Below are 72089 nucleotides of genomic sequence, written 5' to 3'. Positions count from 1 at the left end.
TGCACCCAGCTGGGTCGTTACTTCAGGGGTGTTGCTATATAAACCTCCTGGAACCTTAGTCCAGTGCCTGGCATCGGTGTTATCAGACACATTCTGTTTGCTCCTGTTTGCTGGTCCTGGTTCGTGCTAAATTAAGCTGAGTCTTGCTTCTTTGTTTTTTGGGTTATTTGTTTGCTATCATTTTTGTCCAGCTTGTACTAAATGTGATTCCTGACCTTGCTGGAAGCTCTAGGGGGCTGGTGTTCTCCCCCCGGGCCGTTAGACGGTTCGGGGGTTCTTGAATTTCCAGTGTGGATATTTTTGATAGGATTTTTTGCTGACCATATAAGTTATCTTTCTATATTCTGCTATTAGCTAGTGGGCCTCTCTTTGCTAAATTCCTAGCTCATTCTTATGTTTGTCTTTTCCTCTTACCTCACCGTTATTATTTGTGGGGGGCTTCTATCCAACTTTTTGGGGTATTTCCTCTGGAGGCAAGAAAGGTCTTTCTTTTCCCTTCTAGGGGTAGTTAGCTCTCCGGCTGGCGCGAGACGTCTAGGATCAACGTAGGAACGTTCCCCGGCTGCTGGTATTTGTGGTGCTAGGATTAGTTATATGGTCAGCCCAGTTACCACTGCCCTATGAGCTGGTTTTCTGTATTTACTGACTTAGCATTATTCCTGAGACCCTCTGCCATTGGGGTCATAACAGACAGAGCCATGCATACAAGATGGGACTGGGGGGGACAGACCCATGCATACAAGATGGGACTGGGGAGGACAGAGCCATGTATACAAGATGGGACTGGGGGGGAACAGAGCCATGCATACAGGATGGGACTGGGGGGGAACAGAGCCATGCATACAAGATTGGACTGGGGGAACAGAGCCATACATACAAGATGGGACTTGGGCCCCCCGTGTGCTGCCTGGGGCCCAGTGCGCTGCCAGGGTCCACTGTGTGCTGCCTGGGGGCCCCTTGCGCTGCCTGGGGCCCTGTGTGCAGCCTGGGACCCCCATCACTTTCTCTGCCCCCCATGCAGGGCCGTATTTGCCACTAGGCACTTGAGGGCACGTGCCTAGGGTGCCAGGATGCAGGGGCGGCATCTGTGCAAGGTTTTTTTTTTTGATCCGGGCTTACCACCAGCCCAACCGTCCCCCTGCCTCCCCGTAATCCCCACCTCCCCACAATCCCCACCTCCCTACCTCCTTGAACTCATCATACTCACCCTCCGCGGCTCCAGCGGTGCCTGCAACTTTGATAGTCTCAGTTCTGGCAGCTTCTTCCTGTGCTGAGTGGCCACATGGTACCGCTCATTAAGGTCATGAATATGGATGCATATTCATGACCTTAATGAGCAGTACCATGTGACCGCTCACTCAGGAAGAAGCTGCAGCGCTGGGACCCAGGTGCAGGGACTTTCGGCGCGGTGTGACTGAGAAAGGTGAGTATGAGGGAGGACAGAGGAGAACGGAGGAGGATGTCAGGGGGAGGACGACGGGGGGAGGAGGGGGGATGGATGTGGGCCATGCATACAAGATGGGACTGGGGAGGGAACAGAGCCATACATACAAGATGGGACTGGGGGGAACAGAGCCATACATACAAGATGGTCCAAAACAATTGACACGTCACTCCTTATATAGGTATGGTGCACAGACAAGGGTTTCCAATCCCTATATTGAAAAAAATACCAAAATCCGGTACTCAAAGAAGATTTTATCTATTGTTTTATTTGTTCATAAGTCCCAGTATTTTCAATATAACGTTTCGGTCTTTATGACCTTCATCAGACAGACACATGTGAAAACTGTGAAAAGCGCAGTTGCTGGAAAAGACCGACCTGTCAAGTGTATGACTCCAATAGGAGTGCGCTATAAAGTCCGGTGGTGAATGAACTCTCTGGGGAGACTTCCCAGTGCTCTGTGTGCGGTCAGCTATTTCAGGTCGGTCTTTTCCAGCTACTGCACTTTCACATGTGTCTGTCTGATGAAGGTCGTAAAGACTGAAACGTTATATTGAAAATACTGGGACTTATGAACAAATAAAACAATAGATAAAATCTTCTTTGAGTGCTGGATTTTGGTATTTTTTTTATACATACAAGATGGGACTGGGGGGGAATAGAGCCATGCATACCAGATGGGACTGGGGGGAACAGAGCCATGCATACAGGATGGGACTGGGGGGGGAAAGAGCCATGCATACAAGATGGGACTGGGGGAACAGAGCCATACATACAAGATGGGACTTGGGTGGAAACAGAGCCACGCATACAGGATGGGACTTGGGGGGAACAGAGCCATGCATACAATATGGGACTTGGGGGGATCAGAGCCATGCATACAGGATGGGACTTGGGGGAACAGAGCCATGCATACAGGATGGAACTGGGGGGGAACAGAGCCATACATACAAGATGGGACTGGGGGGGGGACAGAGCCATGCATACAGGATGGGACTAGAGGGAACAGAGCCATGCATACAGGATGGGACTGGGGGGAACAGAGCCATGCATACAGGATGGGACTGGGGGAACAGAGCCATACATACAAGATGGGACTGGGGGGAACAGAGCCATACATACAATATGGGACTGGGGGGAACAGAGACATGCATACAGGATGGGACTGGGGGGACAGACCATGCATACAAGATGGGACTGGTGGGGAACAGAGCCATACATACAAGATGGGACTGGGGGGAACAGAGCCATGCATACAGGATGGGACTGAGAGGGAACAGAGCCATGCATACAGGATGGGACTGGGGGGGGGAACAGAGCCATGCATACAAGATGGGACTGGGGAGAACAGAGCCATGCATACAAGATGGGACTGGGGAGAACAGAGCCATGCATACAAGATGGGACTGGGGGAACAGAGCTATGCGTACAAGATGGGACAGGGGAGAACAGAGCCATGCATACAAGATGGGACTGGGGAGGGAACAGAGCCTTGTATACAGGATGGAACTGGGGGGAACAGAGCCATGCATACAGGATGGGACTGGGGGTTACAGAGCCATGTATACAGGATGGGACTGGGGGGAACAGAGCCATGAATACAAGATGGGACTGGGGGGGGGACAGAGCCATGCATATAAGATGGGACTGGGGGGGACAGAGCCATGCATACAAGATGGGACTGGGGGGAACAGAGCCATGCATACAAGATGGGACTGGGGGGGAACAGAGCCATGCATACAAGATGGGACTGGGGAGGGAACAGAACCACGCATACAAGATGGGACTGGGGGAACAGAGCTATGCATACAAGATGGGTCTGGGGGAACAGAGCCATGCATATAAGATGGGACTGGGGGAACAGAGCCATGCATACAGGATGGGACTGGGGGGAACAGAGCCATGCATACAAGATGGGACTGGGGGGAACAGAGCCATGCATACAGGATGGGACTGGGGGGGAACAAAGCCATGTATACAAGATAGGACTGGGGTGGAACAGAGCCATGCATACAAGATGGGACTGGGGGGGACCGAGCCATGCATACAAGATGGGACTGGGGGGAACAGAGCCATGCATACAAGATGGGACTGGGGGGAACAGAGCCATGCATACAAGATGGAACTGGGGGGAACAGAGCCATGCATACAAGATGGGACTGGGGGGAACAGAGCCATGCATACAAGATGGGATTGGGGGGAACAGAGCCATGCATACAAGATGGGACTGGGGGAAACAGAGCCATGCATACAAGATGGGACAGGAGGGGAACAGAGCCATGCATACAAGATGGGATAGGCGGGAACAGCGCCATGCATGCAAGATGGGACGGGGGAACAGAGCCATGCATACAAGATGGACTGGGGGGGAACAGAGCCATGCATACAAGATGGGACAGAGGGACAGAGCCATGCATACAAGATGGGACTGGGGGGGAACAGAGCCATGCATACAAGATGAGACTGGGGGAAACAGAGCCATGCATACAAGATGGGACAGGAGGGGAACAGAGCCATGCATACAAGATGGGATAGGCGGGAACAGCGCCAAGCATGCAAGATGGGACGAGGGAACAGAGCCATGCATACAAGATGGACTGGGGGGGAACAGAGCCATGCATACAAGATGGGACAGAGGGACAGAGCCATGCATACAAGATGGGACTGGGGGGAACAGAGCCATGCATACAAGATGAGACTGGGGGAAACAGAGCCATGCATACAAGATGGGACAGGAGGGGAACAGAGCCATGCATACAAGATGGGATAGGCGGGAACAGCGCCAAGCATGCAAGATGGGACGAGGGAACAGAGCCATGCATACAAGATGGGACTGGGGGGAACAGAGCCATGCATACAAGATGGGACAGGGGGTCAGAGCCATGCATACAAGATGGGACTGGGGGGACAGAGCCATGCATACAAGATGGAACGGGGGGAACAGAGCCATGCATACAAGATGGGACAGGGGGGACAGAGCCATGCATACAAGATCGGACTGGGGGACAGAGCCATGCATACAAGATGGAACAGGGGGGAACAGAGCCATGCCTACAAGATGGGACTGGGAGGAGCAGAGCCATGCATAGAAGATGGAAGGGGGGAGCCGAGCCATACATACAAGATGGGACTGGGGGGGAACAGAGCCATGCTTACAAGATGGGAGGGGGGAGCCGAGCCATGCATACAAGATGGGACTGGGGGGGACAGAGCCATGCATATAAGATGGGACTGGGGGGGACAGAGCCATGCATACAAGATGGGACTGGGGGAACAGAGCCATGCATACAAGATGGGACTGGGGGGGAACAGAGCCATGCATACAAGATGGGACTGGGGGGAGAACAGAGCCTTGCATACAGGATGGGACTGGGGGGGGACAGACCCATGCATACAAGATGGGACTGGGGGGGGGGAACAGAGCCATGCATACAAGATGGGACTGGGGAGAACAGAGCCATGCATACAAGATGGTACTGGGGAGAACAGAGCCATGCATACAAGATGGGACTGGGGGAACAGAGCTATGCGTACAAGATGGGACAGGGGAGAACAGAGCCATGCATACAAGATGGGACTGGGGAGGGAACAGAGCCTTGTATACAGGATGGAACTGGGGGGAACAGAGCCATGCATACAGGATGGGACTGGGGGTTACAGAGCCATGTATACAGGATGGGACTGGGGGGAACAGAGCCATGAATACAAGATGGGACTGGGGGGGGACAGAGCCATGCATATAAGATGGGACTGGGGGGGACAGAGCCATGCATACAAGATGGGACTGGGGGGAACAGAGCCATGCATACAAGATGGGACTGGGGGGGAACAGAGCCATGCATACAAGATGGGACTGGGGAGGGAACAGAACCACGCATACAAGATGGGACTGGGGGAACAGAGCTATGCATACAAGATGGGTCTGGGGGAACAGAGCCATGCATATAAGATGGGACTGGGGGAACAGAGCCATGCATACAGGATGGGACTGGGGGGAACAGAGCCATGCATACAAGATGGGACTGGGGGGAACAGAGCCATGCATACAGGATGGGACTGGGGGGGAACAAAGCCATGTATACAAGATAGGACTGGGGTGGAACAGAGCCATGCATACAAGATGGGACTGGGGGGGACCGAGCCATGCATACAAGATGGGACTGGGGGGAACAGAGCCATGCATACAAGATGGGACTGGGGGGAACAGAGCCATGCATACAAGATGGAACTGGGGGGAACAGAGCCATGCATACAAGATGGGACTGGGGAGAACAGAGCCATGCATACAAGATGGGATTGGGGGGAACAGAGCCATGCATACAAGATGGGACTGGGGGAAACAGAGCCATGCATACAAGATGGGACAGGAGGGGAACAGAGCCATGCATACAAGATGGGATAGGCGGGAACAGCGCCATGCATGCAAGATGGGACGGGGGAACAGAGCCATGCATACAAGATGGACTGGGGGGGAACAGAGCCATGCATACAAGATGGGACAGAGGGACAGAGCCATGCATACAAGATGGGACTGGGGGGGAACAGAGCCATGCATACAAGATGAGACTGGGGGAAACAGAGCCATGCATACAAGATGGGACAGGAGGGGAACAGAGCCATGCATACAAGATGGGATAGGCGGGAACAGCGCCAAGCATGCAAGATGGGACGAGGGAACAGAGCCATGCATACAAGATGGACTGGGGGGGAACAGAGCCATGCATACAAGATGGGACAGAGGGACAGAGCCATGCATACAAGATGGGACTGGGGGGAACAGAGCCATGCATACAAGATGAGACTGGGGGAAACAGAGCCATGCATACAAGATGGGACAGGAGGGGAACAGAGCCATGCATACAAGATGGGATAGGCGGGAACAGCGCCAAGCATGCAAGATGGGACGAGGGAACAGAGCCATGCATACAAGATGGGACTGGGGGGAACAGAGCCATGCATACAAGATGGGACAGGGGGTCAGAGCCATGCATACAAGATGGGACTGGGGGGACAGAGCCATGCATACAAGATGGAACGGGGGGAACAGAGCCATGCATACAAGATGGGACAGGGGGGACAGAGCCATGCATACAAGATCGGACTGGGGGACAGAGCCATGCATACAAGATGGAACAGGGGGGAACAGAGCCATGCCATACAAGATGGGACTGGGAGGAGCAGAGCCATGCATAGAAGATGGAAGGGGGGAGCCGAGCCATACATACAAGATGGGACTGGGGGGGAACAGAGCCATGCATATAAGATGGGACTGGGGGGGACAGAGCCATGCATACAAGATGGGACTGGGGGAACAGAGCCATGCATACAAGATGGGACTGGGGGGGAACAGAGCCATGCATACAAGATGGGACTGGGGAGGGAACAGAACCACTCATACAAGATGGGACTGGGGGAACAGAGCCATGCATACAAGATGGGTCTGGGGGAACAGAGCCATGCATACAAGATGGGACTGTGGGGAACAGAGCCATGCTTACAAGATGGGAGGGGGGAGCCGAGCCATGCATACAAGATGGGACTGGGGGGGACAGAGCCATGCATATAAGATGGGACTGGGGGGGACAGAGCCATGCATACAAGATGGGACAGGGTGGACAGAGCCATGCATACAAGATGGGACTGGGGGGACAGAGCCATGCATACAAGATGGAACGGGGGGAACAGAGCCATGCATACAAGATGGGACAGGGGGGACAGAGCCATGCATACAAGATCGGACTGGGGGGACAGAGCCATGCATACAAGATGGAACAGGGGGGAACAGAGCCATGCATACAAGATGGGACTGGGAGGAGCAGAGCCATGCATAGAAGATGGAAGGGGGGAGCCGAGCCATACATACAAGATGGGACTGGGGGGGAACAGAGCCATGCTTACAAGATGGGAGGGGGGAGCCGAGCCATGCATACAAGATGGGACTGGGGGGGACAGAGCCATGCATATAAGATGGGACTGGGGGGGACAGAGCCATGCATACAAGATGGGACTGGGGGAACAGAGCCATGCATACAAGATGGGACTGGGGGGGAACAGAGCCATGCATACAAGATGGGACTGGGGAGGGAACAGAACCACTCATACAAGATGGGACTGGGGGAACAGAGCCATGCATACAAGATGGGTCTGGGGGAACAGAGCCATGCATACAAGATGGGACTGTGGGGAACAGAGCCATGCTTACAAGATGGGAGGGGGGAGCCGAGCCATGCATACAAGATGGGACTGGGAGGGACAGAGCCATGCATATAAGATGGGACTGGGGGGGACAGAGCCATGCATACAAGATGGGACAGGGTGGACAGAGCCATGCATACAAGATGGGACTGGGGGGACAGAGCCATGCATACAAGATGGAACGGGGGGAACAGAGCCATGCATACAAGATGGGACAGGGGGGACAGAGCCATGCATACAAGATCGGACTGGGGGGACAGAGCCATGCATACAAGATGGAACAGGGGGGAACAGAGCCATGCATACAAGATGGGACTGGGAGGAGCAGAGCCATGCATAGAAGATGGAAGGGGGGAGCCGAGCCATACATACAAGATGGGACTGGGGGGGAACTGTTATGGTTCTCAATGGCAAGAGAACATAGCCCAGCAAACATAAGAACTAGCTCTTGGAAGGATGGAAACTAAACTGACCATGAACTAAACCTGCCGCACAACTAACAGTAGCCGGGTAGCGTAGCCTGCGTTTTATCCCTAGACGCCCAGCGCCGGCCGGAGGACTAACTAATCCTGGCAGAGGAAAATATAGTCCTGGCTCACCTCTAGAGAAATTTCCCCGAAAGGCAGACAGAGGCCCCCATGTTGTGAATTTGCTTTTTGCTCCCTCTAGTGGTTACTAGTTTTTTGACTCTGGTTTTTCTGTCATTCCTTTTATCCGCACCTGGGTCGTTAGTTAGGGGTGTTGCTATATAAGCTCCCTGGACCTTCAGTTCAATGCCTGGCAACGTAGTTATCAGAGCTAGTCTGCTGTGCTCTTGTCTACTGATCCTGGTTCCAGTTATATCAGCTAAGTCTGCCTTTTGCTTTTTGCTATTTGTTTTGGTTTTGTATTTTTGTCCAGCTTGTTCCAAATCTATATCCTGACCTTTGCTGGAAGCTCTAGGGGGCTGGTGTTCTCCCCCCGGACCGTTAGACGGTTCGGGGGTTCTTGAATTTCCAGTGTGGATTTTGATAGGGTTTTTGTTGACCATATAAGTTACCTTTCTTTATTCTGCTATCAGTAAGCGGGCCTCTCTGTGCTAAACCTGGTTCATTTCTGTGTTTGTCATTTCCTCTTACCTCACCGTCATTATTTGTGGGGGGCTTCTATCCAGCTTTGGGGTCCCCTTCTCTGGAGGCAAGAAAGGTCTTTGTTTTCCTCTACTAGGGGTAGCTAGATTCTCCGGCTGGCGCGTGTCATCTAGAATCAACGTAGGAATGATCCCCGGCTACTTCTAGTGTTGGCGTTAGGAGTAGATATATGGTCAACCCAGTTACCACTGCCCTATGAGCTGGATTTTTGTATTCTGCAGACTTCCACGTTCCTCTGAGACCCTCGCCATTGGGGTCATAACAGTTTGCCAGGCCAGTATTAAATGTTTAATGCATTGCAGAAGAGGGATTATAAGAAAGAAGATTCTGAGTTTTTTTTTTTCTTCTTCCCCTTTACCTCAGAGTGGCTATGCTTGCTGCAGACATGAATGTCCAGACCTTGATTACAAGTGTGGACCAGCTGGCTACTCGTGTGCAGGGCATACAAGACTATGTTATCAGAAATCCTAGGTCAGAACCTAAAATACCGATTCCTGAACTGTTTTCCGGAGACAGGTTTAAGTTTAGGAATTTCGTGAATAATTGTAAATTGTTTTTGTCCCTGAGACCCTGTTCATCTGGAGATTCTGCTCAGCAAGTAAAAATTGTTATTTCGTTCTTACGGGGCGACCCTCAGGATTGGGCTTTTTCGCTGGCGCCAGGAGATCCGGCATTGGCTGATCTTGATGCGTTTTTTCTGGCGCTCGGTTTACTTTATGAGGAACCCAATCTTGAGATTCAGGCAGAAAAGGCCTTGCTGGCTATGTCTCAGGGGCAGGACGAGGCTGAAGTGTATTGCCAAAAATTTCGGAAATGGTCCGTGCTGACACATTGGAACGAGTGTGCACTGGCCGCTAATTTTAGAAATGGCCTTTCTGAAGCCATTAAGAATGTTATGGTGGGTTTTCCCATTCCCACAGGTCTGAATGATACTATGGCACTGGCTATTCAAATTGACCGGCGGTTGCGGGAGCGCAAAACCGCAAATTCCCTCATGGTGTTGTCTGAACAGACACCTAATTCGGTGCAATGTGATAGAAAAACCGCAAATTCCCTCATGGTGTTGTCTGAACAGACACCTGATTTAATGCAATGTGATAGAATCCTGACTAGAAATGAGCGGAAAATTCATAGACGCCGGAATGGCTTGTGCTACTACTGTGGTGATTCTACACATGTTATCTCAGCATGCTCTAAACGTATAGCTAAGGTTGTTAGTCCTGTCACCGTTGGTAATTTGCAACCTAAATTTATTCTGTCTGTAACTTTGATTTGCTCACTGTCATCTTATCCTGTCATGGCGTTTGTAGATTCAGGTGCTGCCCTGAGTCTCATGGATCTCTCATTTGCTAAGCGCTGTGGTTTTACTCTTGAACCATTAGAAAATCCTATTCCTCTTAGGGGTATTGATGCTACACCATTGGCAGCAAATAAACCGCAGTATTGGACACAGGTTACCATGTGCATGACTCCTGAACACCGCGAGGTGATACGTTTCCTGGTTTTACATAAAATGCATGATTTGGTTGTTTTAGGGCTGCCATGGTTACAGACCCATAATCCAGTCCTGGACTGGAAGGCTATGTCAGTCTCAAGTTGGGGCTGTCGTGGTATTCATGGGGATTCCCTGCCTGTGTCTATTGCTTCTTCTACGCCTTCGGAAGTTCCGGAGTATTTGTCTGATTATCAGGATGTCTTCAGTGAGTCTGAGTCCAGTGCACTGCCTCCTCATAGGGACTGTGACTGTGCTATAGATTTGATCCCAGGCAGTAAATTTCCTAAGGGAAGACTGTTTAATCTGTCGGTACCTGAACATACCGCTATGCGTTCATATATCAAGGAGTCTCTGGAGAAGGGACATATTCGTCCGTCTTCTTCCCCTCTTGGTGCGGGATTCTTTTTTGTGGCAAAAAAGGACGGATCTTTGAGACCTTGTATTGATTATCGGCTTTTAAATAAGATCACTGTCAAATTTCAGTATCCTTTACCGCTGTTGTCTGACTTGTTTGCCCGGATTAAGGGTGCCAAGTGGTTCACCAAGATAGACCTTCGTGGTGCGTACAACCTTGTGCGCATTAAGCAAGGTGATGAATGGAAAACCGCATTCAATACGCCCGAAGGTCATTTTGAGTACTTGGTGATGCCTTTTGGGCTCTCCAATGCGCCTTCAGTTTTTCAGTCCTTTATGCATGACATTTTCCGGAAGTATCTGGATAAATTTTTGATTGTTTATCTGGATGATATTTTGGTTTTTTCTGATAATTGGGATTCGCATGTGGAGCAGGTCAGGTTGGTCTTTAAAATTTTGCGTGAAAATTCTTTGTTTGTCAAGGGCTCAAAGTGTCTCTTTGGTGTGCAGAAGGTTCCCTTTTTGGGGTTCATTTTTTCCCCTTCTGCTGTGGAGATGGACCCAGTCAAGGTCCGAGCTATTCTTGATTGGACTCAGCCCTCGTCAGTTAAGAGTCTTCAGAAGTTCTTGGGCTTCGCTAACTTCTACCGTCGTTTTATCGCTAATTTTTCTAGCATTGTGAAACCTTTGACGGATATGACCAAGAAGGGCTCCGATGTAGCTAACTGGGCTCCTGCTGCCGTGGAGGCTTTCCAGGAGTTGAAACGCCGGTTTACTTCGGCGCCTGTTTTGTGCCAGCCTGACGTCTCACTTCCCTTTCAGGTTGAGGTGGATGCTTCGGAGATTGGGGCAGGGGCCGTTTTGTCGCAGAGAGGCCCTGGTTGCTCTGTTATGAAACCTTGTGCCTTTTTCTCTAGGAAGTTTTCGCCTGCCGAGCGAAATTATGATGTGGGCAATCGGGAGTTGTTGGCCATGAAATGGGCATTTGAGGAGTGGCGTCATTGGCTCGAGGGTGCTAAGCATCGTGTGGTGGTCTTGACTGATCACAAAAATCTGATGTATCTCGAGTCTGCTAAACGCCTTAATCCGAGACAGGCCCGCTGGTCATTGTTTTTCTCCCGCTTTGATTTTGTTGTCTCGTATTTACCAGGTTCAAAGAATGTGAAGGCCGATGCTCTTTCTAGGAGCTTTGTGCCTGATGCTCCTGCAGTCGCTGATCCTGTTGGTATTCTTAAAGATGGAGTTATCTTGTCAGCTATTTCTCCGGATCTGCGACGTGTGTTGCAGAGATTTCAGGCTGATAGGCCTGAGTCTTGTCCACCTGACAGACTGTTTGTTCCGGATAAGTGGACCAGCAGAGTCATTTCCGAGGTTCATTCCTCGGTGTTGGCAGGTCACCCGGGAATTTTTGGCACCAGAGATCTGGTGGCCAGGTCCTTTTGGTGGCCTTCCTTGTCAAGGGATGTGCGGTCATTTGTGCAGTCCTGTGGGACTTGTGCTCGAGCTAAGCCTTGCTGTTCTCGTGCCAGCGGTTTGCTCTTGCCCTTGCCTGTCCCGAAGAGACCTTGGACACATATCTCCATGGATTTCATTTCTGATCTTCCGCTATCTCAGGGCATGTCCGTTATCTGGGTGATATGTGATCGCTTCTCCAAGATGGTCCATTTGGTTCCCTTGCCTAAGCTGCCTTCCTCTTCCGATCTGGTTCCTGTGTTTTTCCAGAACGTGGTTCGTTTGCATGGCATCCCTGAGAATATTGTGTCAGACAGAGGATCCCAGTTCGTTTCCAGGTTCTGGCGATCCTTTTGTAGTAGGATGGGCATTGATTTGTCGTTTTCGTCTGCTTTCCATCCTCAGACTAATGGACAGACGGAGCGAACCAATCAGACTTTGGAGGCTTATTTGAGGTGTTTTGTCTCTGCTGATCAGGACGATTGGGTGACATTCTTGCCGTTGGCTGAGTTTGCCCTTAATAATCGAGCTAGTTCCGCCACCTTGGTTTCGCCTTTTTTCTGCAACTCTGGTTTCCATCCTCGCTTTTCTTCGGGTCATGTGGAGCCTTCTGACTGTCCTGGGGTGGATTCTGTGGTGGATAGGTTGCAGCAGATCTGGAATCATGTGGTGGACAACTTGAAGTTGTCACAGGAGAAGGCTCAGCGCTTTGCCAACCGCCGCCGCGGTGTGGGTCCCCGACTACGCGTTGGGGATTTGGTATGGCTTTCTTCCCGCTTTGTTCCTATGAAGGTCTCCTCTCCCAAATTTAAACCTCGTTTTATTGGGCCTTACAAGATATTGGAAATCCTTAATCCTGTATCTTTTCGTCTGGATCTTCCTGTGTCGTTTGCTATTCACAATGTATTTCATAGGTCCTTGTTGCGGCGGTACATTGTGCCTGTAGTTCCTTCTGCTGAGCCTCCTGCTCCGGTGTTGGTTGAGGGCGAGTTGGAGTACGTGGTGGAGAAGATCTTGGATTCTCGCCTCTCCAGGCGGAGGCTTCAGTACCTGGTCAAGTGGAAGGGCTATGGTCAGGAGGATAATTCCTGGGTGGTCGCCTCTGATGTTCATGCGGCCGATTTAGTTCGTGCCTTTCATGCCGCTCATCCTGATCGCCCTGGTGGTCGTGGTGAGGGTTCGGTGACCCCTCACTAAGGGGGGGGTACTGTTGTGAATTTGCTTTTTGCTCCCTCTAGTGGTTACTAGTTTTTTGACTCTGGTTTTTCTGTCATTCCTTTTATCCGCACCTGGGTCGTTAGTTAGGGGTGTTGCTATATAAGCTCCCTGGACCTTCAGTTCAATGCCTGGCAACGTAGTTATCAGAGCTAGTCTGCTGTGCTCTTGTCTACTGATCCTGGTTCCAGTTATATCAGCTAAGTCTGCCTTTTGCTTTTTGCTATTTGTTTTGGTTTTGTATTTTTGTCCAGCTTGTTCCAAATCTATATCCTGACCTTTGCTGGAAGCTCTAGGGGGCTGGTGTTCTCCCCCCGGACCGTTAGACGGTTCGGGGGTTCTTGAATTTCCAGTGTGGATTTTGATAGGGTTTTTGTTGACCATATAAGTTACCTTTCTTTATTCTGCTATCAGTAAGCGGGCCTCTCTGTGCTAAACCTGGTTCATTTCTGTGTTTGTCATTTCCTCTTACCTCACCGTCATTATTTGTGGGGGGCTTCTATCCAGCTTTGGGGTCCCCTTCTCTGGAGGCAAGAAAGGTCTTTGTTTTCCTCTACTAGGGGTAGCTAGATTCTCCGGCTGGCGCGTGTCATCTAGAATCAACGTAGGAATGATCCCCGGCTACTTCTAGTGTTGGCGTTAGGAGTAGATATATGGTCAACCCAGTTACCACTGCCCTATGAGCTGGATTTTTGTATTCTGCAGACTTCCACGTTCCTCTGAGACCCTCGCCATTGGGGTCATAACACCCCCACAAATATTGGCGGTGATTTTAGATGAAATGACAAACGTAGTATGAAAATAGGTTTAGCAAAATTGAGGTCCGCTTACTAGATAGCAGGAAGACAGAAAGGGCACTTTCATGGTCAGCTGAAAACCCTATCAAAATACCATCCTGAAATTACTTTAAGACTCTAGTATTAACTCATAACATCAGAGTGGCAATTTCAGATCACAAGAGCTTTCCAGACACAGAAACGAAACTACAGCTGTGAACTGGAACAAAATGCAAAAACAAACAAGGACTAAGTCCAACTTAGCTGGGAGTTGTCTAGCAGCAGGAACATGCACAGAAAGGCTTCTGATTACAATGTTGACCGGCATGGAAGTGACAGAGGAGCAAGGCTAAATAGCGACTCCCACATCCTGATGGAAACAGGTGAACAGAGAGGATGATGCACACCAGTTCAATTCCACCAGTGGCCACCGGGGGAGCCCAAAATCCAATTTCACAACAGTACCCCCCCCTCATGGAGGGGGCACCGAACCCTCACCAGAACCACCAGGGCGATCAGGATGAGCCCTATGAAAGGCACGGACCAAATCGGAGGCATGAACATCAGAGGCAGTCACCCAAGAATTATCCTCCTGACCGTATCCCTTCCATTTGACCAGATACTGGAGTTTCCGTCTGGAAACACGGGAGTCCAAGATTTTTTCCACAACATACTCCAACTCGCCCTCAACCAACACCGGAGCAGGAGGCTCAACGGAAGGCACAACCGGTACCTCATACCTGCGCAATAATGACCGATGAAAAACATTATGAATAGAAAAAGATGCAGGGAGGTCCAAACGGAAGGACACAGGGTTAAGAATCTCCAATATCTTGTACGGGCCGATGAACCGAGGCTTAAACTTGGGAGAAGAAACCCTCATAGGGACAAAACGAGAAGACAACCACACCAAGTCCCCAACCCAAAGCCGAGGACCAACCCGACGCCGGCGGTTGGCAAAAAGCTGAGTCTTCTCCTGGGACAACTTCAAATTGTCCACTACCTGCCCCCAAATCTGATGCAACCTCTCCACCACAGCATCCACTCCAGGACAATCCGAAGATTCCACCTGACCAAAAGAAAATCGAGGATGAAACCCCGAATTACAGAAAAAGGGAGACACCAAGGTGGCAGAACTGGCCCGATTATTGAGGGCAAACTCCGCTAAAGGCAAAAAAGCAACCCAATCATCCTGATCTGCAGACACAAAACACCTCAAATATGTCTCCAAGGTCTGATTCGTCCGCTCGGTCTGGCCATTAGTCTGAGGATGGAAAGCAGACGAGAAAGGCAAATCTATGCCCATCCTAGCACAGAATGCTCGCCAAAATCTAGACACGAATTGGGTACCTCTGTCAGAAACGATATTCTCCGGAATACCATGCAAACGGACCACATTTTGAAAAAACAGAGGAACCAACTCGGAAGAAGAAGGCAACTTAGGCAGGGGAACCAAATGGACCATCTTAGAGAAACGATCACACACCACCCAGATGACAGACATCTTCTGAGAAACAGGAAGATCCGAAATAAAATCCATCAAGATGTGCGTCCAGGGCCTCTTCGGGATAGGCAAGGGCAACAACAATCCACTAGCCCGAGAACAACAAGGCTTGGCCCGAGCACAAACGTCACAAGACTGCACGAAGCCTCGCACATCTCGAGACAGGGAAGGCCACCAGAAGGACCTTTCCACCAAATCCCTGGTACCAAAGATTCCAGGATGACCTGCCAACGCAGAAGAATGAACCTCAGAAATGACTTTACTGGTCCAATCATCAGGAACAAACAGTCTACCAGGTGGGCAACGATCAGGTCTATCCGCCTGAAACTCCTGCAAGGCCCGCCGCAGGTCTGGAGAAACGGCAGACAATATCACTCCATCCTTAAGGATACCTGTAGGTTCAGAATTACCAGGGGAGTCAGGCTCAAAACTCCTAGAAAGGGCATCTGCCTTAACATTCTTAGAACCCGGCAGGTAGGACACCACAAAATTAAACCGAGAGAAAAACAACGACCAGCGCGCCTGTCTAGGATTCAGGCGTCTGGCGGACTCAAGATAAATTAGATTTTTGTGGTCAGTCAATACCACCACCTGATGTCTAGCCCCCTCAAGCCAATGACGCCACTCCTCAAAAGCCCACTTCATGGCCAAAAGCTCCCGATTCCCAACATCATAATTCCGCTCGGCGGGCGAAAATTTATGCGAGAAAAAAGCACAAGGTCTCATCACGGAGCAATCGGAACTTCTCTGCGACAAAACCGCCCCAGCTCCGATTTCAGAAGCGTCGACCTCAACCTGAAAAGGAAGAGCAACATCAGGCTGACGCAACACAGGGGCGGAAGAAAAGCGGCGCTTAAGCTCCCGAAAGGCCTCCACAGCAGCAGGGGACCAATCAGCAACATCAGCACCCTTCTTAGTCAAATCAGTCAATGGTTTAACAACATCAGAAAAACCAGCAATAAATCGACGATAAAAGTTAGCAAAGCCCAAAAATTTCTGAAGACTCTTAAGAGAAGAGGGTTGCGTCCAATCACAAATAGCCTGAACCTTGACAGGATCCATCTCGATGGAAGAGGGGGAAAAAATATATCCCAAAAAGGAAATCTTTTGAACCCCAAAAACGCACTTAGAACCCTTCACACACAAGGAATTAGACCGCAAAACCTGAAAAACCCTCCTGACCTGCTGGACATGAGAGTCCCAGTCATCCGAAAAAATCAAAATATCATCCAGATACACAATCATAAATTTATCCAAATAATCACGGAAAATGTCATACATAAAGGACTGAAAGACTGAAGGGGCATTTGAAAGACCAAAAGGCATCACCAAATACTCAAAGTGGCCCTCGGGCGTATTAAATGCGGTTTTCCACTCATCCCCCTGCTTAATTCGCACCAAATTATACGCCCCACGAAGATCTATCTTAGAGAACCACTTGGCCCCCTTTATACGAGCAAACAAATCAGTCAGCAGTGGCAACGGATATTGATATTTAACCGTGATTTTATTCAAAAGCCGATAATCAATGCACGGCCTCAAAGAGCCATCTTTCTTAGCCACAAAGAAAAAACCGGCTCCTAAGGGAGATGACGAAGGACGAATATGTCCCTTTTCCAAGGACTCCTTTATATATTCTCGCATAGCAGCATGTTCAGGCACAGACAGATTAAATAAACGACCCTTAGGGTATTTACTACCCGGAATCAAATCTATGGCACAATCGCACTCCCGGTGCGGAGGTAATGAACCAAGCTTAGGTTCTTCAAAAACGTCACGATATTCAGTCAAGAATTCAGGAATCTCAGAGGGAATAGATGATGAAATGGAAACCACAGGTACGTCCCCATGCGTCCCCTTACATCCCCAGCTTAACACAGACATAGCTTTCCAGTCAAGGACTGGGTTATGAGATTGCAGCCATGGCAATCCAAGCACCAACACATCATGTAGGTTATACAGCACAAGAAAGCGAATAATCTCCTGGTGATCCGGATTAATCCGCATAGTTACTTGTGTCCAGTATTGTGGTTTATTGCTAGCCAATGGGGTGGAGTCAATCCCCTTCAGGGGTATAGGAGTTTCAAGAGGCTCCAAATCATACCCACAGCGTTTGGCAAAGGACCAATCCATAAGACTCAAAGCGGCGCCAGAGTCGACATAGGCATCCGCGGTAATAGATGATAAAGAACAAATCAGGGTCACAGATAGAATAAACTTAGACTGTAAAGTGCCAATTGAAACAGACTTATCAAGCTTCTTAGTACGCTTAGAGCATGCTGATATAACATGAGTTGAATCACCGCAATAGAAGCACAACCCATTTTTTCGTCTAAAATTCTGCCGTTCACTTCTGGACAGAATTCTATCACATTGCATATTCACTGGCGTCTTCTCAGTAGACACCGCCAAATGGTGCACAGGTTTGCGCTCCCGCAGACGCCTATCGATCTGGATAGCCATTGTCATGGACTCATTCAGACCCGCAGGCACAGGGAACCCCACCATAACATCCTTAATGGCATCAGAGAGACCCTCTCTGAAATTCGCCGCCAGGGCGCACTCATTCCACTGAGTAAGCACAGCCCATTTACGGAATTTCTGGCAGTATATTTCAGCTTCGTCTTGCCCCTGAGATAGGGACATCAAGGCCTTTTCCGCCTGAAGTTCTAACTGAGGTTCCTCATAAAGCAACCCCAAGGCCAGAAAAAACGCATCCACATTGAGCAACGCAGGATCCCCTGGAGCCAATGCAAAAGCCCAATCCTGAGGGTCGCCCCGGAGCAAAGAAATCACAATCCTGACCTGCTGAGCAGGATCTCCAGCAGAGCGAGATTTCAGGGACAAAAACAACTTGCAATTATTTTTGAAATTTTGAAAGCAAGATCTATTCCCCGAGAAAAATTCAGGCAAAGGAATTCTAGGTTCAGATATAGGAACATGAACAACAAAATCTTGTAAGTTTTGAACTTTCGTGGTGAGATTATTCAAACCTGCAGCTAAACTCTGAATATCCATTTTAAACAGGTGAACACAGAGCCATTCCAGGATTAGAAGGAGAGAGAGAGAGAAAGGCTGCAATATAGGCAGACTTGCAAGAGATTCAATTACAAGCACACTCAGAACTGAGAAAAAAAAAAAAAAAAAAATCTTCAGCAGACTTCTCTATTCTCTCCTTTCTCTGTCAATTAATTTAACCCTTTTAGGCCGGTCAAACTGTTATGGTTCTCAATGGCAAGAGAACATAGCCCAGCAAACATAAGAACTAGCTCTTGGAAGGATGGAAACTAAACTGACCATGAACTAAACCTGCCGCACAACTAACAGTAGCCGGGTAGCGTAGCCTGCGTTTTATCCCTAGACGCCCAGCGCCGGCCGGAGGACTAACTAATCCTGGCAGAGGAAAATATAGTCCTGGCTCACCTCTAGAGAAATTTCCCCGAAAGGCAGACAGAGGCCCCCACAAATATTGGCGGTGATTTTAGATGAAATGACAAACGTAGTATGAAAATAGGTTTAGCAAAATTGAGGTCCGCTTACTAGATAGCAGGAAGACAGAAAGGGCACTTTCATGGTCAGCTGAAAACCCTATCAAAATACCATCCTGAAATTACTTTAAGACTCTAGTATTAACTCATAACATCAGAGTGGCAATTTCAGATCACAAGAGCTTTCCAGACACAGAAACGAAACTACAGCTGTGAACTGGAACAAAATGCAAAAACAAACAAGGACTAAGTCCAACTTAGCTGGGAGTTGTCTAGCAGCAGGAACATGCACAGAAAGGCTTCTGATTACAATGTTGACCGGCATGGAAGTGACAGAGGAGCAAGGCTAAATAGCGACTCCCACATCCTGATGGAAACAGGTGAACAGAGAGGATGATGCACACCAGTTCAATTCCACCAGTGGCCACCGGGGGAGCCCAAAATCCAATTTCACAACAGGGAACAGAGCCATGCTTACAAGATGAGAGGGGGGAGCCGAGCCATGCATACAAGATGGGACTGGGGGGGACAGAGCCATGCATATAAGATGGGACTGGGGGGGACAGAGCCATGCATACAAGATGGGACTGGGGGAACAGAGCCATGCATACAAGATAGGACTGGGGGGGAACAGAGCCATGCATACAAGATGGGACTGGGGAGGGAACAGAACCACTCATACAAGATGGGACTGGGGAAACAGAGCTATGCATACAAGATGGGTCTGGGGGAACAGAGCCATGCATATAAGATGGGACTGGGGGAACAGAGCCATACATACAGGATGGGACTGGGGGGAACAGAGCCATGCATACAAGATGGGACAGGGGGGACAGAGCCATGCATACAAGATGGGACTGGGGGGACAGAGCCATGCATACAAGATGGAACGGGGGAACAGAGCCATGCATACAACATGGGACAGGGGGGACAGAGCCATGCATACAAGATCGGACTGGGGGGACAGAGCCATGCATACAAGATGGAACAGGGGGGAACAGAGCCATGCATACAAGATGGGACTGGGGGGGAACAAAGCCATGTATACAAGATAGGACTGGGGTGGAACAGAGCCATGCATACAAGATGGGACTGGGGGGGACTGAGCCATGCATACAAGATGGGACTGGGGGGAACAGAGCCATGCATACAAGATGGGACTGGGGGGAACAGAGCCATGCATACAAGATGGGATTGGGGGGAACAGAGCCATGCATACAAGATGGGACTGGGGGAACAGAGCCATGCATACAAGATGGGACTGGGGGGAACAGAGCCATGCATACAGGATGGGACTGGGGGAAACAGAGCCATGCATACAAAATGGGACAGGAGGGGAACAGAGCCATGCATACAAGATGGGATAGGCGGGAACAGCGCCATGCATGCAAGATGGGACGGGGGAACAGAGCCATGCATACAAGATGGACTGGGGGGAACAGAGCCATGCATACAAGATGGGACAGAGGGACAGAGCCATGCATACAAGATGGAACTGGGGGGGATCAGAGCCATGCACACAAGATGAGACTGGGGGAAACAGAGCCATGCATACAAGATGGGACAGGAGGGGAACAGAGCCATGCATACAAGATGGGATAGGCGGGAACAGCGCCAAGCATGCAAGATGGGACGAGGGAACAGAGCCATGCATACAAGATGGGACAGGGGGGACAGAGCCATGCATACAAGATGGAACAGGGGAACAGAGCCATGCATACAAGATGGGACAGGGGGGACAGAGCCATGTATACAAGATCGGACTAGGGGGACAGAGCCATGCATACAAGATGGAACAGGGGGGAACAGAGCCATGCATACAAGATGGGACTGGGAGGAGCAGAGCCATGCATACAAGATGGAAGGGGGGAGCCGAGCCATACATACAAGATGGGACTGGGGGGAACAGAGCCATGCTTACAAGATGGGAGGGGGGAGCCGAGCCATGCATACAAGATGGGACTGGGGGGGAACAGAGCCATGCTTACAAGATGGGAGGGGGGAGCCGAGCCATGCATTCAAGTTTTCCGTGGCAAAATTAGGTGCCTCGGCTTATACTCGGGTCGGCTTATACTCGAGTATATACGGTATGTAATATATACACATGTATGTGTGTGTGTGGCTATATCTATATAGCTTTGTCACCATAAAAGGAGGGGGGCCCAGACACAGTTCTTGCACAGGGGCCCAAAGCTGTCAGTGTCCGCTCCTGCTCAGGGATCAATTGTACTCGCATCTTTCAGAAGTGAGTCCAATTGAGGCTCTGACTGCCGGGTCAGAGCGACGTGAGCAGCGTAATCAGATCATGTTATCACGCTGCTGATGTCGCTCACTCGCGCTGCAGAGGCGAACACTGGTGGTAAGTGCTCCAGTGGAGCAAAAGACACCAAAGATTAAGTGCACGGGGGGGGGGGGGGGGTGACAATTGGAGTGGGGATGGGGAGATTTATTATGTGTGGAGAATTTGAGTGGGGATGGGGAGATTTATTGTGTGGGCGTGGGGAGATTTATTATGTGTGTGGAGAATTTGAGTGGGGATGGGGTTATTGTGTGTGGGGAGATTTGTAGTGGGGATGGGGGGGATTTAATGTGTGGGGGAGATTTGAGGACACAAAATGAAGAGCAATGGGAAGGTGGGGAAACAGTATAGGGGAATGGGGGGCATGTATGAGGAAACAGTATGGGGGGCATATACGAGAAAGCAGTATGGGAGAATGGGGGGCATGTATGAGGAAACAGTACTGGGGAATTGGGGGGCATGTATGAGGAAACATTATGGGGGAATGGAGGGCATGTATGAGGAAACAGTACAGGGGAATGGGGGGCATGTATGAGAAAACAGTATAGGAGAATGGGGGGCATGTATGAGGAAACAGTACTGGGCAATGGGGGGCATGTATGCGGAAAAAGTACTGGGGAATGGAGGGCATATATGAGGAAACAGCACAGGGGAATGGGGGCATGTATGAGAGAACAGTATGGAGAAATGGGGGCATGTATGAGGAAACAGTATGGGGCAATGGGGGGCATATATGAGGAAACAGTACGGGGGAATGGGGGCATGTATGAGGAAACAGTACAGGGGAATGGGGGGCATGTACGAGAAAACAATATTGAGGAATAAGGGACATGTATGAGCAAACAGTATGGGGGAATGGGTGCAGACAGTATGGGGAGCGAACGGGGGAATGTATGTGGACACAGTATGAGTAGTGATGTGAAATATGTATGTGTACAGAGTACGGTGAGTGAGGGTGATGGGATGTATGCAGACACAGTATGGAGAGTCAGGTGAACAGGCAGTATAGAAAGTGAGGGGGGAAATATATGAGGAGACAGTATGGTGAACAGGAGGGATGTGAGAGGAGACAGTATGAGGAAGGAGGGGAATAGTGTGAGGAGGCAGTATGGTGGAGAAAAGTGAGTGGGCACAGAATAGAAACTGAGTAGTGGGGGCATAGCATGGGGGGACAGTGTAAGGGCACAGCCAGGAGGGGACAGTATACCTAGGAGGGGGAGTGTGACGACAGAGTACAGAATAAATACTGGGCCCTATAGGGGGACACAGTATGAGAGTACAGTGTGAAGAGGGGGCGGGTATGGAAAGGAGAGGTCAGTGTGAAGAGCATGTACCATAAGAGGGACAGTGTGGGGGTCATATTTTGTGCAAACAATATAGTGAGGGGCAATTTTATATTCAGGACTCGGGCATTATAATGACACTTGTATCTTTAAGGGCATCATGTGGAGATTTTCTGCAAAAGAGCAGAGAAGATGGAAGGTTGTGGATGACAAAACTCATCATGGGGTCTGGAGAAGATGAAAAAAAGAATGAGAACAGCTGCAGAGACGACGTTATCTATAAGGTACCTGGATGTAAATGTTATCTGTGATACTGACTAACTCTCATGTTTTTATTTATGTTAGGGGCATTAAAGGGGATGTCCAGGTTTGTAAGGAGTCTGCAGTCATTCTTTGTGACTGCAGACTTCTGAATTATCACAGTGCACACTGCACGCTGTCAGGATTCTCTCGTGCTGGCGATTTACATACATGCGGTCACGTCCTGACTAGACATATGTGGCCTCACTCAATGAAAATGAACGAGCGAGGCCGGGCACGTCTAGTCGGAATGTGGTCAGAAGTATACAAATCGCATGCTTGTGCTGACATGACTGTCTACCGGCAAGGGAGAATCCTAAAAGTGTGCAGTGCATTAGTTGTGAGAATTCAGAAGCTGCGATGTCAGGATTCAGCTCTGCAGGTTCCAGTAGTCGTCACATGGACACTTCACTCATATGTGATTTTCATACTTATGGTCCTGTGACAACGAGCTTCTCTTCTGCTTCGCTTTTCTTCTGCTTCAGTTTTTCACTGAACATTGAGAGCATTAAGGAGAGGAGCTCGTGGGTACATGACTAAGTGTGCAAATCACATATGTCCTTGGCGGGGGGTAGGCCAAAATTAATTATTTTCCCGGGTGCCAGAAACCCTAGATACACCTCTGCCGGTATGCTACTGTGAGCGGTGATTACCGGGTCCGGTGGAGGGATGTCTGTGCACAGTGCAGGCAGTGAGGCAGGGACTGAGGGTGTGCACAGAGATTAGAGACCCGGAGACTGCCATACCAGTCTACAGCGTAGCCTGGAGCCCTCTTTATCGTAGGAATATGTCAGGTAATAAATTGCTTTTCTAAAGCTTTATAGGGTAGTTTTAGGTCAGAGAGGGATGGTTAGGATGAGCTAGCAAGGTGCAGGGACAGGTAGTGATGGCTACTTGCGGACATGTGCGGCACTTGCGGTTTTGCACTTGCGGTGAGACAAAAAAACACTGCTAGCAGCGTTTTTTTTTCTATTGCTGCAAGTACCGCATTTGCCGGATCGCGGCAATACTGCAAGTGCCGCACATATCCGCAAGTCCCATAGGGAATGAATGAGGCCGAACGCAGTGTTGCTGTAAGTGATCCGTTACACGGCAGATGATGAAAAACTGCCGGATCTGCTGCAAAAGGCTACATTCACATCAGAGATTATTGCTAAAGTCACTGCTGATAGTGTCATACTCACTAATGGGGGAGGCAGCACTAAAAGTGCCTAGGGCAGCAGAAACTATAAATATGGCCCTGCCCCATGTGCTTCCTGGGAACTCTGTGTGCTGCCTGGGGCCCCGTGCGCTGCCAGGGGACCCTGTATGCTGCCTGGGGCCACTGTGCGCTGCTGGCACCCTGTGCGCTGACTGGGGCCCCTGTGTGCTGCCTGTGGCCCTGTGCGCTGCCTGGGGCCTCTGTGTGCTGCTTGGGACTCCGTTCGCTTTCTCTGCCCCCCATGTGCTTCCTGGGAACTCTGTGCACTGCCTGGGGCCACCATGTGCTGCCTGGGACCCCGTTCGCTTTCTATGCCCCCCATGTGCTTCCTGGGAACTCTGTGTGCTGCCTGGGGCACCGTGCACTGCCTGGGGCCCTGTGTGCTCTCTGAGACCCTGTTCGCTTTCTCTGCTCCCATGTGCTGCCTGGGGCCCTGTGCGCTGCCTGGGGCACCGTGCACTGCCTGGGGCCCTGTGTGCTGCCTGGGGCCCCGTTCGCTTTCTCTGCCCCCATGTGCTTCCTGGGAACTTTGTGTGCTGCCTGGGGCCCTGTGCACTGCCTGGGGCCCCTGTGTGCTGCCTGGGGCCCCGTGTGCTGCCTGGGGCCCCGTGCGCTGCCAGGGGCTCTGTGCGCTGCCTGGGGCCCCATGTGCTGCCTGCGGCCCTGTGAACTGCCTGGAGCCCCCATGTGCTGCCTAGGGCCCTGTGCACTGCATGGGACCCTGTTCGCTGTCTCTGCACCCCATGTGCTTCCTGGGGCCACTGTGTGCTGCCTAGTGTCCTATGTGCTGCCTGGGGACCCCGTGTGCTGCCTGGGGCCCCTGTATGCTGCCTGGGACCCCGTCTGCTGTCTCTGCCCCCATGTGCTATCTAGGGCCCCCGTGTTCTGCCTGGGGCCCCGTTATTGAGTATATCACTCAATGGTTCTCAAAAGCCTGAAAAATCTGATCTACAGCAGCAGCTGGGGTATAATCTGGCCTAGGCCATTTTAACCCCAGTATATTTTGGGCGGGTGGGTAATCCGGCCTGTTACATCGGGTCTTAAAAATGTCCCATGGCCACAGATTCTTTTTAAAAACCAGCAGCAAAGGATTAGGTGTGTCAGTGTTTGGTGTGCAAGCGGTAAAGAACATCCCATAGATGCAGCTTTTTTGGGGAGGCTGAGAGCTGATGTTTTTAGTCTGGAGGGGCAGTATCCATGGCCCCTTCCTAGGTTATTAATATCAGACTGCAGCTGTCTTCATAGTATTTGCTGGCTATAAATTATAGGGGGATCCTACGTCCCCAATTTTAGTAGCCAGTAAAGGCTACTAAAGGCTCCAAAGACATACTGATAGGGAATTTAGATTGTGAGCCCCATCGGGGACAGTGATGATAATGTGTGCAAACTGTAAAGCTCTACGGAATAAGTTAGCGCTATATAAAAAGAAAGATTATTATTATAAGTATAATGCTCCATTGGAATTGCCCCTTTACCAGGCTACAAACATCAACCCCCATGGTTAAGAAAATTATGCGGGAGCCCACACCATTTTTTTTTCTGAAAAATAATCTTTTAATAATTAAATACATGGACAGAAAGCTGCACAGACACTTTACTAATTGTAGATGTCACACACGTCTGTTTATATATCTATTCTATGAGTATGTGCTGTGTGTAATCCTATCACAATAACATTAACATATGATAATAACAGTACGGGGTGCAAAACCTAGTCTATATAAACCATGAACTGAAGAAAAAGAGAAAAAGACAAGACTAATAATGGTATGCACATCCACCATTTGTAAGAACATAGAAAAAACCTTTATTACATCTCAAGTAACACAATGATAAAACCATTTAAAAACATACATAGATAACCAGTAAACCAACACCCCTGCAGGCTATATAGGCCTTCCCCTGAGGAAGCTGCAGTGGCAGCGATACGCGGGGGTCTCCGGCCTCACCACTCCTCTTGCCTTTAATCCCGGGCTGATCTGGCTCTGACAATCTTCTTCAGAATTGGCATAATGGCCACCACTATTGACAGCTCATAGGCAAATACAGCCTCTTTACATTCTTATGCGTCATGCTAGGTGATTTCCTGCCAGGTTGTATATTTGGGCTTCATTTCCCAGACTTGTGATACAACTGTTATCGTGGCACTTTCTCCTTCATGTTTGGTGTACATATATTGTTCCCTTATATGGGATCCTACAATGGTGGGAAGTGACCCCCATGGCATTCTAGGGGGACTGTATCTACATGCTGGGATTTATTATATGGTACTAGATGGTGGCCCAATTCTAACGTATCAGGTATTCTAGAATATGTATGTAGTTTATTTATGAAGTTTTCAGAATAATGCAATTTATACACAGGATTCGGCCAGCCGGGCGCGACCAATTAGCGAAGCGTGGTTCAAATTCCGCACCAATTCGCGGCCGGACTGCGCTTGTCGCTGATTGTTCGCAGCCGGGCATGACCAATCACTGAAGCCAGGGCCGGCTCCAGGTTTTTGAGGGCCCCTGGCGAAAGAGTCTCAGTGGGCCCCCCTCTTTAACACATACCATGGTTCATGATGCACAGTTACAGCAGAGAAATACAGCACAGTTAAGTAGTATACAGCCCACGTAGTATATAGCGCAGCCCTTGTAGCATATAGCACAGCCCACGTAGTATATAGCTAAGCCAAGTATCATACAGCCCACATAGTATATAACACAGCTCACGTAGTATATTGCCAAGCCACGTAGTATATAGCACAACCCCCGTAGTGTATAGCACAGACACTTAGTATATTGCCCAGCCACGTAATATATTGCACAGCCACATAATATATTGCACAGCCACGTAGTATATAGCACAGCCACGTAGTATATAGCACAGAGACGTAGTATATAACACAGCCCATGCAGTATATAACACAGGCCACGTAGTATAGAGCACAGCAATGTAGTATATTGCCAGCCACGTAATATATACCACAGCCATGTAGTATATAGCACAGCTAGATAGTATATAGCACAGCCACGTAATATAAAACACAGCCCATGCAGTATATAACACAGGCCACGTAGTATAGAGCACAGCAATGTAACATATTGCTCAGCCACATAATATATACCACAGCCACGTAGTATATAGCACAGAGACGTAGTATATAACACAGCCCATGCAGTATATAACAGAGGCCATGTAGTATAGAGCACAACAATGTAGTATATTGCCCAGCCACGTAATATATACCACAGCCACGTAGTATATAGCACAGAGACGTAGTATATAAAACAGCCCATGCAGAATCTAACACAGCCCACATAGTATATAGCAATGTGGGCACCATATCCCGGTTAAAAAAAAGAATTAAAATAAAAAATAGTTATATACTCACCTTCCGTCGGCCCCCAGATCCAGCCCAGGTGTTTAGCGATGCTCCTCGCGACGCTCCGGTCCCAAGAATGCATTGCGGTCTCGCGAGATGATGATGTAGCGGTCTCGCGAGACCGCTACGTCATCATCTCGTGAGACCGCAATGCATGGACCGGTGCGTCGCGAGGAGCAGCGGGAAAGGCGACGGAAAGTGAGAATATAATGATTTTTTATTTTGTTTATTATTTTTAACATTAGATCTTTTTACTATTGATGCTGCATAGGCAGCATCAATAGTAAAAAAGTTGGTCACACAGGGTTAATAGCAGCGTTAACGGTATGCGTTACACCACGGCATAACGCAGTGTAACGCAGCCATTAACCCTGTGTGAGCGCTGACTGGAGGGGGCACTGACAGACAGTAGTAAGGGGCGAATTCGCGGCCGGACTGTGCCTGTCGCTGATTGGTCACGGCCTACCGGCCGTGACCAATCACCGATGCGGGATTTCCGTGACAGACAGACAGACGGAAGTGACCCTTAGACGATTATATATATAGATTATATGTGTTTCATACTATGCCACATACAATGGTTCAGGTGCACCATTGACAATTATTATCCCTTCTCAATATAATGTTTTGGGACAGGCAAATCAAGTTTCTTTTTCCTTATCGTATATCTATGATGGTTCACCCGCGTTTTGAAGCCCCAAGAGGTTTCTCCCACTTACCATAGCTTACATGGGCATTCCAATATGCAGACATGTGCATTTCCTTTATCTTTGCTTTTAGCTAATATGGCATCGGACCTTGCTTGGTTCCTACTGCGCACGCGCTAGTAAGCGCTCTTAATATCATACTTGAATTGCTTTCCCTGACACGCGCATTTAGCACTATAGGACGCCACTATGTGCTTGACTCATCGTATGCTATGGGGTAGGCCATGGAGGTGATTCACTAGAATGTCGCACATCTGTGCTTTCATTGTCCATTAGTGCTTTGATGCGCACTGTATGGGCCTCTGTATGTTGCACATTTGCACTGCACTTTATGTGATTTATGCTGACCTGTACAATGCTCTGCACTTTTTGTATTTCACATATTGAAGAGCAATGTCCCCTTTTTTTCTCTCATGTTGTTAAATATTTCTAATTATGCACATGCTTTAAATATTCAATCCTGTGCACTTTGTTCAATGCTTGAAAAGGTTTGCTACACTGAACCGAAACATCGCCATCATGGGCTAAATAAAATAGCTCCTTATTCACAGACAGTGGTGTGCTGCTTCCTTTTTTGGACTATTTTGGACTCTGGGGTGATGGTAGGGTGGCTAGATGGTGACGCTTCCCACAAGTGAAGCGGGGTCCCCAGGGCTTCCCAAGTGTATGGCACCGATGATGTGGTGGATGATATAGTAAAGAACAAGGACACAGGTTTGCAATCTTTACCTGGTTTACTGATTAAAGCAGTCCTCAGTCCAGGGTACCAAGTGCAGGGAAGCTGTGGTCTGGCCGGCTTGGAGGCAATAGGAGATCTCTCTCCCAGGTGAGGTCCGTAAGCCTTTCCTACTTGCGCTAAGATGGCAAGGTCCCTGCCGCTTGAAGCTTAGTTGCAAAGTCCCCTCTCTCCTGTCCTAAGACAGATGTCTGTATGATAGGCAGTGCGAGCCAGTTTATAGGATCTCTATCATGACCCGGGCTCTCAAGTTACTGCTTCGCCTCAGACTTGGTGCAGGCAATTGACATACAGTCCTATGCTCTCCGGTTCTGTCACTCGTCCTGGAAAACAACACGACCTCGGGCTCCCGGTACCCAGCTTCTGCGCTCTAGATCCCAGGGTGTCCTTCCGCTGTTCTCCTGCTGAGCCTCTTCCTCCTCTGTGCTTCTTCCCTTTAAGCTCCTTCACAATTCAACTCCTCACGATATCTCTTTCCAGGGATTGCAGCTCCACGTGGTTGCTCATCCTCTACGTCTGCTCCAGACGTCCTTCTCCTCTCCTCACTCCTCTACAACTCGCTGGCTCCTCCTCCAGACCAGGATACATAAAGTCTAAGCAAGCTCCCCTGAATCCAGGTCCTGAGCTCCCCCTCCTGGCCTAGATTCAGATATGTTGAATGTGAGTGCCTTACCTGATAAGAGAGAATCTCCCTTGCCTTCAAGTGTGACATCACCCTCCCCGAAAGGAAGACAACATCACTGCAACAACCGTTTACCTTGGGTGTTGCATATGTAATATAAATACATATATATATGTGTGTGTGTGTCACTGACATCTATATATCTATGTACTCTATGTGTATATATCTATTCTATCTATTCTATTCTAACCTGTCAGTGTGATTTTACTGTACGTGGCAGATGAATTTATGTTTGACAAGTTTTCCAAACATATTCGCTCATCTCTAGTCATCAGCAACACTATTCTGGTTTTCCACATACTGGAGCACACGTTGAATAGTCTGGTGGTGGAGGTGGTGGTCCCATGGGATGAAGTGGAAGCAGAGGAGGATGCGTAGGGGATGACAATATCTCTAATTCCTGGACTGTCGTTGCACAGGCGGGTGACATGGGAGGGTGGCTTACACTGATTGAGGGGGGCTCATGGTACCATTCAAACTGTTACTGAAGGTGTAGGAGCCAAGGAACAAATGTAGGAGGACAAGGAGGAAGAGTTGATGGGCACGCAACATTCAAAAGATGAAGAGGATAATGATCCCCTCTCTGCTGACAAAACATGTCTTCATATCTACTGGTGGTGGCCTGACAGATAGGTGCATTTGGTTCCACTGAAAGTGTAGACTGCCTAACTTTCATCAAAATAAACAAGTTATGTTTCACCAATGACTTTTGCACCTCAGTCGCAGACATGGCACACTAGGCATGGTGTCGTTTTCAGTGTCATGCATTGATTTCGCTTTAGTGCAGTCTGTGGCATCTTTGTTGTGGCTTCTGTGTCTGCTGCTGCTACTGCTGCTGATGTTAGAAACAGTTTTTTTTTTTTTAAATGTGGATTTTCCAAGTTGGTCTCCATCTGGTGGTTGCCTGTAGTGGAAAGGTTGTCAAGAAGCACATTATACTTTTTCTATTCTGAGGAATATGATGCCACTTTTTTCTGGAGTCTGCCCCTGATTTGCACTGTTTGTTTAGCTTCCCTTAAGGTGTTGTCTATGCATTTGTTTTTTTTCCCATTGAAGTCAATGAGGTTCGGGTATGTTCGGAGAACCGTTCAGTGAATATGTTCAGCAAACATTGGGACGTTCGCCGAACCGAACCTTGAAAGGTTCGCTCATCTCTGATCCTTATAGACTTATATCTGTCTAGGAGATAATAGTTTTCAATGTATTTCCCCTATAAGCCACTATGTAATGTGTATTGTTGTCATCTTTATGTTTGACTGAAATGATGTGTATGAAGATGTGTATGAAGAGAAAATAACACATGTGATGCTGTTAAATGGTATTGTATTTTTATTCTGTAATCATTGCTATTCTTATTTTTTTCTCTCATGAAATTTCTCAATAGGTCAAATAAAAAAAATAGATCATCGTGGAAAGGAGACGTTGAAGGAGAAAAACAGAATTAGAGATGGTCTATTTCAGCTTGGATGGAATACACCTCTTGTCAGAAAAGGAAAAGAGAAACCTAACAGAGGACACAGGCAGAGGTGACAGGAATGACAGTGGTCAGAGAGTTGTCAGTATTAAGATTAAATACTGGGGAATAACTCCTTTAATACTGGAAGTAGCTAGTGTGAATTGTCATCTCTGCTCATGGACCTGAAGGAAGAAGTTGTTCTTCATTTGTATCTGGATCCTCAGTGAAGTCTAACAAATGTTCATAGAACTCTGAAGCCCCCACCTACTTTCTGACCAGAATGGTTTTCTACAGTCGCATAACTTGAAGCTCATGGACCCCCCATTCAAAAGCTCGCACAGGGTTTTATACCAGGGACAGGAAGTGATTAATTTGTGGAAAATGATTGCAAATATTCAATTAGGAGAAGGAGCAACCGCTCCATCCGAGCATCAAATGCCACAAAGGCTAAGAACACTGTGAACAGGAGTTCTTATGGAGCGTATTGGAGTCGTTTGGGCCTGGCGAGAAATGTAGTAGGTGGATCCTGGGCCGGGACAAGGTATTTTGGTGTCGTAGGCAGATGAAGCTGATTTTTCATTTTCTTGGAGAAGACTAATGTTTTATTTTTGTACTTGTACTTGAGAAGCTACAGGTGCTTCTCATAAAATTAGAATATCATCAAAAAGATAATTTTCAAAGTATTCTAATTTGCTGAGATAATGACTATTGGGTTTTCATTAGCTGTAAGCCATAATCATCAACATTAACAGATATAAAGACTTGAAATAGATCACTCTGTTTGTAATGACTCTATATAAGGGTTTCACTGTTTGTATAGGAGAACTGGAACAAAGTTACTTTTTGATGATATTCTAATTTTGTGAGACGCACCTGCATAAAGAAGATATTAAATAATAACATGGCAATTGGATACATCCCAACATGGGATAATATAAATATAAATGAATTTGTTAAGGTACAGGACACAGGGCTTTGTAGAAGAAAAGGTTTTATTTGGTTAAGCATTTAAGCCATGGAGATGAGATGATGCCATTTAATGTGTCGGAGATGGAGTTTAGCTTAGAGGGGTTTTCTCCCAAAGTTAATTTTAAAATTGATTTTAAGCAATAGATCTTGATGATAATGTGTGCCAAACTGTAAAGCGCTGCGGTATATGTTAGCGCTATATAAAAATAAAGATTATTATTATCTTGGAATAGTAATAAGTTCTACAATTGGATGTGTTTTTAAAAAATTGTCCGTGTTGAGATAATCTTAGAAATGTGCCCCTGCTGTGTACTCTGTAATGACCGTGCAGGAACATGGTCTGATCATACCACAGCTCCTGGGCAGGGGAGGAAGCAGAAGAGTATACAGACATTATAGCACAGGATCACAGCTGATTCTTTTTGTGAGATAAAGCATTTACCTGCCTGCTTTTAAAAAATGTTTTACCTCAAAGAAAGAATTTGCAATCCTATACTGTAATGTCTGTACCCTCTTCTGCTTCCCCTGCCCAGAAGCTGTTGTATGATCAGATCATGTTCCTGCACGGTCAGACACAGCCATTGAACAGTACACAGCAGGGGCAGATTTATAAGATTATCTCAGCACAGGAACATTATATGTAATCACATCCAATTGTGGAACTATTTTATTCCAAGATGTATTGATTAAAATAAACTTTGTTCATGGGAAAACCCCTTTAAGTAAAGTGCACAATTGTAGATATTGTCAGGTTCAACTAGTGGTGAAGAATATGAAGGAATCAAATAACTTTCACGTCACCTTTTATAGAGAAATGGATTACTTATTGATTGTTTCCCATTCAAAAAAATCTATCTAATAATGACAACCTTGTATATAATATACAATATGCTATAATGTAATAAATATATTTATATGCTAATAACTGGAGATTACAGGTATAATGTTATATCTGAGAGTAAGATTAGTGTATGGAGTAAATATTGGAGTCACACACATATATATATATATATATATATATATATATATATATATATATATATATATATATATACATTTGTGGGATGTCAATCAATAAATTCATAAATTGACCAGGTTGATCCATTGATCCCATTATTTTCACCAAGCATTATACAGAATGTAGAAGAATGCGGACAATACTTGTAAACTGTGTAAGGCTACTTTCACACTAGCGTTAACTGCATTACGTTTCAAAACGTCTTTTTTCAGAAAAAACGCATCCAGCAAAACTTTTTGCTGGATGCGTTTTTTTCCCATAGACTTGTATTGGCGACGTATGGCGACGGATTGGCATACGTCGTGTACGTTTTACGACGGATGCGTCGAAATTTGGCGACACGTCGTCTCAAAAAAACGTAGATTGTAACGTTTTTTGTCTCCGCCTAAAAAACGTGTCGCGACGCATCCTGCGGCATACGTCGTTGGCTGCAATGGAAGCCTATGAGCGACGGATGCGTCGGGACACGTCGTACGACGCAATGCAGCGCTGCAATACGTTTTTTTTACACTGAGCATGCTCAGAAGAAGTATTTTGTTGCCAATTGGTCAGACACCCCCAAATCTATATAAACCTGGCCTGGGCCTTGAACCCCACATATGCCAGCAAGACACAGAGAAGCAAAGAAGCCTGCCAGCAAGAGCCAGCCTGCCACAAGACCCCAGCCAAGCACAAGACCCCAGCCAGCCTGTCACAAGACTGCAGCCAGCCTGCCACAAGACTCCAGCCATCCTGCCACAAGACTCCAGCCATCCTGCCACAAGACTCCAGACATCCTGCTACAAGACTCCAGCCACCATAGCCAGTGTGAGTATTGCAATTTTAGTGTGCATCTGTGTGCCTGTGCATTTCTGTGTGTATGAGGTACTACTGACTACAGCAAGAGCTTAAAACCTGAAGAGAACCTGAGGCCTGCCATCGTCCTGCACCAGCCAGTGCCATGCTAGAGTCCAGATCCACCATGATGCCAGCCACTGTGAAGACCTGCTGCTTCAGCCAAAGGATTGTCAGCCTTTTGTATGTGTGTGTGTGTATGCGTCTTCTGATTGGTTTCACCTTTCTGCCTTTGTTGTACATATGTGTATTTGCATAAAGCTATGTGCGTGCATGTGTATGTGTGCATTTTTGGACGGCTGTGTGCTTTTGTACCATGTGCCTGCACCATATTATGCCTTTGCCAATTTTATGCCTGTTCATGTGGGAGGGTATGTGTCCATGTGCAGGATTGCATCAGGATGTGGTCAGGATTTTCCATCAGTATTTGTACGCCAAAACCAGGAGTGGGTGATAAAAGCAAAAGTGTGCCTGTTTTCGTATTATACTTTACCTAATTTTTACACTCCTGGTTTTGGCTTACAAATACTGATGGGAAATCCTGCCCAAATTCTGATGCGATCCTGAATGTGGACACATACCATGCATGTTTTTTGGGTACGTCTTGTTGATGGCATGTGCATTTGTCCATGCTGTATAATTGGTTATTTGCCTTTTTCTGATGTATTGACTGTATAGTGGTCTGTGCAGCATGTGGTTTAAATTTTTTTTTTTTTTTTTTTTTTTTTTTTTTTTTAAATCTGATGTGTTTTTTAAAAAAGTCTAGCGGTGTGCAGCTTGTGGTTTGAATGTGTGAGTGTGGGGTTTTTCTATTTAATAAAAGTGTTGAATTTTTTTTTATTACAGTTATAACCATTTGCAGTTGAAGTACTTGTATTTAAAATAAAGAGCATGTCAGCTCCTTGTGATTTTTAAAAAAAAAAGTGCAAAAAAAAAATTATAATAAAATGTTTATTAAAAAAATGTCCGTAGTATTATTTCATAAAGGTAAATTTAAAACTGGTGTATGTACCAATGGTTACACATGCAATACAGGGTTGGTTGAGGGCTCATTTTTTTTAATAAAGGTTAACCTGTAAAGTATTTTTTTTTTTTTTGGGGGGGGGGAGAGGTTATTTATTTTAAATAAAATGTGTCAAATATATTTTTTCATGGTGTTAACATTAAAAAATTTTGTTTTTTGGGACATGGAAATGAATGGTATAACGTGCAACTTTTTGGGGGGGTTTTGGTGTTCACCTGTATGAACATTTCTGACATCATTTTAGTAGGGTGTTTATCATTGAACATTACCTAGTTCAGGGGGTGGTCTAACTATAGATCCATTATACATATAACAGATAAACCAGGACCGCAGCCGCTGCCCACCAGGACACAGCCGCTGCCCACCAGGACCACAGCTAAAGAGCTAGAAGTAAGTTTTGAAGACCCCAATCTGCTACTTCAATGTGTCGAGCAGATTGCAAGTGTGTCTTTAACTTACAGAACCACCAGGACACAGCCGCTGCCCACCAGGACACAGCCGCTGCCCACCAGGACACAGCCACTGCCCACCAGGACACAGCCGCTGCCCACCAGGACCACAGCTAAAGAGCTAGAAGTAAGTTTTGAAGACCCCAATCTGCTACTTCAATGTGTCGAGCAGATTGCAAGTGTGTCTTTAACTTACAGAACCACCAGGACACAGCCGCTGCCCACCAGGACACAGCCGCTGCCCACCAGGACACAGCCACTGCCCACCAGGACACAGCCGCTGCCCACCAGGACCACAGCTAAAGAGCTAGAAGTAAGTTTTGAAGACCCCAATCTGCTACTTCAATGTGTCGAGCAGATTGCAAGTGTGTCTTTAACTTACAGAACCACCAGGACACAGCCGCTGCCCACCAGGACACAGCCGCTGCCCACCAGGACACAGCCACTGCCCACCAGGACACAGCCGCTGCCCACCAGGACCACAGCTAAAGAGCTAGAAGTAAGTTTTGAAGACCCCAATCTGCTACTTCAATGTGTCGAGCAGATTGCAAGTGTGTCTTTAACTTACAGAACCACCAGGACACAGCCGCTGCCCACCAGGACACAGCCGCTGCCCACCAGGACACAGCCACTGCCCACCAGGACCACAAAACGATGTCCTCTTCTGACAGCCCTCCTCCACAGCAACAGCGTGTATCGGTAAGTTAACACAAAATTTTTTTTTTTTTTTAAATTTCTTTAAATTAAATTTTTATGGATAACTACATGCATACATTATGTTTCAACAGGAAGCTGAATCAGATGAGGAGCTGTCAGAAGGGGGCGAGACGGGTGGAGAGATGCAAGTGGAGGAGGAACCAAGTGTAAGTAGTGGTGAAACAGTTGCTTCGCACATCACACTGCACCATACACAAAACAGATTACTAAACACCTGCCTACCTTAACTGAGAATTTGTTTCCTTCATTTCAGGCTGCTGCTGCTGCTCCTGCTGCTGCCGCTGAAGGCTCTCCCAGACAGTCCCAGAGTCGGCGGACTCGTCGCCACGGTCGGCCATCAGTGAGTTTTTTTTTTGGGGGGGAGGGGGATTCTATTGGTACTTTAGTATTTCAGTGTACTAATTTGTTTGTTTTCCTTTTTTTTTTTTTTTTTGACACAGGCTTCACAGCGTGCTCCCGCAGAAGAGGAGGATGATGATGATGACATTGACATCGATTGTCTCATCGAGGAGGTTCGCGAGCGGGAGCCGCTGTGGAACATGGCTGACCGCAGGCATGCTGATACCGGTGTCACCCGTCGGCTCTGGGACGAAGTGTGTCGCAACCTGTTTCCAAGGCGGGAGAGCCTTCATCCTCAGCAGCAGAGCAAACTAGGTAAGTATTCACTTTCCAGTGATGTTTTGAGCTGACTGTAATGTATTGCATTTACCAATTTTTTGTATTTTCTTTTGATTCTTGTCTTCACAGTTGGAAAGGTTAGGAAGCGGTGGCGGTCACTGAGGGATCGCTTTAAGAGGGAATTCAATGATGAGATGAAGGCCCCGAGTGGCTCTGCAGGAAGGAAGAGGAGCAGATATAAATATGGCCAGGCCCTCTCCTTCCTGAGGCGAACCATGCTAAGCAGAGTGTAAGTATTCTACAGCCCAATTATAACCATGTTAACCTGTCTACTTAGTTTGCTTTCAGTCAGGGCTTTTTCATTCCAATGTATTAATTTCTTTTGTTTTTTCTTTCACAGCACCTTCTCCAGCCACCGGGCGCCTGCATCTTCCTCTGCGCCCTCTGAAGCGATCCCTCCTGAGTCCGCCACTGAGGGCCACGTCGGTAGGCCCCACACCTCTGTCCCCTCCTCTGACCCCTCTGTCCTCTCCTCTGACCCCTCTGTCCCCTCCACTTCATCCGCCCCAAGCAGTGGAGCATTATTGCAGGCTTCATTGCTCGCATCTGATGCTGAACAGTTAGCGTTCCCTTTACCCCACCCCTCTGATCCTGCCACCTCGACACCACCATTAGGTTCGTGGCGGCAGCGCCAGAGGGGTCAGGAAAGGAGCTATGCTCCTGAGTTCTTACACCTGAATGCATCCTTCCAAGGCTCTTTCAAAATTTTGGGAGAGCAAGTGACTGCTGGTTTCAACATGGTGCAATCACGCATCAGTGAAACAAGCCAGGAAACCAGCAGTCGCTTGGATAGGCTGCATTCAGCTGTAAGTCCCGATCCGGCCAACCTTTTTTTCCAATCCATGCTCAGGAGCATGGAGAAGCTTTCTTTTGAGCAACAGATGCGGGTAATGAATACCTGCCATAATGCTGCACTGCAGGCCATTAATGAATCGACCCACACACCTCACCGCACCTCCACTCCAATTCCACACCAGGCCCCATTTCCACACCATACCCCCCATTACCAAACCCAGCCCCAATACCCACACCAGCAGCATTACCAAACCCAGCTCCAATCCCCACACCAGCACCATTACCAAACCCCACGCCACTCCCACTACCCTACCCAGTCACAATACCCGACCCAGTCCCCACAACAATCCCGGCCCCTAGACCAAATTACTTCCCCAATGTTTTCCTTACTGAACTTTTCTCTTCCACCTACCCCAACACCACCCCCCTCTGGTCAGCCTCTTGGTTTAACCCCCACTTCCACTGCACCCCAAACAAGTAGGGTTTCCCCACCTATCGACGTGGTCCAACCTTCCGGCACATCCTCCTCTCATATCTCCACCCAACACTTTGAAAATTTGTAAAGTGTGTAAATAAGATTCTAAAAAATGTTCTAATTTTTCTATAAAAATGTTGGAAAATATATATATATTTTTTTTGCAAAACAAAAAAAAAAAAAAAAAAAAGAGTTAAAATAAAATTCGGATTACAATTCTACTCTTTGTGTGTGTGTGGATTTATTAAGGTAATATAATAAAAAAAGGTTTAATAAAAACAAACACCAGACATGTAAAGGGTATAACATAATGGTTTTACTAGCAAGAAAACCACGCTTTTGGGCCTTTTTTTTGGGGGGGGGGGCAGAAACACTTTTTTTACATAACCAAAACACATGGGAAACAGGTTACACATGGGAAACAGGTTACACAATCATGTCTTGCCACGGGATCCGCCCGACAGGTGAGACAAAATAATCGGCAAACTGGTCCCTCATCCTTGTAACTGAACTTGTAGAGCGAACCGAGCTGCTGCGGTAGTCCCACAAGGTGGTCTCCAACTCTTCATCATCCAAAGAAACGGGCTCCTTTGACAGGACAAAGTTGTGGAGCACCACACAGGCTTTAACTACCTCGTCTATAGTTGTTGTTTTCAGCTTGATAGCCGTCAGCAGAACTCGCCACTTCGCCGTCAATATGCCAAAGGAACACTCCACTACTCTTCGTGCTCTAGTAAGCCGGTAATTAAAGACCCGCTTGGTATGGTTTAAGTTCCGGCTACTGTACGGTTTCAGTAGGTGCAGCGACAGTTGAAAGGCTTCATCACCTACAAAGACATATTCCAGGGCTGGGTCATTTGTTCCTGGCAGTGGTCTGGCTGGCGGGAAATCGTAGCTCTCTCCATAAAGGCAACGACCCATCGGAGAGTTTTTAAACACTTGCGAATCATTGGACCGTCCATACGCTCCAATGTCCACGGCAAGGAACCTGCAGTTGGCGTCTGCAATAGCCATAAGGACGATGGAGAAATACTTCTTATAATTATAATACTCCGATCCTGTTCCTGCCGGTTTCGCAATCCTTATGTGTTTCCCGTCAACTGCACCCACACAATTAGGGAAATTGCAAATTTGCTGAAACTCTTCAGCACTTCGCAACCAGATTTCCGTGGATGGTTGGGGGATATACTCTGGTTGCAAAGTGGTCCAAACAGCCCGACATGTGTCCTTCACTATTCCAGAGATAGTTGAAATGCCCAGCCTGAACTGATAATGGAGCGAAGTCATAGATTCACCCGTAGCTAGGAAACTTTATAAAAAAAAAAAAAATGTTAAAAATTGTTTGTCTGTGCAATTTTTTATAATATGGCACTGTTAATTTTTTTTAAAATGACAGGAGACCCAATAAAACCAGCATGAATCCGGTGTAAAAAAACAGTGGAATGTCCGCCAAGAAAACCCAAATTACATGCTGCAGAAAATAGTGCGCAATATGTCAGCGCAGTATTGTCTGCAGCATGTAATATAACATTCAAAATGACCAATGACAGGAAAAAAGCAGTTGCATGTCATCAAACCCAAAAAACCCAAAAAAAAAAAAACTGCAGAAAATGCAACGCAATATTTCAGCGCAGTATTTTCTGCAGTCTGTTATCTAACATTCAATATGAGCAATGACATTTAAATAAAGCAGTTGAATGTCCGCCAAGAAAACACAAACTACATGCTGCAGAAAATAGTGCGCAATATGTCAGCGCAGTATTGTCTGCAGCATGTAATATAACATTCAAAATGACCAATGACAGGAAAAAAGCAGTTGCATGTCATCAAACCCAAAAAAACAAAAAAAAAAAAAAACTGCAGAAAATGCAACGCAATATTTCAGCACAGTATTTTCTGCAGTCTGTTAACATTCAATATCAGCAATGACATTTAAATAAAGCAGTTGAATGTCCGCCAAGAAAACCAAAACTACATGCTGCAGAAAATAGTGCGCAATATGCCAGCGCAGTATTTTCTGCAGCATGTAATATAACATTCAATATCAGCAATGAAATAAAAAAAAGAGGCTTACCGCAGGGTCACCATCAGCCGCTCCGCCGGTGTGATGGCAAGCCTCATCCTTGTATCCTGTCTTCGGATGACATCCTCCAGTTTTGCAAGCAAAAAATCAAAATGTTCAATCCTCATCCGCACGTAGTTGTGGAATTTGTGTGGATTGTGCCGCAACTCCAGGTAGAGAGTGGACTGGACACCCCGGGTCATCCGTAGTTGATTAATCGGATGAATCCACATTCGTCTTCGTCTCCGTTGCTGCAGAAGCATCCTACGCCTTTCCGCTGCCGCCTCCTTCTCCCGCACTATGATATCCAGGCGATTTGTCTCAAAGATAACGTCGGTAACCAAACTAGCAATCCTCCCAAGAACACCTTCCATCGCTGCCACAAAACTAAAACCCACAAAGATGGGCTGTAAATACAGTACTATATAGTTTTTCAAATTTTCCAGTAGCCAATCAAATTTTGGGAGCCTCCCCTTTTAAAAACGGATCCGTCGGAAAAACGGATACAACGGATGGTAAAACGGATACAACGTATGCAACGCATCCAGTATTTTCGACGGAAACGTTTAGCGGATTTGCGACGGATCCGTCGAAATGCTGGATGCGTGGCATACGTTTGTCACCGTTTTTCAATTTTTTGACGCATCCGTTTTTTCGGCAAAAAAACGGATTTGCGACGTAATGCAGTAAACGCTAGTGTGAAACTAGCCTAAGACACAAGGGCCGATTTGATACATTTATCAGAGGGTATGAAGATATAGGGGGGAAACTGGGGACTCAGTTCTCCATTGAGATCAAGTCAACAATTTTAAAACTTCTCTTTGGAGTGGAAGAGATGAAATGAGGAAGAAGAGTCTTAAGTAGGCGGCTTTATATAGCAAGAGTGGATTTCATTGGGAAATGGATAAGGAAAAATGGAGCATTACAGAATGCAAGAAATTACATAAGAGAGTTATGAAATATGACGGGGTCTGGTTTTGCCCCTTAAAGAAATTTGAAAATTGGGAGAACAATTGGAAAAAATGTAGTGGAGAGAATAAAACTCGGGGGAGAGACAATCAACAGGTTAAACATTAGTGGAGATTTCTTTATTTTTTAATGTTGGTTTATGTGGGGTTTTTAATTATTATTTTTTCTGAACAATTGGAAAAAGGTCAGGAGTGAAGTAATTAGGAAGATTGTTGTTTTATCCGATTTCCTTTTTTTGAATTTGTACAGTATATTTTGTATAATTAAGTTGTAAAATACAAAAACTGAGCAAACAACTGCAGCATTCTAATGACGTCACAAAGGGCTGACGATATATAATGCCCCGTCATCCAGGGTTCCGTTGAGGGTTTTAGTAGGCGTTTGTGGAGAGAGGAGTGTTGTGAGTGACTTGTGCAAATATGATGCCAAGAAAGCGATTTAAGCGTATTATAGTTCTCTCTGACACCGAGGACAGCAGTGATGATGACGACTTCAGTCAGGTGAGTATCATTTTATATTATTAGCTAAAATATATTTGGGATAAAAGTAAAAAAAAAGTTGGTGGGACAGAAAATATAGCTCCGAGTAGATGGGGTGATAATTTGGATCATGTTTGCAGAATATTGGTAACATTGGTAATATTGGTGACAATATGTCCATGTACAGGATATATAATAATATTGTATGAGGACACATAAATGTTACCACCGCCCCGATCCATATCCTAACCATTGGTGTCCGGTACCCCCGTCATACTCTGTACAGGAAATAAGCACAGGCCGATGGAAACCACATTCATATCGGTGTCTACCTGTAATCAGGGGAATATGGAGTAAGATTATAGATTGGAGATGTTCATGGTTATAGAATCTATCTGACACGTTTGTCATTTTTTCCAGTCTCATCCAAGAAAGAGGCCAATTCCGAGGTCTCCAGGCCAAGAAAACATCAGTGGCTTCAATTCGGGCCCGACCCCGAGTTTACCAGGTACTGTACCCCTAATCCAGTAAAGGCTCTGATACATATCGATGGCACATTGTAGTCATTGGGTGCAGATCGCATGTTGTGGTCAGGGCTTGGATTTATGTATATTGTACGCCTACAGTAAATGAGCTCATATTAACCCTTTCTTTTCAGCATTTGGTCAGCAGGCATTATAAAGTCAGAGAAAAATGGGATTTGGGGATTGCTTCTCATGGTGGCCATGCACTGGGCAGGTCCCTATAGCTGAATGTAATTTTTTTGACTCATGTACATATAGGGGTACACTGGATACTTTATTAGGATTTATTTATTTTGATATTGAGCCTCAGTCTTTGCTATTACAATATTCTAATGAGAGATTTATGTTGTGTTTCCCCCACAGATCTGATTGTACCACCTTCAGACCATGGTCCGGACAGTTCCACCTGGTAAGACCCACGTCTCCTCCATTACTAAGCAAATGATGGGGATTAATGATTAATGTTGGCTCTTAATCTGTTACATTTATTCCACAGCTCCGATGCCATCATTCTTATTGATGATGATGATGATGATTCCAATAGGGCAGGAACTTTCACATATAACAGTAAGTTATCATTTCTAGATTCCATCCAGGGTTATTTGATTTTTTTCCCCATGTACATATAGGGGTACACTGGATACTTTACTAGAATTTATTTATTTGATATTGAGCCTCAGTTGTTGCTATTACAATAGTCTAATAAGAGATTTATGTTGTGTTGCCCCCACAGATCTGATTTTACCAACTTCAGATGATCCGGACAGTTCCACCTGGTAAGACCCACATCTCCTCCATTACTAGATACATGATGGGGATTAGTGATTAATGGTGGCTCATATTCTGTTACATTTATTTCACAGCTCCGATGCCATCAGTAATACTGATGATGATGAATCAAATACTGGAGGAACTTCCTCATATACTAGTAAGTTATCATTTCTAGACACAATCCAGGTTTATGTTATTATAGAAATAACAAGGAGTTTTCTGTACTGTCACAGGTCAGTTTACAAATCAAACAATTACAAGGGCGCTGATCAGGAGTTGGAACAGTGAGCCACCTGGGAAATGTGCTGTAAGGGTACTGTCACACAGTGACACTTTGGACGCTACGACGGCACGATCCGTGACGTCGCAGCGTCGTATGATTATCGCTCCAGCGTCGTAGACTGCGGTCACACTTTGCAATCACGGCGCTGGAGCGATGCCGAAGTCCCCGGGTAACCAGGGTAAACATCGGGTTATTAAGCGTAGGGCCGCGCTTAGTAACCCGATGTTTACCCTGGTTACCAGCGTAAACGTAAAAAAACAAACAGTACATACTTACATTCCGGTGTCTGTCCCCCGGCGTCTCAGCTTCTCTGCACTGTGTAAGCACCAGAGCCGGAAAGCAGAGCGGTGACGTCACCGCTGTGCTCGCTTTCCGGCCGGCAGGCGCTCACAGTGCAGAGAAGCTGAGACGCCGGAGGACAGACACCGGAATGTAAGTATGTACTGTTTGTTTTTTTTACGTTTACGCTGGTAACCAGGGTAAACATCGGGTTACTAAGCGCGGCCCTGCGCTTAGTTACCCGATGTTTACCCTGGTTACAAGCGAACACATCGCTGGATCGGTGTCACACACAACGATCCAGCGATGTCAGCGGGAGATCCAGCGACGAAAGAAAGTTCCAAACGATCTGCTACGACGTACGATTCTCAGCGTGATGTCTGATCGCAGTAGCGTGTCAGACACAGCGATATCGTATGGATATCGCTGCAACGTCACGGATCGTACCGTCGTAGCGATCAAAGTGCCACTGTGTGACAGTACCCTTAATGTCACTGTCAGAGAATGACAGCAGCATTTAACAGGCAGAGCTCCAATCCACTCTCGGCTGTTAGTGGCAGATGATGGCTGAACGACACAACCATCATCTGCTGGGAAAGAGGCGGGCTCAACTCCTGAGCCCTCTCCATTCATTCTCTACTGATGAGCACCGTACATGGTTGATAAAGGGTTAAATTAAAGATACCTTACAGAGTAATTCTATTTTACACATGCTTGATTGGTGTGGGTCCTATGTCTCGGAAATTTCCAGGCCATGTTGACTTAAGGCCATTGTTGTCCCTGTAGAATTTATTACAGATGTGCAATACATTTGCATCAGCAAATGAGGTGATAGGACTTCTAGTCTTATTTTACATGAAGGCCCCAGAGAACGGACCCCTACCATTTGAGGGTCCACCCTCCAATGATTGAGGACATGTTCACTTCTGATCTTCTACACTCTATATTTACCGACCCCTCTCTTGTACGGACCTTCATACTAACTAATGTCTGATTTAAGATATAAAATGTATTTTCACTCTTCCATATTTCTGTATAGATAATATACCATCTGATAGCGAGGAGAGCTCCGCTACAGAGGAGAGGTAAGTTATGGCAGATGCATCTACCTCTATATAAAGCCATGAACTAGGTAAGATGTTTCCTGTGGATTTATATATGATTCTTTATCTTTCCCAGGACACCACTATGTAACATCCCCGGCTGTTTCCTGGAAGACATTATTTCTCCTACTTCCATCTATGTTACCAACTTCCAGGAAAATAAGGAGGAGCTGGTAGAACGACTATACGATCTGTACAACCGGACAGTCTTCAGTAATAAGGTATCGCATCTTATCATGGGTTTCTGGGTGATACATGACTTCTCTATAATCTCCCCTTTAAACAATAAATTCCAAGAAAAATGGCTCTAACTTTGTGAAAGGCATCCTAGCCCCTTTGTCATGTTTCTGTAATATAGTTATTGAATATCTCCGGTAAATGTCACTTAGGTTGGTAAATGTCGTCACCGTCTTCTTATCTGTGGGATGAGTGGAAACCTTAGATGATCCACCATGCAGAGACAAAAAGATTAGCCACTTTTGGCTTGAAGTTCACAGGGTTTTTACATTTATATTTAAAAATCATTTAGTTGATATCTGGACATTTTATAAAAAGTTCATTTTTATTTTTGTTCTCACATCTTGGACTTCTGGGTAGACCCCATGCCCCATACAATAGACCAGTGCTGTAAATCAAAAATGGGAGTTGGATACTTTGTAAGATTGGGGTCAAAGAGTTTACAGATGTAATGGAATTTGTTTCCTCTATTTTAGCTCCCTGCGAAAATGGAGATTTCGTGGAGCAAGAGGCTGACATCAACATCCGGTCAATGCTGCCATAAGCTGGATAATGACCGCCGCTACTCAGTGATTGAGCTCTCTGAAAAAGTCTGTGATTCTGCCGGTAGGTTTCACATCACATCCATCCTGGAGCTTTATAAGACAACCTGTATACAGGGCAAAAAAACTGCTACTTGTGGTGTAGTACATCTTATAAACTCATTGTACATACTACCATAAGAAAACCTAAGTACACCCTATTTGAATTCTAATATTTTACATATCAGAAGAAAAAAACATCAGGTCCTTAGAAGGTCCTAAAAGTAGGGAAATAGAATCTCAGAAAACAGCATGAAAAAAAAAAATACAAAATACCACATCATTATTTATTTAAAAAAATAAGCTAAAATGCAAGCGCAATGTGTGATAAATTAAGGACACCATTGGTGCAACTTTAAGTTATTGCTGCTAAAGATGATTCTAAAAGCTACTGATTCATGGGGTGCACTTATTTTTCACTCTCTGCTTCTGCATATTGATGAATAAATAATGGCACGGTTGACTTGTCACATGTTGTTCATCTCAGGATGTATTTTGCATTTTGTCCTGATATGTAAAACCAAACAGTTCAATCAGGGTGTATTCAGATTTTCTCATAACTGTATAAACTCTTGTTTTAGTTCGAGTACGATCCACACTTGTGCACGAGATGTGCCATGCCGCTTGTTGGGTATGCTTAGCTGAAGGCAGAGACAACCATGGCCCACTATGGCAGGAGGTCACAAGAATAGTAAATCGTAACCATCCCGAGCTGCCAAAAGTGACAGAAAATCACAGTTATACCATCCACTATAAGTACAACTACAGATGCTCCCTGTGTGATAACGAGTAAGTGGATTTTATGATTTATCTCCTCATGAAACACAATCACTGAAGAGACATCAGTGCGGTTCTGTTGGTATAATGCTTTTATACTTCACTATCAGAGTGGACTGACGTCGGGGGCTGTAGGGTTTAGGATGCTACATGTTATATTTCCTGTGCTGGGGCCTGTTCTTTATATATTGATTTCAGTTTCTTCTTTTTAATATAATCCTTGGTATTAATGAACGTTCATTCCAGTCCAGTAACCAATATTCCTCTTATTTTTGCAGAATTGGGCGTTTTCGAAAAATACCTGAAAAGAAATGTTACTGCTGCAAGTGCGGAGGACGATTACATCAACTATCCGTCAGCTAAACATGTAACTATCCTTTAGAATATTTAGTCTCTAATTTTGTTTCTTTACAATTTAAAGTTCAGACCCTTATACATATTTTCTCCTGAGTAGTGAGACAATATCTGTGCTCATCACCAGCACAAGTAATTAGCAGCAAAGATTCAGAATCCGTCCTCATAGGTTATAAACCCTGGTTACATTTCCCATAACTCGCTGGATATGGAATGATTGACAAGTCCCAGCAATTATCTACAATGCTTTGGAAAACCTTCTATGATTTTAAGCTTTGTTGGATATAATTATTTTTCTTTATATTTCCAGGTTCATTATTTGATTTGATTTGAGATTTGTCTAAATATCATCATCTCATCTACCTGTGATGAAGGTAAGAACGAATCCTCCACTATCGTCAGCAATCAGTAGTAAGTGATTTTTAGACTATTGAGAATCTTGCCTTTTTTTCACCACGTAGGGAGACAATCAGTTGACGTCTTCATCACAAGCAGCTAACAGCAAACATCCAGAATCCACCTATTCTGATTGACACAAAGCTTCCAGCCTGTATTTTCCAGGTAATTATTTCTGTGTTTTTCCTCTATTTATATATGTTCTTCTTCATGTCAATACTAAATCATTTTAAGTAACAATCATACTTGCTTTCACGAAGTGAAACAGTGAGGACATGATCATGTAAGCAAGGTGTAATAATAGAGGAAATGCAATATAGTTTTATTATTGGATTTATTTTCAACAATTATTTTTTCTTGCTGAACAATTATTTAAATCTGGTTGAGAAAGGAAGTAATCGATGAAAGTTATCAGCCTACTGCTGCGGAAGAATCGCCAACACACAATGTAACGGGCGAGATAAGTCCCTCAAACATTACATGCCGTATAGATCTATTATGAGTCCACTCACCATAGTTGTATGGTTCATATTGCATTTTTCTAACATTACACTAATATTGGCAACTTTCTATTTTCAATTTCCAAATTGGCCTTTTTTTGTAGACAATATACTGTATTATGCAATATTTCATGTCTATTTCAACTTCAGCTGATGACCAAACATATAATGTTGAAGTTGTCTTTGCTCAGTTTGTTTCATTTGATAGCCAGTACATATTGTCAAGTTTTTTTTTTTTTTAAAGTCTTTTAATTCTTTTCAGGTTAATGAGAAAGGCGACTTGCCGCTTCTATACAGGCATGACACATCTTGGAAGAAAAAAGTGATTACCTGCACCGACCTGCGCTGAGAACACGATCAGATGCAGTTTCCGAGACCTGGAGAATCTCTACATGTTTTTTTTTTTCAGAGCTGCCCAGCAATGGATATGGCGTTGGACATTTGAACATTAATAGTCACAACTTATTATTCGAATTTTTGAGAGTTTTAAGAATAAATCAATTAATTCTCTTTAGTTTTGGACTTTTGTTCTGTAAAACGATGGCTGTTGCTAAATATTTTACAATCAATGTTGTCTACTTGTGTTATTCAACCATCATCTGCCTCGAACAGCCGAGAGGAGTGGACCTATGTCTGTGGCTGTTAAACTGTTAAATGCCAGTCTCAGCATTTAATTTGCACCAACACGGGGGCTCACTGTTCTATTCATCCATTGGCGCCCCAGGGAAGTGATTACCAATATGGCCGGGAGTCTGATGACCCCGGTGCCTGTCATAATGTCAATACTGTGAAAACCAGTCCGTGGCTGGCATCCATAGAAGACCATGATTTTTGCTATATATAGAATCCAGAGGCTTTGCTGTGCATAGCACAAGCGATCAGATGATTGCAAGTTTGGTAGTACACACAAAATATGGTGGTCTGGTCCTGTTTTGGAACAACTAGGGAGGCCCACACAATTTTGGACTTTCGTATTATCCCCAGCTCCAATATTTCTTCTATTTCCCACTGGATATCTGCTTTTACCTGCAAACAAACCCAGACTGCTGACTGTCTGACGGTGGGGTGATCGACTGTGGTTACATGATGAACGGCCAGTGAAGTCCTTCCTGGCTTTCTTGTGAATACATCTATACAGCATCTTCAAGAGGTTGTGCCTCCTGGGTAAAGATGATAGAGCCTTTCAATATTCGGTTCAGTTTGGACAGGCGAACGTTCGGATTTGGATTGGCAAACGTACCCAATGTTCAGCAAACACTTTCGTCGAACAGTTCAACGAACATATCCAAACCAAATGTTTCTACCAAGGTGTCTACAATCTTTGAATCAGTGAGTGGGCCTGTATATAGGGCTACAGATACTCACTGCAGTTTCTTGACATGGTATGTGTCACACTCAACATGGACCAGAGGAAGCAAAGGAAATAGTTGTCTCAGGAGATTAGAAAGAAAATTATAGACAAACATGTTAAAGGTAAAAGTTATAAGACCATCTCCAAGCAGATTGATGTTCCTGTGACTACAGTTGCACATATTATTCAGAAATTTAAGCTCCATGGGACTGTAGTCAACCTCCCTGGAGGACAATTGATGACAAATCAAAGAGACGGATAATACGAATGGTAACAAAAGAGCCCAGGAAAACTTCTAAACAGATTAAAGGTGAACTTCAAGCTCAAGGAACATCAGTGTCAGATCGCACCATCCGTCATTGTAGGAGCCAAAGTGAACTTCATGTGAGACGACCAAGGAGGACACCATTGTTGAAAAGAAAATCATAAAAAAAGCCAGACTGGAATATGTCAAACTACATGTTGGCAAGCCACAAAGCTTCTGGGAGAATGTCCTATGGACAGATGAGACAAAAATTGAACTTTTTGGCAAGGCACATTAGCTCTATGTTCACAGACATAAAAATGAAGCATATCAGGAAAAGAACACTGTCCCTACTGTGAAACATGGAGGAGGCTCTGTTATGTTCTGGGGCTGTTTTGCTGCATCTGGCACAGGGTACCTAGAATCTGTGCAGGGTGCAATTAAATCTATCAAGGGATTTTAGGGACAAATGTGCTGCCCAATGTCTGAAAGCTTGGTCTAAGTCGCAGGTCATGGGTCTTGCAACAGGATAATGACCCAAAACATACTGATAAAAACACCCAAGAATGGCTAAGAGGAAAACATTGGACTATTCTGAAGTGGCCTTCTATGAGCCCTGACCTAAATCCTATTGAGCATCTTTGGAAAGAGCTGAAACATGCCGTCTGGAAAAGGCAACCTTCAAACACGAGACAACTGGAGCAGTTTACTGTCGAGGAGTGGGCCAAAATAACTGTTGAGAGGTGCAGAAGGCTCATTGACAGTTACAGGAATTGTGTAATGCCCTCAGTGGCAGGTCCGGTCTCTGCTGCGCAGGGAGACCGGCGCCTATCAGACAGCTTTACTCACCCTGTCCGTGGCTCCAGACGATCAGCGGCTTCTTTCTCTGCTAAGAACCTGCATCCTCTTGGCAGGTCTCCTTGAAATGCTCTAAGAAGCCGCACCCCGCTTCCTGCACATACTTAAAACAGCAGGGCACCTGTTCTCTATTAGGGCTCTCTGTGCTATGATGCTCTGTGCATAAAAAGCACCCTCCCCTTAAGGGAGGTGCCTGGGCAATGTGTTCATTCTCTGGATTGTTGCCTCAGCTTCAGGCCACGCTCTGCTGTGCTCTGCACTTTACTTATATCTCTATTTTCACAGAGTCCTCTTCTGGTGATTCCCACCCTGGACTCCTCTGGTCTCTCCGGTTCCCACTCCAAGTTGTCTTGCCTCTCCTCACGGAACCCTCCAGACCCTGCTACTGGTGGGATCAACCTTTCTAGATTTCATGGAGCTTCTGGGATTCTCTCCACCAGCAAGTCCAAGTATTCTACAGTGTTACTAGTTTGTCAGTACGGGTCGTCCTCTGGTCCTGGATTCGCGGCATTCAGGCCACCTGGTGTTGTGACGGGGGAATCCCTGTATAGGGGTACACCTTGCCCGGTGCTCCACTACGTGGTACAGTGTTGTGATCCAGAGGTTCTTTCCCTCTGACACCTTTTCCCTTTTTGTTTTTACCTTGTTTATAAATATCTTTTGGTTTATGAAATCCACTCTCCTGTCTTTTGAGTATACAGCCGCCACTGCACCATCAGTGTTCTAAGTGAGTCCATTATACCTTGTCACACCCTGTGGGTGTTACAGTTTGCCCAGGCCATGGACTCCGCTGATACCCGATTCTCAGTCCAGAGAGAGCTAGCTGTGCTTTGTCAGAGCCAAGATCAGCTAGTCGCCTTCATGCAAACTCTGGATACCCGCCTATCTACTCTACAGGCTGCCGAGTCCACCAACGTGACCCAGCTAGCAGAACTCCATTTGGAATTCAATCACCAACATGAGATGCAGACCCGCTTATTGGACTACATGACTTCTGTGGATGGCCGGTTAACTAAGGTACAGCATCCAACAGTTGTGCCCACCATGAAACCCTGTCCTCGTCTCTGCAAGCCTCCTCATTACTATGGTGACCCCAAGTTGTGCAGAGGATTTCTCAACCTATGCTTGCTGCATTTTCATTTTTTGCCTCAGCATTTTCAGACTGACATGGCCAAGGTGGCTTTCTTGCCTCTCATCTGGAGGGAGAGGCTTTAGCTTGGTTCAGCCCGCTAATGGAGCGGAATGATCCCATCGTGTCTGATCTGCGGTATTCTTGGACACGTTCTGCAAGATATTTGATGAGCCTGGTCGTGCCACATCTGCCATGGAGTCTTTCTTCAATTTGCAACAGGGCTCTCTCTGTCGGTCAGTATGCCATCCGTTTCCACACCTTGGCTTCGGATCTCCAGTGGACCAATGAGCTCCTGGTCGGAGTCTTCCAGCGAGGGTTATCTGGAAGAATCAAGGATGAATTGGCAGGCAGGGACCTACCCGAGACCCTGGATGATCTCATATCCCTCGCCATTCGGATTGACCTGCGTCTTCAGCAGCGCTCCAGAGAGGCTTCTCGAGAAGCAATTTCCTCATCCAGCGTCTTCTTCACCGAAACCTCGGTTTCCGCTTTGTCCTACGTGGTACAGTGTTGTCATCCAGAGGATCTTTCCCTCTGGTTTATGAAATCCACCCTCCTGTCTTATGAGTGTCGGGTATACAGCCGCCACTGCACAATCAGTGGTCTAGTGAGTCCACCATACCTTGTTACACCCTGTGGGCGTTACAAATTGTTTGATTGCAGTGACTGCCTCAAAAGGTTGTGCAACTAAATATTAAGTTAAAGGTACCATCATTTCTATCCAGGCCTATTTTATGAGTTTTATTTTTTTAATTCTGTGAAAGCATGGTTGACAAACAATGTCTGACTTTCATTTGTTAATTTTCATAGATTTTTTATTTATTATTTTGTCAGATTCAAGTTTTTTCTGTGACCATTGTGGGTCAATTACAATTTTGACCACGTGTGTATGTCTTTTTTCCACCATAGTTTACAGTCACGTCATGGTATCTTGTCATTCTTCACTTCGAGCTCTTTATTTTAAAGGTTTTCTTGTCTGAACACCCTTTTTTTAAGCAGCCAGTTAACTCCTCTCCTGGAATGTAATTACTACACACTCCCAGAGTTTTGGTGGCCAAACCCCATGTAAATGAGCTGTACACTATGAAAGATAAAAGCTTTCATTACAGGAGAAAGACTTTAAATAGAAAAAGCAAGTCAATTGTTATCTTTCTTATTTTCATACTGTAACTAACCAAGGCAATTTAATAACTTGAGAATACCTCTTTAATGCAGAATTTTCACTAGAATAATTAGGATAAATCCTGTGGTATGTATCCCAACATTCCTGTAATAGTAACTAGAATCATAATTATGAAATAAGTACATATCTTTATCATAAGAACAATTTTTTCCACTTCTTAAATTAATCGGGTATTATGGGACAAAAAATAAGATAATATAGGCCCGATTTATGATTAAAAAATTTTTAAGTTGTTTTTCTTTCTTTGTCTTGGGTTAATTGTTAAGATTTTGGTGCCAAGTTCTTCAAAATGGCACAAAGCTCAAAAATTTAGTATAAAATAAAAAATGCTTTTTATTTTTCTTGTCAACTTATTTGCGACTGTTTAGTACAAAACGTTGTGCGTTTCATTAACTGGGTAAAATTTGTGCAGATATTTCTGGTATGAGGACTGAAGTACATTTGCTCAAAAATCTAAAAAAAACAATAAAAAATAGTGATATCTCATATAGATCATTTTGTAACTTAACCCCTTCCCGACCTCTGACGCCACGTAGGCGTCATGAAAACCCGTGCCAATCCGACCCATGACGCCTATGTGGCATCATGGAAAGATCGCATCCCTGCAGATCGGGTGAAAGGGTTAACTCCATTTTCACCCGATCTGCAGAGACAGGGGGAGTGGTACTTCAGCCCAGGGGGGGTGGCTTCACCCCCCCGTGGCTACGATCGCTCTGATTGGCTGTTGAAAGTGAAACAGCCAATCAGAGCGATTTGTAATATTTCACCTATGAAAATGGTGAAATATTACAATCCAGCCATGGCCGATGCTGCAATAGCATCTGCCATGGCTGGAGACCCCGATCTGCCCCCCCCCACCCCACCGATCGCCCCCCCAGTCGTCCTTTCTGCCCCGATCTCCTGTCCGCTCCCCTCCTCCCTCCTGTCCGCTCCCCCGGTCCTCTTGTCCGCTCCCCCGGTCCTCCGATCCCCCCCCCCGTGTTCCGATCCCACCCCCCCATACTTACCTAGCTTCGATGTCCCTCCCGGTGTCCGGGCGTCTTCTCCATGGGCGCCGCCATCTTGGAAAATGGCGGGCGCATGCGCAGTGTGCCCGCCGAATCTGCCAGCCGGCAGATTCATTACAAGTACATTTTGATCGCTGTGGTAGGTTCTATCGCAGCGATCAAAATAAAAAAATAATAAATAACCCCCCCCCCTTTATCACCCCCATAGGTAGGGACAATAATAAAATAAAGAAAATATTTTTTTTTCTTTTTCCACTAGGGTTAGGGTTAGAACTAGGGTTAGAACTAGGGGTAGGGTTAGGGTTAGGGGTAGGGTTAGGGTTACGGGTAGGGTTAGGGGTAGGGTTATGGCATGTGCACACAGTGCGGATTTGGCTGCGGATCCGCAGCGGATCCGCAGCGGATCGGCCGCGGATCCGCAGCGGATCGGCCGCGGATCCGCAGCGGATCGGCAGCGGATCCGCAGCGGATCGGCCGCGGATCCGCAGCGGATTGGTCGCGGATCCGCAGCGGATTGGCCGCGGATCCGCAGCGGATTGGTCGCGGATCCGCAGCGGATTGGCCGCGGATCCGCAGCGGATTGGCTGCGGATCCGCAGCGGATTGGCCGCTGCGAATTCGAAGCAGTTTTCCATCAGGTTTACAGTACCATGTACACCTATGGAAAACCAAATCCGCTGTGCCCATCGTGCGGGAAATTCCGTGCAGAAACGCTGCGTTGTATTTTCCGCAGCATGTCAATTCTTTGTGCGGATTCCGCAGCCTTTTACACCTGTTCCTCAATAGGAATCCGCAGGTGAAATCCGCACAAAAAAACACTGGAAATCTGCTGTAAATCCGCAGGTAAAACGCAGTGCCTTTTACCTGCAGATTTTTCAAAAATCGTGCGGAAAAATCTCACACGAATCCGCAACATGGGCACATAGCCTTAGGGTTAGGGTTGGAATTAGAGTTAGGGTTGGAATTAGGGCTAGGGTTTGAAATAGGGTTAAGATTAGGCTTGTGGTTAGGGTTACGGATAGGGTTAGGGGTGTGTTGGGGTTACAGTTGTGGTTAGGGTTGGGATTAGGGTTACGGTTGGGATTAGGGTTAGGATTAGGGTTAGGGTTGGAATTAGGGTTACGGGTGTGTTGCTGTTGGGGTTGTGGTTAGGGGTGTGTTGGGGTTAGGGTTGTGATTAGGGTTATGGCTACAGTTGGGATTAGGATTAGGGGTGTGTTGGGGTTAGTGTTGAAGTTAGAATTGAGGGGTTTCCACTGTTTAGGCACATCAGGGGTCTCCAAACGCAACATGGCGCCACCATTGATTCCAGCCAATCTTGCGTTCAAAAAGTCAAATGGTGCTTCCACCCTTCCAAGCCCCGACGTGCGCCCAAACAGTGGTTTACCCCCACATTTGGGGTACCAGCGAACTCAGGACAAACTGGGCAACAACAGTTGGGGTCCAATTTCTCCTGTTACCCTTGCAAAAATAAAAAATTACTTGCTAAAACATAATTTTTGAGGAAAGAACAATTATTTTTTATTTTCACGGCTCTGCGTTATAAACTTCTGTGAAGCACTTGGGGGTTGAAAGTGCGCACCACACATCTAGATAAGTTCCTTCGGGGGTCTAGTTTCCAAAATGGGGTCACTTGTGGGGTGTTTCTACTGTTTAGGCACATCAGGGGCTCTGCAAATGCAACGTGACGCCCGCAGACCATTCCATCAAAGTCTGCATTTCAAATGTCACTACTTCCCTTCCGAGCCCTGACGTGTGCCCAAACAGTGGTTTACCCCCACATATGGGGTATCAGCGTACTCACAACAAACTGGGCAACAAATATTGGGGTCCAAATTCTCCTGTTACCCTTGTGAAAATAAAAAATTGCTTGCTAAAACATCTTTTTTGAGGAAAGAAAAATGATTTTTTATTTTCACGGCTCTGCGTTGTAAACTTCTGTGAAGCACTTGGGGGTTGAACGTGCTCACCACACATCTAGATAAGTTCCTTGGGGGGTCTAGTTTCCAAAATGGGGTCACTTGTGGGGGGTTTCTACTGTTTAGGCATATCAGGGGCTCTGCAAACGTAACATGATGCCCGCAGACCATTCCATCAAAGTCTGCATTCCAAAACGTCACTACTTCCCTTCCGAGCCCCGGCATGTGCCCAAACAGTGGTTTACCCCCACATATGGGGTATCAGCGTACTCAGGAGAAACTGGACAACAACTTTTGGGGTCCAATTTCTCCTGTTACTCTTGCAAAAATAAAAAATTCTGGGCTAAAAAAATATTTTTGAGGAAAGGAAACACATTTATTATTTTCACGGCTCTGCATTATAAACTTCTGTGAAGCACTTGGGGGTTCAAAGTGCTCACCACACATCTAGATAAGTTCCTTGGGGGGTCTAGTTTCCAAAATGGTGTCACTTGTGGGGAGTTCCTACGGTTTAGGCACATCAGGGGCTCTGCAAAAGCAACCTGATGCCCGCAGAGCATTCAATCAAAGTCTGCATTTCAAAACGTCACTACTTCCCTTCCGAACCCCGATGTGTGCCAAAACAGTGGTTTACCCCCACATATGGGGTATCAGCGTACTCAGGAGAAACTGGACAACAACTTTTGGGGTCCAATTTCTCCTGTTACTCTTGCAAAAATAAAAAATTCTGGGCTAAAAAAATATTTTTGAGGAAAGGAACACATTTTTTATTTTCACGGCTCTGCGTTATAAACTTCTGTGAAGCACTTGGGGGTTCAAAGTGCTCACTACACATCTAGATAAGTTCCCTTGGGGGTCTAGTTTCCAAAATGGAGTCACTTGTGGGGAGTTCCTACGGTTTAGGCACATCAGGGGCTCTGCAAACGCAACCTGACGCCCGCAGAGCATTCCATCAAAGTCTGCATTTCAAAACGTCACTACTTCCCTTCCGAACCCCGACGTGTGCCAAAACAGTGGTTTACCCCCACATATGGGGTATCAGCGTACTCAGGAGAAACTGGACAACAACTTTTGGGGTCCAATTTCTCCTGTTACCCTTGGGAAAATAAAAAATTGTGGGCTAAAAAAATCATTTTTGAGAAAAGAAAAATTATTTTTTATTTTCATGGCTCTGCGTTATAAACTTCTGTGAAGCACTTGGGGGTTCAAAGTGCTCACCACACATCTATATTAGTTCCTTGGGAGGTGTAGTTTCCAAAATGGGGTCACTTGTGCGGGAGCTCCAATGTTTAGGCACACAGGGGCTCTCCAAACGCGACATGGTGTCCGCTAATGATTGGAGCTAATTTTCCATTCAAAAAGCCAAATGGCGTGCCTTCCCTTCCGAACCCTGCCGTGCGCCCAAACAGTGGTTTACCCCCACATATGGGGTATCATCGTACTCAGGACAAACTGGACAACAACATTTGCGGTCCAATTTCTCCTATTATCCTTGGGAAAATAAAAAATTCTGGGCTAAAAATCATTTTTGAGGAAAGAAAAATTATTTTTTTATTTTCACGGCTCTGCGTTATAAACTTCTGTGAAGCACCTGGGGGTTATAAGTGCTCACTATGCATCTAGATAAGTTCCTTGGGGGGTCTAGTTTCCAAAATGGGGTCACTTGTAGGGGAGCTCCAATGTTTATGCACACAGGGGCTCTCCAAACGCGACATGGTGTCCGCTAACGATTGGAGCTAATTTTCCATTCAAAAAGTCAAATGGCACGCCTCCCCTTCCGAGCCTTGCCGTGCACCCAAACAGTGGTTTACCCCCACATATGAGGTATCGGCATACTCAGGAGAAATTGCCCAACAAATTTCAGGATCCATTTTATCCTGTTGCCCATGTGAAAATGAAAGAATTGAGGCTAAAAGAAATTTTGTGTGAAAAAAAAGTACTTTTTCATTTTTGCGGATCAATTTGTGAAGCACCTGGGGGTTTAAAGTGCTCACTATGCATCTAGATGAGTTCCTTGGGGGGTCTAGTTTCCAAAATGGGGTCACTTGTGGAGGAGCTCCAATGTTTAGGCACACAGGGGCTTTCCAAACGTGACATGGTGTCCGCTAACGATGGAGATAATTTTTCATTCAAAAAGTCAAATGGCGCTCCTTCCCTTCCGAGCCTTACCATGTGCCCAAACAGTGGTTTACCCCCACATGTGAGGTATTGGTGTACTCAGGAGAAATTGCCCAACAAAATTTAGGATCCATTTTATCCTGTTGCCCATGTGAAAATGAAAAAATTGAGGCTAAAATAATTTTTTTGTGAAAAAAAGTACTTTTTCATTTTTACGGATCAATTTGTGAAGCACCTGGGGGTTTAAAGTGCTCATTATGCTTTTAGAGAAGTTCCTTGGGGGGTCTAGTTTCCAAAATGGGGTCACTTGTGGGGGAGCTCCAATGTTTAGGCACACGGGGGCTCTCCAAACGCGACATGGTGTCCGCTAAAGATTGGAGCCAATTTTTCATTCAAAAAGTCAAATGGCGCTCCTTCCCTTCCGAGCCCTGCCGTGCGCCCAAACAGTGGTTTACCCCCACATATGAGGTATCAGCGTACTCAGGACAAATTGGACAACAACGTCCATGGTCCAGTTTCTCCTTTTACCCTTGGGAAAATAAAAAAATTGTTGCTAAAAGATCATTTTTGTGACTAAAAAGTTAAATGTTCATTTTTTACTTCCATGTTGCTTCTGCTGCTGTGAAACACCTGAAGGGTTAATAAACTTCTTGAATGTGGTTTTGAGCACCTTGAGGGGTGCAGTTTTTAGAATGGTGTCACTTTTGGGTATTTTCAGCCATATAGAACCCTCAAAATGACTTCAAATGTGAGGTGGTCCCTAAAAAAAATGGTTTTGTAAATTTTGTTGTAAAAATGAGAAATCACTGGTCAAATTTTAACCCTTATAACTTCCTAGCAAAAAAAAAAATTGTTTCCAAAATTGTGCTGATGTAAAGTAGACATGTGGGAAACGTTATTTATTAACTATTTTGTGTCACATAACTCTCTGGTTTAACAGAATAAAAATTAAAAATGTGAAAATTGCGAAATTTTCAAAATTTTCGCCAAATTTCTGGTTTTTTTCACAAATAAACTCAGAAATTATCGACCTAAATTTACCACTAACATGAAGCCCAATATGTCACGAAAAAACAGTCTCTGAATCGCTAGGATCCGTTGAAGCGTTCCTGAGTTATTACCTCATAAAGGGACACTGGTCAGAATTGCAAAAAACGGCAAGGTCATTAAGGCCAAAATAGGCTGGGTCATGAAGGGGTTAAACACTGCAGCTTAGACTCAGCTTTGGTGTTCAATACTGATGACATGGAAAATGTAGCCAAAATGTCATAAAACAAAGTAGAAAGGGGTTGACTATCACTCTAATAGAATACTCATTCTTAGCTTCCTCACCTCCATAGGAGGGGCTAAAATATACAGACAGTGATAAATATATTCATAGAACACTTACTACATCATGTATACTTGCTTTCACCTAAAACATCAGCCATTTGTGCTGCAGATCTAGTGCTGTGGCGGCTGTGACCACAAGACTTTATTAATTGTATAGTTTTCTCTATAGATTCATGTGAATATCTAAGGTTGTGGGTTGTAATAATCACCTAGGAAGGTTAACAATGCAACTACTTTTTATCCCTTACATCCATGGTCTTACAGCAATTCTGGGTAGATGGCCACAAGGCAATACTCCCAGTCCACCAGATCCCAACCCAGGGCCGGTAGTTCTACTGCTCCCATACCAGGCGATACCCACTGTCTCCCAACTTTTGGTTAGCCCACAGCTTTTGCATCTCTCGCCAGTATAGTCTATATTCACAGTCTATGCCAGGTACCACAACCGTAGCACGTATATCCAGCTCCAGACGGTGGCAACATATGGTACAGTCTCATCAAGTACATAAGCTGGTGCAAATGACAGAGTCTCCTCCTTCCGCTGGCTGGCCGGGAATTAGAACATATACGACTTCGGGGCTTCCAGGGTCAACGACCTTAACCAGTGGCACACCGCTTTTGGCGGACACCCACAGAGAGAAAGTGGCAACTAGTGCCGGCAAGCTTAGGAAGCTGACTGAGTCCATTGAGGTATGTAACCAGGTGACCTGATTGTCCCAACCTGGATTCTAAAAATGTCTTTGAGAGCTCAGTGATGGTCAATGGAGCAGAACTGTATTCTTCCAGCTGGGGCCGTGGTCCCTTAAAATGACATCATGTAGAGTCAAATCTGTATTCCTCAAGTTGGAGCCATGGTGACTTGGCATGTAGAGCCTCTCAAGACAGAGGTATATCCTAATTTTATAGTTCACAGCTCTTATTCGGGCATTTTTCCACAGGATTGGGGGAAGGTGTGAGGAGGTCATCTCTCATTGTTCGAGTGTTCAAATGACCTACATAGTTTGTCGTTCAATATTTTAATATATTGTTCAATTATCCTGTGCCTTTGTTTCCCAAGATTAGTTGAATAATAAGCTGTAAAGGCCCCATCTCACATAGCGAGGTCGCTAGCGAGATCGCTGCTGAGTCACAAGTTTTGTGACGCAACAGCGACCTCAGTAGCGATCTCACTATGTTTGACACGTACCAGCGACCAGGCCCCTGCTGTGAGATCGCTGGTCATGTCGGAATGGCCTGGACCTTTTTTTGGTCGTTGAGGTCCCGCTGACATCGCTGAATCGGTGTGTGTGACACGGATTCAGCGATGTCTTCGCTGGTAACCAGGGTAAACATCGGGTTACTAAGCGCAGGACCGCGCTTAGTAACCCGATGTTTACCCTGGTTACCATCGTAAATGTAAAAAAAAACAAACAGTACATACTCACATTCCGGTGTCCGTCAGGTCCCTTGCCGTCTGCTTCCTGCACTGACTGACTGCCGGCCGTACAGTGAGAGCAGAGCGCAGCGGTGACGTCACCGCTGTGCTGTGCTTTCACTTTACGGCCGGCAGTCAGTCAGTGCGAGAAGCAGACGGCAAGGGACCTGACGGACACCTAAAGGTGAGTATGTACTGTTTGTTTTTTTTGGTAACCAGGGTAAACATCGGGTTACTAAGCGCGGCCCTGCGCTTAGTAACCCGATGTTTACCCTGGTTACCAGCGAACCTTGGCATCGTTGGTCGCTGGAGAGCTGTCTGTGTGACAGCTCCCCAGCGACCACACAACGACTTACCAACGATCACGGCCAGGTCGTATCGCTGGTCGTGATCGTTGGTAAATCGTTTTGTGAGACGGTACCTTAAGGACTGATATAATAGGTAAAAAGCAACCATTCAACAATTCACAAACATCAATTCAATCTACAAGAGTCAACGTTCAGACTCATATAAACACTAGGTCATATCCCAGGGCCTACTAAATATACGTCTGTAAAAATTAAGAATAAATGCTGTGTCGTCACAATTCACACATGTGATTCCCTGCTTGGGTAAGATATCCACGTTACTTTAGTTGTATTGCTTGTTCCCTATTTATCTAGCCATTTTTTCTGAGCAGGGATGATGTAAAGAGCTGCAGCAATTCAAGTCCTTGTCTGCTTTTCCCCATTGATGGAAGTGTTCAACGTCCAGTTGAATAAAGCTGCCAAACAACATATAGCACTTTAAATCTAGATAAACACTTATATTTAAAGGAAACCTGACGTTAAAAAAAGTAGATATGGCCTCAATCAGCAGGTAGTGTTCAAAAGCCATGTAGCAGCCATCCTGAAAGCCTGATTATGGGGGCGAAATGAACTTTATTCCTCCAGGCAGCCTCCGACTTTCAGTCATAGAGGCACCGCCGGCGTGGCAGAAGTCACTGCTCAGTACACAGTGCACGGCGGCTGTAACCACACCCCAGCAGTGACTAACAGCTGGCTCTACAGTACATCAGAGCCAATCTGGCTTTCAGTCAGTGCCGGAGGCGCGGTTACAGCTGCCGTTCACTATGTACTGAGCAGTGACCAAAACAGAGTCGGCCGCATCTCTATGACTGAAATCTGGAGGCTGCTGGGAGGAATAAAGATAGTTTCCTCCTTTCAGGGCAGAAGGATAGATTTAGAATCCTATTAACCTGCAGATTAACCCCATATCTGCAGGTTGCTAGCATATTCCGACATGACAGGTTCCCTGTAATATAATAAACATTTGTCTTTATTTTTTAACTGGAGTTACACTTGAAACATTGGTGGAAGGTAAAAAAAAGCACCTGTTTTCCTTGGATCTTCATCTGGCCATTGCTTCAGGACAGCGTAGGTGTGCAGATGCCGCTGTGACTTTTTGAGATCTGTGCAAACTCATTGTGGATAAACAGTAGCAGATTAGAGATGCAATTACTGCATGATCTGAGTAACAGTATTGGGCAGTAGAGGGGGACAGCTGAGGACAACCTTTACCAAAGTGCGCTATCATATTTCACATATTACTTTTCTGTAATTTCTAAGTTATCTTCAAAATGCCTAAAACTACATGGTATCTTTTAACAAGTTACGGTTGGTATGCGGTGATTACATTGTACTGCTATTTCCGATTGGCTGTACTACAAAACTAATAGCACTGTTGGTACGTGATTATTTTTCTAATAATGGAGCAAGATTAACCTGTTGTTTAATGTGATCACTATTGGATAAGAGTCACGTGAAGCCGGTACCGTACACACTGTGTCCTGTATCTGTACTTGCAAAGTACTTATTATATCCTATGTAAGCAAAGCAATCACATGGAAGACAATGATAGGTTTATGTACAGGAATCTTACATCTCAGAGCCTAACGAAACTATTCATTGTTTAAACACTCTTTTCATGGGGCATAAATAATTAACGTGTTTGGATGTTTCCCTTATCGTAGCACATGCAATGGCTCAGGAACTCTAATACCTATCATTTTGTCATTGCATATCACGTGCTATCAGCGATGGACAGAGGTCCACATGGGCAATACAAACAGTCTGTGGTTACACAATACCTTTGCTCCCTATGTGCATCAATGAGACTTTGGTGCCCAAAACCACGATAATGATACAACAGTAGTCCTTTCTTGGACCATTCTAGGTAAGTACTAAACACTACATACCAGGAGCACCCCACAAAACCTGCTGTTTTGGAGATGCTTTGACCCAGTCATCTAGCCATTGCATTTTGACCCTTTTCACAGTAGCTCAGATTGCTATGCATTACTATAGTTACTGCTTTAAACGCATTACCTTCAAAAACTTCATATTCTCTTGTTCACACCTCTTAACAGGTACCATTGTATCAGAATAGTCAATGTTACTTGCTGTACTAGTCTATAATTTTAGGCCAGGTCGGGTGGTGGTTCGCCTCGTGAGTATTCAGGTAGTTATCAACTTAACAAAGAAAAATCCTTCCCATTTCATGCTTTCAACAATGGCACTCTATGGAAGAGAAATGTCACAAGAAAAAAAAAATAATAATTTCTTTACAGAAGTAAAGAAATTTTACACTCGACTGAAACTGCCCTCATTAAAGTCTCTAATGACCTACTAACAGCTAAATCTAATGGTCACTACTCCATGCTAATTCTCTTGGATCTCTCCGCAGCATTCGATGCTGTGGATCATCAGCTCCTCCTCACTATGCTCCGCTCCATCGGCCTCAAGGACACCGTTCTCTCCTGGTTCTCCTCCTATCTCTCTGACCGCTCCTTCACTGTATGTTTTGCTGGTTCCTCCTCCTCTCACCTTCCCCTTACTGTTGGGGTTCCTCAAGGATCAGTCCTAGGCCCCCTCCTCTTCTCTTTGTATACTGCCCCTATTGGACAATCAGTAGATTTGGTTTCCAGTACCATCTCTATGCTGACGACACCCAATTAAACACCTCTTCTCCTGCTTTCACGCCGACCTTCTTAGAAAACACCAGTGATTGTCTTACCGCTGTCTCTAACATCATGTCCTCCCTCTATCTAAAACTGAACCTGTCAAAAACTGAACTCCTCGTGTTCTCTCCCTCTACTAACCTACCTTTGCCTGACATTGCCATCTCCGTGTGCGGTTCCACCATTACTCCAAAGCAACATGACCGCTGCCTTGGGGTCATCCTTGATTCCGAGCTTTCATTCACCCCCATATCCGATCACTGGCTCGCTCTTCCTATCTGCATCTCAAAAACATTTCTAGAATTCGCCCTTTTCTTACTTTCGACTCTGCAAAAACACTTACTGTCTCACTTATTCATTCTCGTCTGGACTATTGTAACTCTCTACTAATCGGCCTCCCTCTTACCAAACTCTCCCGCGCTCCAATCTGTCCTGAATGCTGCTGCCAGGATCATATTCCTCACCAATCGTTACACCGATGCCTCTACCTTGTGCCACTCATTACACTGGCTACCCATCCACTCCAGAATCCAGTACAAAACTACTACCCTCATCCACAAAGCACTCCATGGCTCAGCACCACCCTACATCTCCTCTCTGGTCTCAGTCTACCACCCTACCCGTGCCCTCCGCTCCACTAATGACCTCAGGTTAGCATCCTCAATAATCAGAACCTCCCACTCCCGTCTCCAAGACTTTACACATGCTGCGCCGATTCTTTGGAATGCACTACCCAGGTTAATACGATTAATCCCCAATCCCCACAGTTTTAAGCGTGCCCTAAAAACGCATTTGTTCAGTCTGGCCTACCGCCTCAACGCATTAACCTAACTATCCCTGTGTGGCCTAATAAAAAATAAAAAATAAAAATAAATAAATAAAAATAAACATAATCAGGTTCCTTGCATCATGTTCTCATACACTTTATGCAGTTAATAGCCCTCTGTGTCTGTACTGCTACATACTTTACATACTTAGGCTGTTAACTGGTTCAGCTTTACATGAACACCCGAGCCTTACTCTATGGCTGGTCCAAATAACTAAAGCAATTGTTACCATCCACCTCTCGTGTCTCCCCTTTTCCTCATAGTTTGTAAGCTTGCGAGCAGGGCCCTCATTCCTCCTGGTATCTGTTTTGAACTGTGATTTCTGTTATGCTGTAATGTCTATTGTCTGTACAAGTCCCCTCTATAAGTTGTAAAGCGCTGCGGAATATGTTGGCGCTATATAAATAAAAATTATTATTATTATTATTATTATTTACAGAAGTAAGGTGAAGTCTACAAGAAGATCAGCAAAGCTTTATTAGTCAGATTCTGTAACAAAATGTATACAAAAATGTACGGTAACTAAGCTGGAACGGCAACGATCTCACAGAGACGTTCAGGTCAACCACGGAAGTTAACACCTAAACAGGAGCATCTTCTGATGAAAAGGGTTGAAGAAAATTGACATGGAAGTTTACTGCATTTAAAGGGAACCTGTCACCCCCCCAGGCGTTTTTAACTAAAAGAGCCACCTTGTACAGCACTAATGCTGCATTCTGTCAAGGTGGATCTTTTAGTTCGGGTCTCTGCAAACGCTGCAATAATCGCTTTTATAATGTGCCCCCTCATACCTCGAATTAGACCTGGGGGCAGGTCTTTTCCCCTAACACAGACGCACCACAGCCGTCACTCATGGCCTCTGCGCTCCGGGCGCCGCCTCCTCTTCCATCATTAGTGTCCCCGGCGCCTGCACTGGAAGTTCGAAGAGTCAGAGAGTCAGAGTATGTCAGAGACGTAGAGTCAGAGTATGTCCATTTTGGTGGAGTCGGAGTTGGAGTCGGTATAAAATGGACCAACTCCTAAAATATATAATACATTGGGTACAGTAGTACAATGTAGGATATGTTATAAATGTTTTCATAACAATTTGGGAAAGTTCTGAAATGTTCTATAAATGTCTGTTCTGTTCCTGATCTAAGGATCTCGCCTTTTAGTTGAGATGAATCTGTGCTGCACTTTATGTACATGCTCAGTGATGAGGCAGTGCTGTGGAGTTGGAGTCGGAGTTGTAGTTGGAAGTCAAGGAAATTGAGGAGTCGGAGTCAGTGGTTTGGCTTACCAACTCCACAGCTTTGCCCAAAAAGAGCTTGTCCCTGAAGAATGTAAAAATATAAATGTTGCATTGTGTCACCAACATGTTCTTTCAATGCATACAAGACTGCGTGCTGTCCTTAAAAATGATCAAGGTGATACAAAATACTAGATGTAGTTTTTGATCTGGGGTATACTCATTTTTGCATCAACTAATTTGCTTGAAACTGAAGATTTTGGAATAAAAGTTACATTAGTAACCTTATTTTCGTATTATGGGTTAAAAAATGTTCAATGAAACTCAGTCTTGTCAAAAATTTGGAAATTGTCCTTGTGTTCAGAGAGATATTTATTTAAATCATACTTTTCAAAGGGCGTTTACTCACAATGTTCAATACCATGGATAGGCACAGTGTTCCATACATTTAAATGCACTGGAAAACCTATTCCAAAGTTATTTCTATTTTATGGTTTTTTTTTTTAAATTAATATTTCTATTAACAAAGTAGATGGATATAATGGTGGAAATTTCGCTTACACGTAGCTTTACACTCACAACAGTGCTGGTTGGGCTGAGAGCAGTTTAAGTTAGCAGTTCACTCTGTGATTTACTTTACTCTTGGCATTGATGTCCATGATAATCTTTCAGTGCATGGTCAGAACTCATAAATAAAAACTTTGTGTATGAGATCTGGCTTCACACTTAGATATTTATCAGCAAGACATACTGTGCTAAGAGCAGAGAAAATGTGCAAATTGCTTCTTCAGAGAGGAAGATGACTTGAATGTCTATTGGATGCAGCAATTGGATGCAGACATGTGTTACCCCTCCTCAGTGCAAGGCAAGAGATGGGCGTAAACTGGTGGTGGATGTGAAGCTTGGCAAGCACAAACATGCACCATGCTTGGCACGTGCTCAACTTGGTAGTTCAGCGGTTTCTGAAAACATACCTAGAGCTTCTGGTCAAGGTACTCTGTGTCAGCACCTATTTTTATATAGGTATGTTGTATGTGGAATTTCCTGAAGAAGAGGTCGCACTAACCTTGAAACGCGTTGAATAAATCACCTTTTAAATTTATTATCCTTGGAACTTCATCATTAAGGCAGCGCGGATTTAACCAACACCTCCTGCACAGTTTATATTTTCATATAGCACCTATTTTTGTAAGTCGACGACACCAGTCTGGCAGTGCTGCAGCAGCGCATGCAAGTGCCAACTCACCGACTGGTGTGCGACGTCTCCACGCACTGTAATTCCACACTGCACATGCTGGCAAGGCTTTGTGAGAAGAAGAGGCCAGTGGTTGAGTAACAGCTCCAACACACTCATCGGTATTCTGGTCAGCCTCCACACATAACAACTGAAGAATGGGCATGGATGTCTGACATTTGTTTGGTTCTCCAAAACTATGAGGACTGCACAAAGATGGTGAGCGTTGATGATGCCATAGTTAGCGTAACTATCACACTTCAGTGCCTACTTAAACAGTCGCCGCTCACAATTAAATATGAAGTTTTGAATGCGGACCAGGTGGAGATGGAGGAAGACAAAACACAGAGAGATTGTAGCTAGACCAACCTCATTTCATCTACTCACCATGGATTGGGTAACAATGAGGAAGTGAACGTTGAGGTGGAGGAAGAGGAGGAACAGGAGCTGGTGGCTATCCCAACAGAGTCTAGTACTCACAAAACCTTTGTCCCATCTCTACTACATAGATGGGTCGAGAATGGGAATGAGGAGGAAGAGAGGGAGGATGAGGAGATGGAAGAGATGGAGAGTTGTTATCATGGTGGAGACAGGGAAGTGTTGATTGTATGGAGCTTGGCACATATGGCTGACTTTATGTACAGCTGCCTTTCCCGTGACCCTCATGTTACATTCATCTTGGCCAAAAAAAAGTACTGGTTGTTCACCCTGCTAAACCCATGCTACAAGAAGAATTTTGTACCTCTTCTTCCTGATCTGGAGAGGTCTTTATAAAATGGTGCTATACCAGAAGGCCATTGTTGAAAATAAGTTGAAAAAATTCCCATCAGACAAAATGAACAAAGCCAAACTTTTACACATCACCAGACCGCAGCATATAAAGTGTTTGTAATATTCAGTATTTTAACTATGCCTGCCAGTTGTTGCCTTTCAGGGGTCTACGGATGACGCTCCTCTTAATTTCGGTCTGGATTTGCACTTTCTGCAAAGCCTTTATGAGTGAATAAGTACATCAACTACACTTTCAAAAGATTTTCTAATTTTTTTTATGGATTAAATGACTCATCCATACAGTTTAACATGGTTATTGTTTCATTACGGTGGTATGTAAAATTTACAAAAAGCGTAGAAAAATATTTCAGGATTAGATTACTCATCCACATTACATGGAGTATTACGTGCTTTCTGTCCCATTTTGGTGGTATTTAAAAAAAGCAATTGAAAATGTTGCTTGTTTGTTCACATTTCTTACCTATACACTTTTCCATGTTGTGAGGTACATTTATTTATATGTATATAAAGCTAAGTGTATATATGTGTGTGTGTGTATGTATCAAGCAATGCCCACTCCACAGAGCCCCGCCCACTGCGCATAGCCACAGGAACACCCGACAACAGTTGTGACACACAGCTTGGCCTCACATACATTGCACACACAGCTCTGCTGCAGGGACCCTCTGATCCCATGTATATGGGGTTACTGTACTTCCCCCATGTGATATAAGATCCTGCTCTGTGACACGAGTTGACAATTCTACTCCAGCACCAGCACAGCCCTGCGTCTGACTCTTCTTCCCAAGCACGTCACTGGTCACATGGTCGTGACATTATTACAGGTCCTTTAGCTGCCCATGATCTCACATCTACCCAGAGTTCAGGCACGGAAGGGAGAGGAAAAAAGCACAGAAACTCTTCGGACCCGGGACTGGATCTGTGCACCAGCTGCTGGCCTGGCAGGAAAAGGAGGAAAGAAGAAACCCACCACACACAGGCGGAGCCCCCGCTGTCAGTCTATGCTGGAGAAGAGCAGTGACATGAATTCCAACATCATGTACGCCAGAAGGAAGAGGCGCAAACCCATGCAGAAAGTGTAAGTCACCCCTGTGCCTCGGTATGGGTCCCTGCAGGCCTAATACCGGCAGTGTGCGGCACTTACAGCCATGGGATTACATGTCAGTGTGCAGCCCGGGCACTCAGGGGTCAACAGAAACGACCTGAGAGCGGGGAAGGGCCACTGATGACATGGAGGGGACGGGGCAGTGCTGGCATTGAGGGGATGGGGCACTGCTGGCATGGAGAAGACGAGGCACTGCTGGCATGGAGGGAACAGGGCAGTGCTGGCATTGAGGAGACGGGGCACTGCTGGCATGGAGGGGACAAGGCAGTGCTGGCATGGAGGAGATGGGGCACTGCTGGCATAGAGGGGACGGGGCAGTGTTGACATGGAGGGGACGGGGCAGTGCTGGCATGGAGGGGACTCTAGGGATCAAGTGTTTCCAATTGTATAAGGAAGAGTGTAAGGTGCTGCTGTAGGAGGCAACTATAAACGAGAAAAGCTGTGCTGCAGAAAAATGCTGTGTATAAAGGAGAAGCGTGAGGTGCAGTAGGAGGCTGTGCAAAAAGAGGGAGCATGAGGTGCAGAAGGAATAAGGCCCCTTAACTGCCGCCGTTATTTGTTATAACTAACTACAGTTAGTTACTATGCCCGGGCAACGCTGGGCTCTTCAGCTAGTGTGATATATAACACTAAAAAAAGTTTAAAAATTTTGCTGGGTTACATTTCTCAGCCATACAGTATTATGTGTTCTTGGGTACATTTCATTGGTAAATAACTCTCAAAAAACTTGTTCAAAATGTTATCATTATTATATTGATCACACATAGACTAGTCCATGGTCTGGAGTACATTTCGTTGGTATAAAAGCCTAAAAACACTTGTTCAAAAATGTATCGTTATTATATTGCTCACCCATACGGTATTACATCTTCTTGGGTACATTTGATTGGTATATACAGGTCCTTCTCAAAAAATTAGCATATAGTGTTAAATTTCATTATTTACCATAATGTAATGATTACAATTAAACTTTCATATATTATAGATTCATTATCCACCAACTGAAATTTGTCAGGTCTTTTATTGTTTTAATACTGATGATTTTGGCCTACAACTCCTGATAACCCAAAAAACCTGTCTCAATAAATTAGCATATCAAGAAAAGGTTCTCTAAACGACCTATTACCCTAATCTTCTGAATCAACTAATTAACTCTAAACACATGCAAAAGATACCTGAGGCTTTTAAAAACTCCCTGCCTGGTTCATTACTCAAAACCCCCATCATGGGTAAGACTAGCGACCTGACAGATGTCAAGAAGGCCATCATTGACACCCTCAAGCAAGAGGGTAAGACCCAGAAAGAAATTTCTCAACAAATAGGCTGTTCCCAGAGTGCTGTATCAAGGCACCTCAATGGTAAGTCTGTTGGAAGGAAACAATGTGGCAGAAAACGCTGTACAACGAGAAGAGGTGACCGGACCCTGAGGAAGATTGTGGAGAAGGACCGATTCCAGACCTTGGGGAACCTGAGGAAGCAGTGGACTGAGTCTGGTGTGGAAACATCCAGAGCCACCGTGCACAGGCGTGTGCAGGAAATGGGCTACAGGTGCCGCATTCCCCAGGTAAAGCCACTTTTGAACCAGAAACAGCGGCAGAAGCGCCTGACCTGGGCTACAGAGAAGCAGCACTGGACTGTTGCTAAGTGGTCCCAAGTACTTTTTTCTGATGAAAGCAAATTTTGCATGTCATTCGGAAATCAAGGTGCCAGAGTCTGGAGGAAGACTGGGGAGAAGGAAATGCCAAAATGCCTGAAGTCCAGTGTCAAGTACCCAGTCAGTGATGGTGTGGGGTGCCATGTCAGCTGCTGGTGTTGGTCCACTGTGTTTCATCAAGGGCAGGGTCAATGCAGCTAGCTATCAGGAGATTTTGGAGCACTTCATGCTTCCTGGCACCTGCTCACAGTGCCAAAACCACTGGTAAATGGTTTACTGACCATGGTATTACTGTGCTCAATTGGCCTGCCAACTCTCCTGACCTGAACGCCATAGAGAATCTGTGGGATATTGTGAAGAGAAAGTTGAGAGACGCAAGACCCAACACTCTGGATGAGCTTAAGGCCGCTATTGAAGCATCCTGGGCCTCCATAACATCTCAGCTGTGTCACAGGCTGATTGCCTCCATGCCACGCCGCATTGAAGCAGTCATTTCTGCCAAAGGATTCCCGACCAAGTATTGAGTACATAACTGAACATTATTATTTGATGGTTTTTTTGTTTGTTATTAAAAAACACTTTTATTTGATTGGACGGTTGAAATATGCTAATTTATTGAGACAGGTTTTTTGGGTTATCAGGAGTTGTAGGCCAAAATCATCAGTATTAAAACAATAAAAGACCTGACAAATTTCAGTTGGGGGATAATGAATCTATAATATATGAAAGTTTAATTGTAATCATTACATTATGGTAAATAATGAAATTTAACACTATATGCTAATTTTTTGAGAAGGACCTGTAATCCTCAAAAAACTTGTTCAAAATTTATCTGTATTATATTGGTCATCCATAGGGTATTACATCTTCTTGGGTACATTTCATTGGTATCTAACCCTCAAAAAATTTGATCAAAAGGTTATCGTTATTATAATGATCACCCATAGACTATTCTGTGGTCTTGAGTGCATTTCATTGGTATTTAACCCTCCAAAAACTTGTTCAAAATTTATCGATATTATATTACTCACCCATAGGGTATTACATTTTCTTGGGTGCATTTTGTTGCTATAAAAGCCTCAAAAAACTTGTTCAAAAATTTATTGGTATTATATTGCTCATTCATAGACTATTCCGTGGTCTGGAGTTCAATATGTAGTTATAAAAGCCTAAAAAAACTTGTTAAGGCGTACCAATACATGACAATTTGAACAGTATGTGTACAAGGCACTCCTTTGTCTAATACAGGGTGTATGTGAGTCACCTTTTTTGTCAGCTCTAGCTTTCTTCATAAATGAAACGGAAATTTCCTATGTTTTAATAAAAATAAATTTTGGTTTACTTAAATTAGATTTGTTCTACATCCTTTTTAGATTTTGCCTTCTATACAAGTCATTATACAGGAAAAAATGTTTCCTAGCAATTTTTCCTGTAAAATGCAATTTCTCGTCGGTTTGGAATGTTTTATTGTCACTCCTTAAAGCAGAGTAAAGGTGTGACACCAATGTTCTCAGCAGCGATCTGTGAGTCAGAGATGCTTCCAGGGGTCTTCCTCATGCTGTTCTCCTTCCATTGAGTACTTCTACCATCCATTTGAACATTTTCACTGCTTCCCCAGACCTGTTTGTAGGGTCTGCCGGAAAAAAGCTCGGATTTCTTATTGACTCCCATTATACTCTTAAATTCGAAATTAGTATGCAAGTATTAGGAATGGCTCGGTTTGAGCAATGAGCACCCATTTTAGTGCTCGCTCATCTCTAATAGGGACACTTTGACGGATACCAGGCTGCCATGACAATGTTATCGGCACCCTCCAATCATGTGGCCATGGTCAAAAGGGTGTTGGAAGTGACACCTTCCCCCATTTCACAATTGACAGCTGCAGACAAGAGGTTAGACTGCTGCTTTCGGAGGTAGCTCCATTCTCCGTAGTTAAACTTGGGTGTCAGGTGTATGGCACAGAGTCGGAATAGTGTGCACGTTGTCAGAACAAACAGAAGCAAATACAATAGTTCTTCTCAGAATCCAGGTAGTCTTTTTTGGATGGCATTGATATTGATTAATATAGGTATGGCATAGAAATATTGCATCTCAACTACCATGTGATGTCCCCGGTATGGACCAGAGACAACCAGTCTTCCTCAGGAGCAATTATCTCCCTGCATATTTCAGCATCTCTATTCTAGCTAGGAATCACACAGAGTGTCTTTGGTAGCACTGTAGACTAGCTGTCTTCTTGCTGATTTAATTATAATTCATAGAGGAGATTCTGTCAACTGTCCGGTGATATTACATTTTTATTATTGTAATCCATAACCCATCCACTGCCACCTTAA

At 45.6% G+C, this 72089-nt stretch overlaps 2 protein-coding genes across 4 annotated transcripts; both read left to right on the top strand.

Annotated features, from left to right (window-relative positions):
* The first annotated feature begins 34615 nt into the window (after positions 1–34615).
* On the top strand, positions 34616–40492 carry LOC143804417 (uncharacterized). 3 transcript variants are annotated; one of them, XM_077282514.1, is made up of 7 exons: positions 34616–35505; positions 35577–36077; positions 36167–36241; positions 36349–36435; positions 36536–36749; positions 36843–37002; positions 37114–40492. In XM_077282514.1, exons 2-7 carry the CDS (start codon positions 35910–35912, stop codon positions 38129–38131), a joined length of 1722 nt encoding a protein of 573 aa, XP_077138629.1. In that variant the 5' UTR covers positions 34616–35505; positions 35577–35909; the 3' UTR covers positions 38132–40492. The 3 variants fall into 3 exon arrangements, with proteins under 3 accessions (XP_077138629.1, XP_077138627.1, XP_077138628.1); XM_077282513.1 differs by having other exon boundaries at positions 35256–35877; positions 35949–36077; XM_077282512.1 differs by having other exon boundaries at positions 34616–36077.
* A 958-nt stretch (positions 40493–41450) lies between these two features.
* Positions 41451–47859, top strand: LOC143809092 (germ cell nuclear acidic protein-like). The gene is made up of 14 exons (XM_077292252.1): positions 41451–41574; positions 41974–42061; positions 42441–42486; positions 42574–42644; positions 42811–42853; positions 42941–43005; positions 44450–44495; positions 44590–44734; positions 45227–45356; positions 45913–46120; positions 46387–46475; positions 46773–46836; positions 46924–47023; positions 47621–47859. The coding sequence occupies exons 1-11, from the start codon at positions 41494–41496 to the stop codon at positions 46469–46471; spliced, it is 1008 nt and encodes a 335-aa protein (XP_077148367.1). The 5' UTR covers positions 41451–41493; the 3' UTR covers positions 46472–46475; positions 46773–46836; positions 46924–47023; positions 47621–47859.
* Positions 47860–72089: the final 24230 nt, after the last annotated feature.

The sequence above is a fragment of the Ranitomeya variabilis genome, chromosome 2, assembly GCF_051348905.1.
Source record: "Ranitomeya variabilis isolate aRanVar5 chromosome 2, aRanVar5.hap1, whole genome shotgun sequence".
Classification (NCBI taxonomy): domain Eukaryota; kingdom Metazoa; phylum Chordata; class Amphibia; order Anura; family Dendrobatidae; genus Ranitomeya; species Ranitomeya variabilis.
This window is presented reverse-complemented; position numbering and strand designations above follow the sequence as displayed.

Bases quoted from the DNA above. Each gene is read 5' to 3' on its own strand.
- LOC143804417 (XM_077282514.1), top strand. From the start codon at position 35,910: ATGTGTCGAGCAGATTGCAAGTGTGTCTTTAACTTACAGAACCACCAG. The intron at 36,078-36,166 runs GTAAGTTAACAC...ATGTTTCAACAG, and splicing joins CACAGCAACAGCGTGTATCG to GAAGCTGAATCAGATGAGGA. The intron at 37,003-37,113 runs GTAAGTATTCTA...TTTCTTTCACAG, and splicing joins CGAACCATGCTAAGCAGAGT to CACCTTCTCCAGCCACCGGG.
- LOC143809092 (XM_077292252.1), top strand. From the start codon at position 41,494: ATGATGCCAAGAAAGCGATTTAAGCGTATTATAGTTCTCTCTGACACC. The intron at 41,575-41,973 runs GTGAGTATCATT...CATTTTTTCCAG, and splicing joins ATGATGACGACTTCAGTCAG to TCTCATCCAAGAAAGAGGCC. The intron at 43,006-44,449 runs GTAAGTTATCAT...ATTTCTGTATAG, and splicing joins AGGAACTTCCTCATATACTA to ATAATATACCATCTGATAGC.